Source organism: Sphaeramia orbicularis, chromosome 17 (genome assembly GCF_902148855.1).
Source record: "Sphaeramia orbicularis chromosome 17, fSphaOr1.1, whole genome shotgun sequence".
Taxonomy (NCBI): Eukaryota; Metazoa; Chordata; class Actinopteri; order Kurtiformes; family Apogonidae; genus Sphaeramia; species Sphaeramia orbicularis.
The window spans coordinates 56,866,260-56,938,348 of record NC_043973.1 but is presented as its reverse complement, the minus strand read 5'-3'; the positions used below and the strand labels follow the sequence as shown (position 1 = coordinate 56,938,348).

The 72,089-nt window shown below is 37.5% G+C and overlaps 5 protein-coding genes across 5 annotated transcripts in view; 2 read left to right on the top strand and 3 right to left on the bottom strand.

Moving 5' to 3' along the window:
* LOC115437511 (gastrula zinc finger protein XlCGF48.2-like) overlaps window positions 1-7,904 on the top strand; it is an 8,678-nt gene extending 774 nt beyond the window's left edge. The window contains exons 2-3 of the mRNA XM_030160737.1: window positions 6,449-6,509; window positions 6,598-7,904. Coding sequence (XP_030016597.1) covers window positions 6,449-6,509; window positions 6,598-7,502 — 966 coding nt within the window. The 3' untranslated portion in view covers window positions 7,503-7,904. The remainder of the gene's footprint in view (window positions 1-6,448; window positions 6,510-6,597) is intronic.
* Window positions 7,905-12,011: 4,107 nt separating this feature from the next.
* Window positions 12,012-16,715, top strand: LOC115437513 (zinc finger and SCAN domain-containing protein 2-like). The gene is made up of 5 exons (XM_030160739.1): window positions 12,012-12,483; window positions 13,345-13,424; window positions 13,703-13,790; window positions 14,159-14,561; window positions 16,190-16,715. Exons 1-5 carry the CDS (start codon window positions 12,162-12,164, stop codon window positions 16,587-16,589), a joined length of 1,293 nt encoding a protein of 430 aa, XP_030016599.1. The 5' UTR covers window positions 12,012-12,161; the 3' UTR covers window positions 16,590-16,715.
* An 11,571-nt stretch (window positions 16,716-28,286) lies between these two features.
* On the bottom strand, window positions 28,287-43,681 carry tmem71 (transmembrane protein 71). Its single transcript, XM_030160748.1, has 10 exons — window positions 43,460-43,681; window positions 37,515-37,583; window positions 37,380-37,425; window positions 36,443-36,652; window positions 32,448-32,707; window positions 32,025-32,219; window positions 31,827-31,893; window positions 30,945-31,006; window positions 29,224-29,273; window positions 28,287-29,137 (listed from the first exon to the last, which is right to left on the bottom strand). Exons 2-10 carry the CDS (start codon window positions 37,543-37,545, stop codon window positions 29,114-29,116), a joined length of 945 nt encoding a protein of 314 aa, XP_030016608.1. The 5' UTR covers window positions 37,546-37,583; window positions 43,460-43,681; the 3' UTR covers window positions 28,287-29,113.
* A 1,918-nt stretch (window positions 43,682-45,599) lies between these two features.
* ift57 (intraflagellar transport 57 homolog (Chlamydomonas)) lies at window positions 45,600-54,300 on the bottom strand. Its single transcript, XM_030160741.1, has 11 exons — window positions 53,778-54,300; window positions 51,736-51,910; window positions 50,671-50,789; window positions 50,507-50,597; window positions 49,788-49,856; window positions 49,596-49,718; window positions 49,004-49,075; window positions 48,220-48,351; window positions 48,065-48,127; window positions 46,594-46,660; window positions 45,600-45,959 (listed from the first exon to the last, which is right to left on the bottom strand). The coding sequence occupies exons 1-11, from the start codon at window positions 53,927-53,929 to the stop codon at window positions 45,778-45,780; spliced, it is 1,245 nt and encodes a 414-aa protein (XP_030016601.1). The 5' UTR covers window positions 53,930-54,300; the 3' UTR covers window positions 45,600-45,777.
* A 14,876-nt stretch (window positions 54,301-69,176) lies between these two features.
* LOC115437520 (caveolae-associated protein 4a-like) overlaps window positions 69,177-72,089 on the bottom strand; it is a 9,620-nt gene continuing 6,707 nt past the window's right edge. Inside the window, exon 2 of the mRNA XM_030160747.1 lies at window positions 69,177-69,930. Within this exon, the coding sequence (XP_030016607.1) occupies window positions 69,367-69,930 (564 nt within the window). The 3' untranslated portion in view covers window positions 69,177-69,366. The remainder of the gene's footprint in view (window positions 69,931-72,089) is intronic.

Sequence of the window (72,089 nt, the reverse complement as noted above, 5' to 3'; positions counted from 1 at the left end):
CTTGTTTGTTTATGTGTTTGTCTGTTTATGTGTTTGTCTATGTGTCTATTTATGTGTTTGTTTATGTATTTGTTTGTGTGTTTGTGTTTTTCAATTTATACATTTGTTTATGTGTTTGTTTACATGTTGATCCAGTTTTCGGTCTCATTTTACTGGTTTGATCTTGTTCAGATCTTCGCCTTCAGAAACATGTTTATTTTCTCATAAAATCTTTTGAAAGTTAGTCAACCTTCTTTTTTATTTTTATTTTTTTTAAATGTCAGAAATATTCTAAGTTTTTCTCCTTTTAAACTTTTCAAAACCTAGTTATGTTGTTGTTTTTATTGTCTTTACCCTTAAAGACCCACAACTGTTTTTGTCACGTCTTCTAAATGGTTTTCTTTCTCTTTCCTCATGTGAGTTTTTGCCATTTATTCAAAAATTATTCAACCGCATTTTCCATTTTTTCAGTGTAAATCCTGTATTTTCTATATTTAATTCACTTATCATGTAGATGTTCATTAAAGCTCAGAGTCAGTTCAAAGGTTATTATATCAAAACTGAAGAAAAAGGGATGGTTTCAGTTAAATCTATCATTAACTGAACATAAACCCAGTGTCTCCAACCACTAACATTAACCTTTAAATTAAAAACGGAGTTCAGAGGAGAAATACTTATTTTTGGTCCTTTTTTTCCCCTTTTTTTAAGAAATTGCTCTAAATTGTACAGAAGGTCGTTATTTCGTATAACAAAGATCATTGTCTTGTGATAACGAGTTAATTCATTTGGTTGTTTGGTTCTAGAACCACGTACAGAACTCAGATGTGAGCAGGTACCACTTCCTTTACATCCTGTACATCATATCCTTCCAGAGCTGCTGCAGAACACACATTCAACAACTACTGACCGCTGACACACAGTAACTACGACAAAACCAACTTTGTTATCTCGAGATAACAAATTAATTAATTCATTATCTCGAGATAACAAGCATAAAATAATATGTAAGTCCACAGCCGTTCTCTGCTTCCATAAAATTGTCCATTTTCACACAAATAAAATGTGAATTTTAACCTTTAACAACAGTATTATTGTAGGAACTATCAAATGAGTTTGTCTCTAAATTTCATCTGTTCTTAGTGATTTAACATCATTAATTCTAATATTATCTTCTGTGTTTTACATTTTTCAGTGTAAATCCTGTATTTTCTATATTTAATTCACTGATCATGTAGATGTTCATTGAAGCTCAGAGTCAATTCAAAGGTTATTTTATCAAAAACAGACAAAACTGAAGGAAAAGTGGCTTATTCAGCAAAATATCAATAATTCAAGATGAATTCCTGTGGTTTCTTTTGGTATCCAGATGAGCTCAGCTGCAGTGGATGTTAATTATCTTCTAACTCGGATCCATCTTTTATCTCTAATTAATCTCCTTTTTGCTGCTGGTTACATCGTAATTGTCTGTTTATCTCCATGAACCAAAAGGTTGTTTTCTTTTCCATTAGTTTGGAGATAATGGGATTAAGAAAAGTCAAAGCAGGATTTTTTCTGCTAAAGCTCGTCTGTGTTCAGTTCATGTTCATGTACAGGTAGTTTGTCATTTTTCTACATTTGAGTCTGTTTTTATTCCAGAAAACTACCAAAACCTCCAGTTTTTTTGAGTCTTTCTTCATTATTTTCCTCATTTATCTTCTTGTTTTTGTCCGTTTTCACCGTTAATCCAAGTTTCTTATTTCAGTTTCCTGGTTTTTCATCAGTATTTCTGCTTCAAAGCTCATTCCCTCTCAGTATTTGGTCTGATTCTTTAAAACCATAAACTGGAACCGTTTCATGTGATGCTTTTGAAGATGCTTGTGTTAACGTCTGAGCCCATAAATTATTCATTCATCTCACATGAAACAAAAAAAGACCAAAAATGTGGTGAAAACAACTCATTCTAATATTTATAATGAAAAATGTGGTGAAATGTAATATTTTAGCTTATTATATTGAAGATAATTATGGGTAAATATATTAAACTGTTAAAAATACTCCACTAAATGTAAACATGTGAGTCGATGATGTGAAAACATTAAATAAAAACCAGATCTTTAATATTTTAGATGCAAAAGGTGACGATCTGTGAAGATGCTTATGAGGAAATGAATGCATTAAAATGGTAAAACCGACAGGAAATGCTGTTAAATGTACTTAAACCATAAAGATCTAAACATCCAACAGTAATTATAAACTCCAATATGTAGAAATAATTAAGTCACCAGTAAAACCCATGAGTTGGATCAATGACAGTGGATGGACACACTGGGTTTTGGGTTATATATGAAATAAAATGAACAAAAAATTTGCAAAAATAATAAGTAACATGAAAGAATAAGCAAAGAAATTACTGACATGAAGTAAAATAAGCAAGAAAATGAGCCAAAACAGCTAAAGTAATAAATAAAATGTACAAAATGAATAAAAAATTTACAAAAAATAATAAGCGACAAGAACAAAATAAGCCTCAAACTGAATGAAATTGAAGAAAAAATCATAAACCCATGAGTTGGATCAATGACAGTGGATGGTTTTAGGTTCAGTCTGTTAGGCTCCGTTCACACTGCAGGTAAATGTGGCCCAAATTCGATTTTTTCACCCATATGTGACCTGGATCTGATCTGTTAAAGACACTTTGAACAGCACTAATCTGACCCGGACCACTTTCATATGCGGTCCTATATTTGACCCGGACCACTTCCATATGTGGTCCTAAATCTGATACAGACCACTTCCATATGTGGTCCTAAATCTGATACAGACCATTTTCATATGTGGTCCTAAATCTGATACAGACCTGATATTTACCTCCGCCAAGGAGGTTCTGTTTTTGCCAGGGTGTGTTTGTTTGTCTGTTTGTCTGTCCGTTAGTGTGCAACATAACTCAAAAAGTTATGGACAGATTTGGATGAAATTTTCAGGTTTTGTTGGAAATGGGATAAGGAAGAAATGATTAAATTTTGGTGGTGATTGGGGGTGGGGGGGCCCACGGGGGGGCCCATTTCCAACAAACCCTGAAAATTTCATCTAAATCTGTCCATAACTTTTTGAGTTATGTTGCACACTAACGGACAGACAGACAGACAGACAAACAAACAAACCCTGGCAAAAACATAACCTCCTTGGCGTGGGGGGGCCCACGGGGGGGGCCACTGATCAGCCTTGGCGGAGGTCTGCGCTCTCCGAGTGCTTCTAGTTTCCAATGTGACTTCAGTCTGAACGTCCAGGTCGTATTTATCCGACCTTTACATCATTAAAATGCGACAAATGTCACAATTCAGGGCCTCTTTAGTGCATGTGGGTCACTTCAGGACCTCTTTAGTGCATGTGGGTCACTTCAGGACCTCTTTAGTGCATGTGGGTCACTTCAGGACCTCTTTAGTGTATGTGGGTCACTTCAGGACCTCTTTAGTGCATGTGGGTCACTTCAGGACCTCTTTAGTCCATGTGGGTCACTTCAGGGTCACATTCAGTTCAGACTCAAAACTGATAGAAGTCACATTTAATGTGGAACATGAACCAACACACAAAAAAATTGGATTTCATCCAAAAGTCCAAACCGTGCATTAACACCTGCTGTGTGAACGGAGCCTTAGTCTGATCCGTCTCTGATCTCTAATTAATCTGTTTTTTTTCCCGCTGTTATCTCAGCGTCGTTACCTCGGGCTGAAAGTCGATACTAATCTTTTTATCTCCTCCAAATAAAAGCCTGTTTACGGGTGGACTCGACTGGAATACGATGGATTGAATGAACAGATTAAATGGAGGTTCAGCGCTCACTGATCTGAATACTGGATTATTTCACTCATTCTGTTTGTTTTTATCTCTGTCGTATTTTCGGAGTTGAATAAATCCAGTGTGAATCTGAACACACACATTTCAGTCTTCACTCTTTTTTAAAATGTCACTGTTTTTTGTCAAATGTGTGTTTTTGGTTGTTTTTTTTCTGAATGTCGTGTTTCGTTAAATGTCAGTGATTTCGTTAAATGTCAGTGTCGCAGGTCGAGCAACGTCGGGTTTGTAAAGGTCGATATAATGAAATGAATCTGTTCGTCAGCTCCTCTAAATATTTGGAAGCTGACGTTTGGTTCATGTTCTGACTTTATCGGCCGAAGATAGCTGATGTGAAACACAAACTCATTCATCACTAAATGTGGAACTACAGCAGGGGTTCCCCCAGGGGGGTACCCGGACCCCCAGGGGTACACGGATAGAAGCTCAGGGGGTACTGGAAATGTTTATGGACAAATCCATTAAATAAGTCATCATGTACCGAATATGAAATAAATAAATAGAATTAATGCAGAAATATTAAACACAATAAATACATTCATATAATAGTTGTAATGTCTTTGGAAACATTTGAAGAACATTTATATTTTATATGATTCAAAATGAGTTCATTTCAGTAGATAAGGAATTATTTTATGTGGATGAAAGGTTCATTTATTCATTAACTAGAAGCACTCGGAGAGTGCAGACCTCCGCCAAGGCTGATCAGTGGCCCTCCCGTGGGCCCCCCCACCCCCAATCACCACCAAAATTTAATCATTTCTTCCTTATCCCATTTCCAACAAACCCTGAAAATTTAATCAAAATCTGTCCATAACTTTTTGAGTTATGTTGCACACTAACGGACAGACAAACAGACAGACAAACCCTGGCAAAAACATAACCTCCTTGGCGGAGGTAATTACCAGTTTATTTTTCTTATCAATGATAGAGAGCACTTTTAGTTTAGATTTTGGACAAAATGTGTGTTTTTTTAAAAATATATCACAGTTAAATATATGTTTGTTTGTTTATAAAGTTTTGTAAATATAAACAGACACATTTGGCACAGAAACACATTTGGACTCAAAAATGCTGAAGTGAGAGTTGGGGGTACTTGGATTAAAAAAAGTCTATTTCGGGGAGCACTACACTGTAAAAAGTCTATTTTGGGGGATAGCCCACTGTAAAAAGTATATTTCAGGGGGTACTCCACTGTAAAAAGTGTATTTCAGGGGGTACTCCACTATAAAAAGTCTATTTTAGGGGGTACTTCACTATAACGAGTCTATTTCGGGGGGGGGGGGGGTACTCCACTGTAAAAAGTCTATTTTGGTGCATACTCCACTGTAAAAAGGGTATTTCAGGGGTTACTCCACTATAAAAAGTCTATTTTAGGGGGTACTTCACTATAATGAGTCTATTTCGGGGGGGTGGGGGGGGTACTCCACTGTAGAAAGTCTATTTTGGGAGGTACTCCAGTGTAAAAAGTCTATTTCAGGGGGCACTCCGCTGTAAAATGTCTAAAACATACAAAATAGTAAGTAGCATTGAGAAAATAAGCAATAAAATGAACAAAGTGAATAAAAAATTAAACACTGATTCACCAGTAAAACCCATGGAGTTGGATCAATGAGTTAATCCATTTCCATGGATCGATAGGTTCAGTGGATCAATATTTCTTCAACAGTTCCATATTTGGGTCTTTAAGTTTATTTCAGAAACGTAACAAAGTATTAATTGTGTGAAATGAACTGATGAATCTGCTTTTTCCTCCTTTTATAATAACGGCCGAAGGCTGATGTAATAATAAAATAATAATAAATTGTTCTTAGATCCACCTTTAAAGTTCAACCATCAGTCGATTCCATTGAAACTAAACATAGAAATAATTAATATTTACATGAATCTGCCCTAAAATGTCACATTTTGTCATATGTTGCGCATTTTGTTTAATTACGTTGTTTTATGTTAAATGTCATGTTTCATGAAATGTTGTATTTTTAATTAAACGCCGCAGCGAGTTTTGTCAAATGTCACATACTTCAGTAAATGTCGCATTGCTGTCGTCAAACGTGGTATTTCATGTAATTGCGTGGTTTTCATGTTCGGTTGAATGTTATGTTTTAATGTTATTGTCTCATTGAATTTCATTGATCGTTTAGTTAAATGTCGTATGTTTCATGTTTAATTGTTGTTTAGTTTTTCTTAAATGTTATGCTTCGTGAAATATCGTAACTTTTGTTAAATCCCGTTGCGTGTTTCGTGACAGTTAAATAATTTTAGTTTCGTGACATTTTGTTTAAATGTTAACTTTTGTTTAGTGTCACATGTTCAGTTTGATAAAAGTTGCTCAAAAAATGCAACAACATTTAATTATTAAATATGTGACATTTAAATCAATATATTTAATTTTCTGTTAAATTACACATTTGGCTAAATGTCGCATTTCATTAAATCTCACTGAACATTTTGTTAATTGTCACAAATGTTTTTAGTTAAATTCTGTTTTTTTATTTAGTGTCACATGTTCAGTTAAATATTTTGATAAAAGTCCAGTTTCATTTATTTTCATCGTTTCATTGAATTTCGTTGTTTCATTAAGTGTCGTGGCCTTTGATCATGTGACGTTAATATCGTTTCTATTTCTTTGTCCCAGTTTCCAGACGTGGTCCTGATTAAAGACGAAGACTCGGACAGTAACGACGTCTACGAGGACGGTGAGTCCAGTATGGATCAGGACCGGGTGCGGTTTCGTTGCTTCATAACATGGACGTTTTATTCTAACCTCGTTGTGTTTGTCGTCAGATAAGAAAACGGCAGCCGACGGCAGCAGTGGCGCGTCAACGCCCATCGGCCGTCGGACCAAGAGACCATGGTCCGGACCTGAAGACGCCCCGAGTCAGTCGGTGAAGTCGTCTCCGTCGGAGCCACTCGCCATGAGGAGTCCCCCGTCAAGGCTGAGCGCCGGGACGCCCAAGAAGACACTGTCCTCGGTCTACGCCCTGGACTCGCCTCACAGCGAGCCGGTCTGCGCCGAGCTGGACAACGCCGAGTCCACCTGCTCCTACTCATCTCAGATGGACCCGGACCTCCATGTGGTCCATCAGGACTGCTCGCTGCTGTCCAACAGGCCGCCGCCCTACTTCAGCGGTGCCCTGATGGAGTCCCAGTCCCCGTCCGGCAGGGCGGAGCTGGACCTGAGCCTGACCTGGACCAAACAGGCCAAAACCCAGACCCCGTTCACTCACTTCCACCAGAGCGAGAACATGGACTCCGACGCCTTCGGCCTGAAGCTGGTCAGCGTGTCGGGCTCCACATCGGCCGACTGCCAACTCTCCGAAAGCAGCAACTCGGCGTTCGATTACGACGAGGCCGACGTGGTGAACTTCGGCCTCTACCGGGACCAGACAGGTCAGCTGTGCAACGGTCGGCCCGGATCCGGGTCCAAGTCCAGGCGCTTCATGTGCTCCATTTGTAAAAAGACGTACGCCACGTCTCAGAACCTGGAAGTCCACATGCGGATCCACACGGGCGAGCGGCCGTTTAGCTGCGACCAGTGCGGGAAGAAGTTCACCCAGTCGGCGCACCTCAAGTCGCACCTGAGCGTCCACACCGGCGAGCGGCCGTACGCCTGCAGCATCTGCTCCCGCAGCTTCATCGTCCAGTACAGCCTCAAACTCCACATGAAGAAATGTCACCCCAACGTCTGAGCCCGGACGGCACCAAGGACGGAGGTGTGGAACCAAACACTGACCTGAGAACCACAGTCTGTGGGTTTATCAGCAGGAGGCAGCCCTATGTTCCCCACACCCTACACAGGCACCAGAGAACACGGATACTGGGAATATAGGCACCGGGGAACATGGGTACTGGGGAATATAGGCACCGGGGAACATGGGTACTGGGGAACACGGGCACCAGGGAACATGGGTACTGGGGAATATAGGCACCGGGGAACATGGGTACTGGGGAACACGGGCACCAGGGAACATGGGCACCAGGGAACATGGGCACCATGGGTACTGTGGAACATAGGGATGCTTCTTATAAACTTCACTCACTGTCATTAAAACTTTCTGAGATGTTTAACCCATAAAGACCCAGTCCTACTTTTCTGTCAGTTCCCACATGATTTTTTTCTCTAAATTTAACTTTTCTTATGTGATTTATCACCGTTTATTGTGATATTGTCTTCTTTATTTATTTATTTTTTCCCGTGTAAATCCTGTATTTTTCTATATTTAATTCTCTGATCACGTAGACGTTCATTAAAGCTCGGAGTCAATTCAAAGGTTATTAAATCAGAACAGAGAAAACTAAATAAAGTGACATTTTCCGCAAAGATTCCAATAACATCTGATATTTTTGTTCGGTTTTTTTATTTCATTTTTATTTTTGTTAATTTTGTTGCCTATTTTATGACTTTCTTCAACATTTGTTCAGTTTATGGTTTATTTTGTCCATGTTACTGGTTATTATTTTTATTTTTGCTCCTTTTATCGATTACTTTGGCTATTTTTGTTCATTTTTTTGCTTATTTTATTCGTTTTTTGTTTTTTTACTTCATTTTAGTACATTTTTTGCTTTTTTTCGCATTATTATTCTGTAGATTTTTTTTTTGTAATTTTTGTTGATTTTATTTACTATTTAATAAACTAGCGTCTACAGTCAAACTCCATGGGTTTGACTGGTGAATCAATGTTGTAGAAGATGAGTGTTTCCATGGTAACTACGGAGCCTCTGAATGTCCAAATATAGTCATATCTGATGACCATGAAAAGATGAAGATCTGTATTTGTCACCAATTATTGACATGGATTGAAAGGATTAATGGATCAAAAGGAATTAAACACTTTAGATCAGTAGATGGTTTAGGTTAAGGTGGACGTTTGGGTCTTTAAGGGTTAAAGGTGGACGTTTGGGTCTGTAAGGGTTAAAGGTGGACGTTTGGGTCTTTAAGGGTTAAAGGTGGACGTTTGGGTCTGTAAGGGTTAAAGGTGGACGTTTGGGTCTTTAAGGGTTAAAGGTGGACGTTTGGGTCTGTAAGGGTTAAAGGTGGACGTTTGGGTCTTTAAGGGTTAACGTCATGCATCAGGTCCACATCAGTGATGCAGTTGGTGGATGTTCAGGGGTTTTCCTGATCCGAGTCCTGTGCCTTTAGATGATTATCACAGTACAAGCAATACTTGAAGGAAATAAAGTGACAGATATCGTTAGCCTCACAGCAGAACTGCCTCTGTCATATTTTTGGCCAAATTGTAAAATCTACATAAAATGAATCAGCAGCGTTGGAGTAAAGTTACATAAACATCACAATTTGGCAAAAAATATGACTTAGGCAATCGTGCTATGAGGCTAACGAAGACACTGAGTCCATTTATGTGACCATAAAAATCCAATAACTGTAATCCGATAATTGCAATAATCTGATCGGATGTGTTTACGTGCACTTCAGAAATAATCTGTAAACCCTGGTTCAGACTTTTCAGTATATTATTCGATTTATTTCAGAGTTCGTGCGCACGTAGAGATGTAGAACCAAACTTCCTGTTATCAAGCCTGTTTCCATCCACACTAATACTCTGATCATTATCTGGTTTGTGGAGTTATCGGATTGTTATTGATCATCGGTCTGTGTTTCATTAAATGGAGAATGGGATCCCTCAGGGCACCGTCTGAGACCCCATCATTTGTTGACGTTCATGTAGGTCTGCAGATGGACACCGATGACACTGAGCCCGTTTACATCCACACTAATACTCTGATCATGTAAACAGAATAATCTGATCTGTTTAATCAGATAACAGCAGTAATCTGATTACAATCAATCAGATTAACATACTTGGATTTGTCCCTAACACTCTGATGTTTTCATGCATGTATTCAGGTTAATCTGATTTATTTCATTCTGTTACATCTGAACATGTGGGAAAAACTATTAAATTGCAGAAAACAGAAGTGACGTTGAAGACGATAACAGACTCAGACAAACTCTGAAATAAATCCAAACATAGACTCAAACGTCTAAACCAGGGTTTATTGATTACTGGATTTCTGAAGTGCTTGTAAAGGCATCAAATCTGATTATTACAATTGTCTGATTAATAACATTTATTGGATTTTTACGGTCGTGTAAACAGACTCATTTGTTTCTACTCACATTTGACCATGTCACTTATGTTTTCTGTAATTTAATTGTTTTTCTTTATGTGCAGCTGTAAAAGAGCTAAATATAAGACCTATATCTGAAAATTCATAATATAAACATGTAAATGATGGGGCCTGAGACAGTGTCCTAAGGGATCCCGTTCCCCATTTAATGAAACACAGACTGATGATCAGTAATAATCCGATTACTCTACAAATCAGATACTGATCAGAGTATTAGTGTGGATGGAAACGGACTCAGCGTAACAGCTGAAAATTCAGGCCAAACTTCTAAATCTCATGTTATCTATCAATGCTACAGAGGAGTTTACACACTGGCTAACACACAACGGGATATTAAAGCTGGAAATACATATTTTTTTGTGAGTAAATGTTCTTTTTTCCTGCCACTGTTTGATGAATCCAGAGGTTAATGTCCAGCGGTAACAGATCTCATCTGTAAATATGTTCAAGCCTGACATTAAGATGCTGATCAGGAAAAACCCTGGACATTTGGTGTTTTGTATCGACCTGTGGACCTGGTTCTACTGCACAAATGGGTTTTATTTAACATACCTTGTGTTCCCATCCTGCTGTTTTCAGTTTGCACCTTAAAAACCTGAGCAAAAATGCTGGAATTTAAGAAAACTATAAAAGAAAATCTTAAATATCTGTAGCAAAAGGTCACATTTCCATGGATTTCACTGTTTTGTCACCGTATGGATATTTTTTGAGGTCATCAAAGAGTCTTAAATCCAAAAATAAACAGGATTTTGACTATTTATTGGATTGTAACATTAACTTTTATCTTTAACATCTCCAACAGTTGTTGCTGCTGCTTGTTAAAACTAATCCATCCTGTCTGTTGTTCATTCAACTACACTGTTCTGGATGCAGATTAAAACATGTATCAGTAAAATACGACTTGCTTCATATTTTGTATCACACTGAAGTGTTTGATTATGGTTTTTATCTTATTTGTGTTTATCATTTTATGAAATCATTTGTTAAAAATGACTGAAAAGAGCAAAGACGATGTTTTTCACTCCATGTTTAAGAATTTGCTTTTTTTAAATTTACGTTTGAATGGTTTTATGGAAACATGAGCCTGTTGTAGAAAAATGTTCTATCACTTTATATTTGTGTCATTTTGTAAATAAACTGATTCTGTGGAAAAACTGATCAGTGTTCAATGAAGAAAATGTTCAAATGTTCAATCTTGGTTCCATTTTACTTGTTTTTTTCCCCTTTTACTTACTTTTATTTATGTCAAAGGAAAATCATTTTTCTCTCCAGTGACTTTAGATTCAGGGTCAGATATGACGTAGAAAATACATTTACACAAATGTTGAAACATCTGAAATATGAAGGAAAAAGTTTTCTACCAAAACAGTCTTATATGCGTTGTATGGTAGCATAAAAATGTGAAATATTTAGAGGGAAAAAAATCATATTTTTGTCAGACAAGAAACATTTTAAAATGACTAAGATTTCAATCTCAAATCTCATGAAAAACGTTTGAAAAAATGTTACAATTTAGGAAAAGAAATATAGTATTGTTTGGTCCATCCATGTTTTTAAGTTACTTTATTGTACAAATGTCATAAATAAATTGCCCTGATGAGTCTAATTATCATCAGCTTTTCAATAAATATTTTATAATTACTAACGCAAGAGTTGAAGCCACACCCCTTCTGCTGTGCATCATGGGACCAAACTTACAATATAAATAATTGTCAATGGAGATAAATTATTAACGTTTTAATTCTGTCCTCATTTATATGTTTGTCACTTTAAAAGATAACCTTTAAAAGTTCAGAAACTCAGTTTGTTGTAAAAATGCTACACAAACATCTGGACCAGTGTTCAACAGTTCCAAAATGGCTGCTGTCGCAACACAGTTCAAGTGTTTGGTCTAAAATTATTCAAGAGGTTTAGGTTGTATGGTTCCATGTTCAGATCATAAACAGTTACTATATTTATATATTTATTGATTTTCAATCTAATACTTCCATGGCTCCTAACCGGAAGAGGCGGGGCTTCGGCGCTACGATTGGAAAATCCTGATTGCACATGCGCAGTGCCGTCCGCCCTCATCACTTCCGGTAGATCCGGTGTGTTTACATCAGGTGGTTCTGTTCCACATCTGGACCATCCGCTGAAACCCGCCACGCGCCGCAGACCCACATCGGTCCACTCCACGCACACCGGAGACCGGAAGCATGCCCCCGGCCGCCGCCTTCCACGCGCAGCTCGCCTCCATCATGGAGGTGCTCGCGAACACGGCCGTGGCGGAGATCTGCGACCTCGTGGACAGCGGCTACTCGGTGCTGCAGCTGGAGATCTCACGGAGCCGCAAAGAAAACGAGCTGCTGCGGCGAAAACTGCGCCTTATGGAGCTGAGGGCCACGCGCGCATCCGCCCTGCGCGCCGCCGTCACGGCCAGCGGCGGCGGGGGGCTCCTTCACGCGCACGGGCGCGCGCGAGCTCAGCTGAGCGGTCACCCTCCCGGTAGAGGGCCGCGGAGGACCGGGGCCCCCGGAGGTGAGTCACCGACGGACCCTGAACGCTACAGCGATGGTGTGTTTAAGGACCGTCAGAGACCCGGAAACTGGGTCCAGAGTTCAAAGCAGTTCAGACTTAAGAACAGATTTGAGTTTGAGGTGGAGCAGTGGTGGTGATGAAACCTTACAACACTGATTTTCTAATGTCCTGCATCACACTGTTTCTGGTCAGACATTAAAAAATGGATTTCTCAAGAAATGAGTGATATTCCATGTTTGGAATTATATATTATTTTTTATATGGATAATTTGGCCTCATCTGTTTCAGATATCATTAATATAATTTTATCATTGGGTAAAGATCATATCCACGGTGCAAAATGGAGAACTAAAAAGCCCTCCTTTTCTGGATTTACAAACGAATTTAAAATGTTTGTCCTGTCCCTAAGATAATTAGAAAAAAAAAAAAAACAAAACTGCAATGAAAATAAGCCAGAACATTACTCGTTACTTACTATTTTAATTTCAAAAGTCTTCTCTGTTGCATCTCTGCTCCTTTACGTTAATTTAAATTGCCTAATGATTTGCACTGTATTAGATTTGAATGTATTTGTGCTCTTGCCCTATATATATATCCCCATGATTTTTGTACTTTATTTTATGTTCATTTGTATTTACTGTACTATTATCCTCATTGAGAGTTTGTATTTTTTCACAAGTTCAATAAAATTAAAAAAAAAAAAAAAAACCCAGTTCAGACTCTGATACCGATACTGATCTGTGAAAACTAGGTCTAGTCACATGTTGGTGAGACGTTTGTTGAAATGTTTTCATCAGTTAAACAGTTGAAGGTGAGCTTTCAAACCCTGGGTCATGTTACCTGTCCCTGTCCGTCCTCCAGGTGAGACAGTGGTGTTCAGTGTGTCCACCCCAGACCCAGACCCGGTCCCAGGTCCTGGACCAGAAACCACTCAGCAGACGGTGAGTAGACAAAGAGGAGGAGAAAGAGTTTACGGTCAACCTCCATGTCTGTGTCTTTGTCCTGGTTTTCTTAAAAATAAATAAATAAATAAATCACTAAAAAGCAACGGTATTAGAACAGTTTAACGAGACAGAAAAATGGAACAAGACAGAAAAATGGACCGCAAATACGATGAAAACAATAAAAATAAAGGAATGAGACAAAAACGACAGACAGTATGAAAACAGAAGACGGACATGATGTCAGGATGCTTTTGTCTCTTGTGTTTGGTGGACAGGCGTCTTCAGCTGACCCGGTCCAGTTGAGCCCCGCTGTCTTCAAGGTGGAGGACAATGACCAGTCCTGGACCAGACCTGAACCCAACAGTAAGTTTCACCCACTGGCCACGCCCACCTCTTTCTTTTTGCGGTTCTGCCATGGTAAATGCCTGTGAAATGAAGGCGTGGCTTGTGTTTATATCTAGGGGGCGGGGCCTGACGTCTGTTGTAGAGACGTAAACAGTGACGTTTTGGTACCAGGACAGTGTCAGATTTGAACAGTAGTGAATTGGACCCTAAAGACGCTAGTGGGAAACTGAAACTGAACTGAAACTGAATTTTTAATTCAGGTCAAACTCTTCCATAGTTTTAAAATGAATCAAATCTGAAGCTCCGCCTTTAAATTTGTTACTGGACTCTCACCGACACTTCAGCCCCCGTCGTTTTCCAAACAAATGTTTCTTTTCTTGCTCCAGGTGATTTCTCTCGACTCGTTGATGGACAGAACACAGAAACTGAAGCTCCGCCCCCAGTGACCAAACAGGAAGTAACAGATGACGCCATCTCGTCCTGCTCCTGGGCAAACAGTGACATCGCTCCGAGACCGGAAACCAGCGACGCGGTCGGATTCGACCGTCTGATGTTCGACCCTCAGCTCTCACACGGGCCCTGCTCTACCCAGAATGCTTTGGGTGAGGACCTTGGTCATCCGTTCGTGATGAACACCGGCGTGAGCGCGCCCGGTGACATGACAGCAGCCGAGGGCCCCCAGAGGGCGGGGTTAGCGCCCGCTGAGCAGCATCGCCCCGACAACATGGAGCTGAATGTTTCGATGAGGCCGGACGAGTGGAGACGCCAGGACGACGGACTCAGAGCGAGGTGAGACGGAAACGGACAAATCAGGAACCAGAGAATGTGTTCAGTACTGTTGGAAAAAAACCCGTAAATATGTACTTTATAAAATTTACAAAACAGAATAAGATGAAAACAACTGAATAAGGTTTAAAAACAGAAACAACAAAAAACAAGACAAACATCGTACGAAGAAAATGTAGCGTTAAAATCATTGTAACAAGATGAAAGCAATGCAACAAGACATGAAAGACAAACAAAACAAAAATGTAACGATGTAAAAAAACAAAAACAAAAACAAAGGCATCATAATAAGAAAAAATGTAACAAAATGAAATTATTGCAACAAGATGGAAAAGAGACGAGACAAAAACAACGTAACAAGACACCCGATGAAAACATCAAACAAGAAAAACATCAGGTCAAAAATATAAGGTCACATGTAACAATGAAAATAATTTTAAAAATGCAACAAAATGTTTAAAAAAAAACAAAAAACCACATAACAAGACCCAAAAGTGTAAGAAGATGTAAACACTGTAACAAAACATCGAAAGAAGACTAACAAAATTAAATTGTAACAAGATGGAAAAGACAATGGAACAATTTGAAAATATCGAAATGAGATGAAAGTCATGTAGCAAAACATAAGATAGAACAAAAAATATAAGAAAACAATATAAGACCAAATCAGAATGAAATGGTGAAAACATCAGAAAAGTGATGGGACCAGATGAAAACACAAAAACGTCCTAAGAAAAAACAACATAACAAAACTAAATTAATATAGCAAGATGGAAAAGACATAAGACAAAAACAGCGAAAGAAAAAAACAAATATAACAAGACACAAAAAACACCTGAAGAAAACATCGGAGATTTAAAAAAACATAAAAGGACAAAAATGTAAAATGCAACAAAAAAAATAATGTAACAATTCAAAAATGCAACAAGATGTTAAAATTGTAACAAGACGTGAGACGAAAACAGCGTAACAACATAAAAGAAAAAGTAACATATGAAGATGAAAACAAAAATGAGATAAAAGCATCAGAAGAAGAAAAGAATGTAACGGAAAAGACACAACATGAAAAGAACAAGACAAAAACGATGTAACATGTTACGAAAAATAAATAATAGAACGGTCAAATGCAACGAAATGTAAACATCGTAACAAGATCAAAAATAATGTAAGAAACAAAAAATAGAAAAAATAGTAAAATAGAAAAGATTGAGATGAAAAAACAAAACAAGATGTAACAAGAAATGGATCAAAAGGATGTAAAATGTAACGATAATTTTAAAGAATGTAACAATTCAAAATGCAGCAAGATGTAAAACTTGTAACAAGATGTGAGACGAAAACAACGTAACAACATAAAAGACAAAGTAACATGAAGATGAAAACAAAAACAAGATAAAAGCATCAGAAGATGAAAAGATCAAAATAATGTAAAATGTAATGAAAATAAAAATAATGTAACAATTCAAAAATGTAAACAGTAACAGTAAAAGATAAAAAACAAAGGAACAAAATAAAAAACTATAAAAGACTCAACATCAGATGTAAAAGATGGGACCATGTTTTCATTAAATGTCAGATTTACTGATGAAACTCTGAATGTGTCAGATTAAAGTGTGGGTTTGTGTCCACAGAGGCTCCGCCCACAGGGAGGACGGCAGCAGCGGTAGCGAGCGGTCGTTCGTCTGTAACTTCTGCGGGAAAACGCTGGCGTGTCTGAAGAACCTGAAGACCCACCTGAGGGTCCACACCGGAGAGAAGCCCTTCATGTGCGCGCTGTGCGGGAAGCGTTTCTCTGACTCGTCCAACCTCAAACGCCACCAGAGCGTCCACACCGGCGAGAAGCGCTACGGCTGCGTGCACTGCGGGAAACGCTTCGCCCAGTCCGGCTCGCTGAAGGTGCACATGACCGTCCACACCGACTGCAAACAGTTCAAGTGTTCCGTCTGCGGGAAGACCTTCATCTCCATCGGACACCTGCGGCGCCACATCAGCGTCCACACCGGGGACAAATGCCATGACGCCACGGCGTAACAGCGTCGGTGGGCGGAGTCAGAGGATTCCTGCGAAAACAATATACGAGACGAAACACAGCAGCGGATATAATAAAGAGTGGACTACAAATGGAATGCGTGTGAGGGGCGGGGTTTACTTATAATGGATGGAATATGTGCAAGGGGCGGGGTTTACTTATAATAATGGATGGATACGTGCGAGGGGCGGGGTTTACTTATAATGGATGGATACGTGCGAGGGGCGGGGTTTACTTATAATAATGGATGGAATACGTGTGAGGGGCGGGGTTTACTTATAATGGATGGAATATGTGCGAGGGGCGGGGTTTACTTATAATAATGGATGGATACGTGCGAGGGGCGGGGTTTACTTATAATAATGGATGGATACGTGCGAGGGGTGGGGTTTACTTATAATAATGGATGGAATACGTGCGAGGGGCGGGGTTTACTTATAATGGATGGAATACATGCGAGGGGCGGGGTTTACTTATAATAATGGATGGATACGTGCGAGGGGCGGGGTTTACTTATAATAATGATTGGATACGTGCGAGGGGCGGGGTTTACTTATAATAATGGATGGAATACGTGCGAGGGGCGGGGTTTACTTATAATAATGGATGGAATACGTGCGAGGGGCGGGGTTAGTTGTGCCTGGGGCGGGGTTTGTTTTACAAGGGGCGGGGTTTGTTGTGCCTGCACTTGTTCAACCATGTGATGACTTTGTCTAATATCGTATCTGTGGGATTGAAACAGACTTAAATGATGTTTTTTCTTTATTTCTTTGTGTTTTTTAAATCTGCTGCTTTGTTATATTTTGTCTTTTTTGGTCTTTTTTTTTTTCAGTCTCTGAAATGGGAACTGTTTTTTTTTCACCGTTTCCCTTTTTTTGTTTTTTTATTTTATTAAAGAAGTCCTTCGTTGGTGTTCTGAGGTTCCAGTCTTTAAATGATCCAGATAAATGCAGGTTGTAAATGTTTTTTTTTATGTGTTTACACATAAACGTCCTGTTTACAGCTGATGGAAGGAGGACCTGGGGTCAAAGGTCACTGAATATTTGACATGTACACTACAAACAAAAAGTTAAGGATATTTTTTAATTTTTGGGCTTTTTTTTCAGTTGGGATTCTTGCGCAGCGCTGTTTACTTTTTTTTTGTGCGTGAATTGAGTTGAAACATATTTTTTTGAATGACCAGACAGTTTTATTTACAAATGGCAAAAATGACCAAAAAAAACCCCGAAGAATCCTTAACTTTTTGTTTGTCGTGTATGTTGACCTTTCTGTCTCTGGTTTTGTGTCGTTTCTCAGTTGAATGTGTGAAAATATTCAACCTTTCGCTGACGTTTGTTTACAGTTTCTGCATTTTCTTTAATTTCAGGACAGATTTGAGTTTCTCCTCCTGTTTCACCTCATCTCACCTGTAAATATCGGACTTTTTACTCATTGTGTTTTTTTTTTTTTTTTTTTTTTTTTACGTAACATGAAGAGTTAATAAAATGTTTCATTATAAAGTAAGAATTTAATTTTATTGTTATTCTGAAAGTGTTTTGTTCATTTTAGTTTCAGTTTCTACAATATTTCCCATGTTTGTTATTTTACTCATTTTAACATTTTTAATAATTTTAAGGTTGAAACAGTGAAGGCGTCACATCATCTTTGAATTAATGACGTTATTTTTTACTGCTTTCAAACCGTTTAATAGAGAAACTCATCAGCAGTGGAGTTTCACCTGGTTTTTAAACATCAGTCTAAGGCTGATACTGGATGTTGTTGTTTTTACTGAAGCTTTTCTGTGTTTCACTGCATATTTGACCCCATTTTTCCGCCTCCTTCCTGTGTTTTGTTCCATTTCTGTCAGTAAAACAAAAAAGGAATGGTACATTTTTAATGACGCTCCCATTCACGGCTTCAGTTTCTTCTTTTATCGTCAGACGTTTGGTTCAAAGACGTGACTTTTTCAGCATAATTTGGACTTTTGATCCCAGTTGTCGTCGTCATCTCTTGTTGGTATTGAGTCAGTATTTCATTATTTTTTATTTACAGAAGCAGGATTTGACACATGGAGACGTGGACGTGTTCCAGTCGTCTGGCGTTTTCCTTCATTTCACTGGGATTTTAATCAGATGTGTTTTAATATTGAGCCTCAGTTCAACAGTGGTTCTTTTATTTACTGAATATATTGAGGTGAAAAACCTTCATTTACAATAAAACAAGTTCAAAAAACATCAGACCTCACTTTAACAGGATTTTCCTTATTTTAACAGCGAAACCACTTCAGTTTTATTCTATTTTTCTATTGTATTTCTGTTTCGTAGAAAAACTTGCATTCATTTCCTTTTATCCTTTTAGACTAGTTTTAATAAATCATTGACAGATTGTCTTAATTCATAACATTTAATTACTTTAAGGGTGTTTTTCGGTGTCTGACGTGGTAACATGCTTTTTTTTTTTTTTTTTTTCAAACTTTCAATGAGCTTTGCATAAAAGTTGTATTTTTAGTTTTTTTTTTTTTTTTTATAAAAGTCCTGAAAGAAAATTTACCAAATAATATATATCATGTTTAAAATATCCAACTAAAGGAACAAAAATGAAGGAAAACTAATTAAACCGGGAACAAAATGAACAAAAACAAATAAATGAAATGAATTAAAATGACCACAAAAATTGACAAAGTAATAATGTGGAAAAAGAAAATTGGCAAAAAAAAAAAATCACTAAAATGTACATAAACAACAAATGGAAAAAAAAAACGCCAAAGTAATTAATAAAATGAACAAAAATGAATAAAGAAACACATGCTATGAAAAAAAAAAAAGGTTGGAGATGTTTGTTAAAGTCACTTTCTCTTGAGTTTTTCTCTGTTTTTGATAAAATAACCTTTGAATTAATCAGAGTTTTACATAAACAGTGAATTAAATAAGAAAATACAGGATTTACACTGAAGAAATGTAAAATACAAAGGATAATATAATAAATGGAGATAAATGACTTAGGAAAGGTAAATATAGAAATAAAATATTTAGTATATATAGTATTTTACATAAATTATTATAAAATATTTAATAGGCTCTCTTTCAGTATTAAAATACCTTTATTCTCATGGTTATTTTAATGCTTAAAGACAGTGCTTTGGAGTTTTCTTCCTGTTTATCGGCTTTATGAATCCGTTTTTCAAAAAGCGCCTCAAACTTTTTTTTTTTTTTGAGGTCTACAAACTTTCCTTTACGTGATTTATAGATTTATCCGTCACTAAAATAACAGTTTTAGGCCGTTAAAAGGTTAAAACTGGATTTGTTTTTTCTCTATTTTATAATATTTTCTGCATCGGATCAATGATCAACATAACTGATGAAGAAGTTTAGTCTGATTATAAACCACAGTGAGTTCAGTTTGATTAAACTACGTGTGTTTCATATTTTTACCTGATTTTACTCAGATTCTTCGTCAGATTCACGGTCACGTCTCTGCATCTGGACCCGAAAACCTGAAATTCAACTGACAAATGCTCAGATTACAGCTGACCTTTGACCTCTACAGCTCAGGTTACATCTGACCTTTGACCTCTACAGCTCAGGTTACATCTGACCTTTGACCTCTACAGCACACCTGAGTTTGACATACACACTTCCCTTCAGGTCGGACTAAAACAGGAGACATTTACACAATAATATGAACATTAAATCTGAAAAAACAAAACAGTACCAAGGCTCCTGGTGTTCAACAGCATATTTAAAGACATTAATTGACTTTTATTTGACCTTTCAAGGTCACTCAAGGTCAAAGGTCATAGCACCGAATTAAAACCCATATGTGACTTCCTTTTTTTTTTTTTAATGGATTTATTTCAAATATAGAAATGATGTAAGCTTCCTGTTTGCTAATAATTGACTTCTTTGCACAACATAATATAGAAATGAAAATTCAAGGAAGCAAAAAAATAACACAAACAAAAAAAGACAAATCTTCCTATCTATTACCAATAGTAAATATATCAATATCTTCAACTGTTTTCAAGTTATAACACTTTGAAATGTGTCCCATTATGAACCAACGGGGATTCGGAAAATAAAAAAAAAAAAGCATAAAAAATTCAAACATCAATATTTCCCAGTTCTTTGACCAGGCTTGGTAGATCTTACCCAAAGATGTTCCACAACAAAGATCAAGTCATTGTGACTGACGGGTTCAGAGAAGAAGAGTCTGGAAAAACTGTTTACGGACGGATGACACTTGTCTCTTTTCCATCGGACATCTGCGCAAAACTTTACCCATATTTACTAAACGTCGAAAAAAACAGAAGTGTGTAATGTGGGTGTTTCTATTAAACTACAGCTGTTTTATGTTTTTAATCTATTCTTGTATTTTTCTTTCATTTTTTGGTTTTTCCCTTGTAAGTCACTTTGGAAAAAAGTGTCTGCCAAATGCATAAATGTAAATGTAAAATCACAAATGCGATGATTTGTCTATTATCGTGAGATGACACAAGAAGTCATTCCATAAACATGTCGACGAATGTAAATATTATATTTATTTACAGATATATTCATTATTATATATTTCTTCTCTATCTTCTACTAAATTAAAAATGATGTGGTTTCCTGGTGTGTCCACATATACACATGTTTGGTTTAAAAGTCTTCTTCTCGTTTTAACATCCGTCAACGTTTTTTTTTTTTTCATTTACGTGATTCTAGTTGTGGAAAAAGGTCTTTCCATTACAGTTTTGCACTATGCTCGAAAACCCCCCTCTTGCTAGCGCAAAAACTTTTCTATTTTTATTTATTTATTCATTCCAATCTAAATGATTGGAAAGGAGGGGATGAAGAAAACTTCTACCTGTCCCTTTCTTCAAACATCTGCTTCCATCAGATAGGTTGCCGTTACAGTTATGACAGTAAACAGTTTACATGACAGTCAATGTAAATAAAACAAATCCAACATCCATAAGTTCAATTATTTCATTTCATGCTTTTACAAAGCTTCTCTATTCTTTCCTTATTCAACCTCTTAAACTGAAAAATATTCGTACAGCTCTTCTCTTCCATTGCCAAAGAATTCCACATTCTGACACCCACAGCAGAAAAACACATTTACTTCACATTAGTCCGAACCCTTTGCTGTTTAAAATTAAACCTCCTATGTTCTTCATCCTGTCATACTAAAACAAATAATCTCTGCAAATTCACCGCAAAAGTCTGTTTCTTGTTCTAAACACAATCAACCATGTCCTTAATTCAGCTAACTCTGTAAACTGGAACAGTCCTGATTTAATAAACACCTTATTTGTATGTTCCCTGAAATTAACATTAGACATGATTCTTTTTGCTCTTTTCTGTCATAAAAACAATGGCTTTGTGTTCCTCATATCTGTGTGGGCCCAAACTTCAATACAAGAACGCAAATATGACAGAATAAGTCGACAATATCAAATTCTCATTGCTTTATAATCCAACACATATTTTGCTTTACCCAAAACAGAAACATTTTTACCTCCGCCAAGGAGGTTATGTTTTTGCCAGGGTTTGTTTGTTTGTTTGTTTGTTTGTTTGTCTGTTTGTTTGTCTGTTTGTCTGTCCGTTAGTGTGCAACATAACTTAAAAAGTTATGGACAGATTTGGATGAAATTTTCAGGGTTTGTTGGAAATGGGATAAGGAAGAAATGATTAAATTTTGGTGGTGATCGGGAGTGGGGGGGCCCACGGGGGGGGGCACTGATCAGCCTTGGCGGAGGTCTGCGCTCTCCGAGTGCTTCTAGTTAGACACTGTTTTTTTTACATAAGCAATATGTGACTTCCATGTTAATTGAAAAATGAGACGAAATTGTCATTTTTCCATTCGGTACATTTTTATGCTTAAGTTATATTGGTGCTATTTGAGGGTGCACGGAAAAGCGACTACTGAACCCAATAGTCCATGAAACCCTTTGGGCCGTTGGACTAAAAACAGGCGTAACATGTCCAAAGTGAGCATGTGAGCGGTTAAAGTCAGCTTTAATGTGACATTTACAGTAACATGAACATGTGCAGGTACAGGAATGAAACGTCTATAAGTGCAGTCACAAGCAGAGCATCAACAAGTGCCAGAAAGTCAATAAAAATGAACAAATACCAAGGTTCAAACACAGTAGCTGATTCACAAACACCATACGAGTTTATGGGAACGTTACATACATGAACACAAACGGAACATTTCACATCATTAAAGGAGTTTTTCCACATTTAAAGCCGCTTTTGTTCATTTTTCACGTTGTCGGAGCCGGTGTTCGTATCCCATGTAGCTTCTGCTTTTAGCTCCATTTTTGGTCTCCACCGACTCCCAAGGGAAAAAAAAAACACTCGTGTTTTTGGCCACAAAACCGAAAACACGACTGAGACAAGGCTAAAAAAGTGAATTAACTGGACCTAGTTTTTGTTAGTTTTCATACAAATGAGTCATTTTAAGCATTAATTAGTGCAGCTTTAAATGTAAAAGTACAAAGTCATGCATATTAAAAATAGAACATACGCTGATATTCTGTTGTCGGTTAAATATTGCGTTTCCTGAATCGTCTGGTTTCGATACATTTGGCACTTTGAGTGAATAAAAAAAAACCAGACGATTTGGCCGCTCCTGATTTTCACAGAGACGAGACAAATCTGACCTTTGACCCTTTACCTTTTAGGCACTTGTGGAATATCCAGCGCCAAGTCATAAAAAAAAGAGCTGAAGTTAGCTTCGATTAGCGTCGCGACTCACTGATCCGATTCAGACGAGAAGCAAATAATTGGCTTTGGCATCAAAACTACAACTCCCATGAGGCTTTGCCACATGATTTCAGGGTCAGAGCTCACAGTGATCTCATCTCATTTAATTAAAAAGTGGAAATTAAAGCCAGATTGGGAATAAATGAACAAATGCAGAACTGCAACAATCAAATTCCCAATTTATCTATAAATAATTCATTATTATTTCACATTATATTATTATTTCTGACATAAACTGGCCTTTGTGCTTAGAAAAAAAAGAAAAAAAAAACAAAACAGCCTAAGTAATTAAAAAATGAAGAAAAAAAAGAATAATAAATCTCAACAAAATGAGTAACATCATTAAAATAAGCCACAAACCAAACTAAATTGAAGAAAAAACAGTAAAACAGGCAACAAAGTAAACAAAAACAAATAAAACAATGAATAAAATGAACAAAAATGAATAAAAAAATTTACTAAATAGTATAAAACATGAAAAAAACACAAAGTGACCAAAAACACACAAAGTGATCAATAACATGAACAAAATGAATAAAAAAAGAAAAAATAATACATTCCACGAACAAAATATGGTTGTAGACGATTATTTATGTTTGGTTAACGATATATTTGACTTTTTCTTCAGTTTTCTCTGTTTTTAATATAATAATATTTGTATCGACTCTGAGCTTTAATGAACATCTACACGATCAGTGAATTAAATATAGAAAATACAGGATTTACACTGAAAACTGTCCAACACAGGATAATATTAGAATAAAAGATGATAAATCATTTAGTAAAAGTTAAATGTTAAACAGAAAAAGGACACAATATAAAACCAGTTTCCAGACTCTATTATTAAACTGTGTCTGAAATGCACCATGGGAGTTGTAGTTTTTTTTTTTTTGGAGTTCGTTTGGTCAGATTTCTCTCCTCCGGTCGATAAAGTTTATTTCACAAAACACCAGAAAACACTAAAGGTTCGGGAAAAGTTCAACACCACATCTCAACTCTCCTTGTTTTTTGTTTTTTTTTTTTTGTTTTTTGCAAAAGTCTTGGCGTATTCGAGGCCCAAACGTGATTCATTTTGAGATCTTTCTCCAGTTGTACAGTACTTGGTTTTAGAGTCAGAATTCCACACTTCACAAATTTACACAGAAAACTGTTGGAATAAGGTGAAGGTTTGGATCCGCATACATCCCAGCCATTTGATTTACAATTTATTATTAATAAATGAAAAACGGAAAACAACTGGTTTTCATTTTAAAAATCATTAAATAAAAAAGGACTTGTATCCTGTTTGTCATGAAATCCAAAAGTCAGGTAGTAACTTTATTGTTTGTTACTAGAAAGAGAAAACAAAAATCAATCTATTTTTTTTTTTTTATTTGGTTTATCTGTTTTGACACTGAAAAAGAAAAACACCTTGAAATTCCATTTTAATTCTTCTATTTTACAACAAAAATTATTTAACCACTCGTTTTTCGGTCCATGTATCTGTTGGTAATTGGATTTTCTTTTCAGAAACAAAAGAAAAACTAGTGGTTCACTGATTTTTGTTTTAAAATAGATGAATTAAAATGGAATTTCAAGCTTTTCAAATGTGCAAATGAAATCATGTATATGTTTAACTTTCCATGACTTCTTACGACCTGTTTTATTTCTAAAGAACTAAGTAAGATTACTTTGTCTGGTTGCATATTTGAAAGAAAACTAAACTTGAAAAAAAGAGAAAAAAGGCATTTTTCTTTTTCAGTGTCAAAACAGATAAACCAAATTTTAAAAATGGATATGATTTTCGTTTTCTCTAATAACAAAAAATAAAGTTACTACCTGACAGAAATGGAAAAATGGACCAAAAAAACCTGTTCTTTTCATTTTCTGAGACCAGATGTTGTCATTTTCTGGAGTTTGTAGACATTCGTGCAGGGAGCATGTCTACGATGTCCACATTTAGTACAAACCCATCATTCGTAAGAATCTTTTGAGACCTTGATTGCATTAGCGCTCTTTTTTTGAAAATGACAACATCCGGTCTGAGAAAATGAAAAAAAAAAAAAATAAATAGTGTTTTTGGTCCGTTTTTTCCATTTCTGTCAGGTAGTAACTTGAATTTTTGTGATTAGAGAAAATAAAAATCAATCCATTTTTTAAATTTGGTTTATCTGTTTTGACACTGAAAAAGAAAAACGCCTTGAAATTCAATTTTAATTCTTCTATTTTAAAATGAAAATCAATGTTTCTGAAAATAAAATCCAATTATCAACAGATACACAGACCCTGAAGTCAAACAACACCATTTCCTGTTTTTTGTTTTTTTATTATGAACAACAGGATACAAGTCCTTTTCCGATGTTCGTTTACTGATTTTAAAACAAAAAAAGGAAAGACGAGTTGTTCTGTTTTTAATTTATTAATATTAAAATAGAAATCGGATGCCTGTGACGTACACGGACCAGTTTGGACATCGTTCCTTCAGTTTGTTCCATTTCCTGAATTTATCGGTTCCTAAAAAAATACATGCGACTAAAATCAGAAATATGTGAAGACGGATTCCGAACTCTAACGTTTCCCTGTTTTACCAGCGAGGCACTTTAACACAAGAGTTTAAACACAAAACCACTTCATTGGACCATTTCAGGTGGAGGAGGAGGAGGGGGCGTGGCTTCACTTTTCTTTAATCTTCCCTTTCATCATTTCTTCAGATAAATCTCCCTTCGATAATTGAAGTTTGACATTTATTTGATTCTTTCGGTTTATTTCATTCAACTTCATCTGCGTCAGATTCTGAACCAATCAGCTGCTGTTACCGGGTGACAGCAGCCAATCAGAGCTCAGAGCTTCCTCAAACGTATCATAGTTAACCCGCTCGGTCCTGAGCTCTGTGATTGGACAGCTGCTGGTGAAATGCACCCTGGGAGTCAGAGTCAACATTTCTCCTTTAGTGTTTATGTTGACTCTCATTTAGAGTTTTTTTTTTTTTTTTTAAATCTTAGACGCTGGTATTTTGGATCGCAGTGGGTAAAACTACACCGGTTCAGCTCCTCCAACGTCACAACTGGATGTAAAAACACTGAATACTCACAGGTTTTTACTGACGCTGAAGCTGCACCAGGAACAGTAATATAATTACATTTAATATTTTACTACAAAGTCATTTTGTAAAAATGTTTTAATCCTGATGATAAACATAGAAAACTAGATTCAACTAGATTAGCAACAACTGGCAGCTCCACCTGAGTTCTATTAACCCTCCGTTATCTGGATGAGCATATTATGCACACGGAAAAATCAGGCTGAAAAGAAAAGTCTGCACAGAAACGATCTGAAATCTGTGACGGAGAAATGTGCAGATTTTCAGGAAACAAAACCACAGATAAATTAATTTTTAAGTTAAATTTCCTGTGTCTGGGTGAAGATATTATACACACTTTGTACTTAATTATGGCTGTGTATCGGCAAGAATCTGGTGATACGATACAAATCACAATACTAGGATCACGATACGATATATCATGATACTGTTAAAAAGACAATTTTTTGTTTGTTTCTTTTTTTAATGATTATTTCCTGGAAGAACTGAAGTACAGCAGAAATCTGCACAAATACTAAACACATTTTTTATTTGATCCAAACAGGATCTAATGTTAAATCACAAAATGTTCCAACTGTGTTCAAACTGAAATTCTGTTTTACAGACATTCCAGTTTCAGATCCTGTTCAAATGTTCAGATTCTATTAGTTAACAACTAACATCAGAACAGGATTTTAGTTCAATCCCAACAAAGGAACGAATATTGACTAAAAGAGTGTGAAATAATAATAAATAAAATATAAACAAAAAAACCTAAAATGAACCTCCACAATATCTGCATTTGAATAAATACCTAAAAATATTGATACAGTACTTTTTAATCTCGATACAGTATTGTGAAATGAAGTATCGCATTATATTGCAGATCCAATATTTTCTTACACCCCTACACTTAATGTTATAAAAAGTCGTATTTATATTATAAAAGGGAAGTGGACTCTGTGTGTGTGTGTCCGTACACAGCTGACTGCTTCAGTTTGTCATACGTCTGTATTTTTACTCAGTGAACAAACTAGTGAAAACAGGAAGTTGATTGGACCAATATTTTAGCAGATATTAGTCATTTTGAATCCAATATCCTTATAATCACGTTGCTATGGCCAGAACTGTTGACAGGATGTGCAGTACCATGCTGCATGAATTGAATGAATTTGAATCTTTGACGAATTTAACATTTGACCTTGAACCAAAAAATAATAAAGGATATGAACCAATGTTGGTGTTAATCACCGACATATGACAGGAAGAGCAAAAAAAAAAAAACCAAAATTCTACGAGGTTTATGTAGAATATTGGAAAAAAAAGTTTTTTGTGTTTTTCTGCATCAAAAAATCTGTTTTATTTCCATTACAAATACAGCATTTAAAGGGTTAAAAAGATGACAGTTATTGAGTATTTGGTATTTTGTTTATGGCTCATGTTGATGAAACACACACAAAAGAAGTTATAAACCACCTGTATTAAATCCTTCTGGCATTATTCCCGTCCAGTGCAGATTATGCTTCTGGTGGTTAGAGGATAACGAAGGGTTAATTCACCTAAAACCACAAAACACGTGTATTTAAAACATGACACATGAAACTACACACGCATCACAAAGTTTACCTGAAACCTATTTGATTTGAGCTGCTTTCATTTGTAGGTTTTATACGATGCACAGACTGGATGGCGCTTTCATTTCATTGTATTTGTTACCATGACAACCATGTTCTATTTAAAGTCAAAAATGCAAATTAACGCATTGTCTTAATCTCCAACAACCACGAAATTAGATTTCAGTGCCGACATTAAATGGATCTAATATTGAAGTTTAAACCTGAAAACATTCACAGGAATTCACTGATCATGTTAAATATTAAAAAATACATTTAGATGTTTGTTTTTTTTAAATGCAGCAGGTTAGAGGAATCCTACTACGATTTACATCATTATTTATCTGAGAATGACTGAAATACTCCAGAAAAAGGGAGTAGTTTAAAATATCCATACGGGATCAATGATCAGAAGTCCGGTTGTTGTGCTTAAACCCAGCGCAGCTTTAAAAACGTCCACTTTTTGTGCGTTATTGTTGCTTGTTTTGGACTCAAACTCGTCATTCACTTAAATCTGACACTTCCACTTTTTGTGCATTTGGTCAAAGCTCTCATTTTGAAACAGATGAGCTTTTATTTTGAAATGGCAACGCTCGCTGCTGGATTTATTGACTTATCTCTCTCTCTAGATATATATATTTTGGTTCTCCATATATATAAGTATGTTGTTGTTGTTTTTTTTAATATCTGGTGTTTGGTCACTTTGGACAAACCCAAAAAAGCCAAGTTTGACTGCCAACGATAAAGAACACACACACATTCAAATCCATGAGGTTTGATCTGAAGGTTATTCCTGTTTTCGTAGCTGCATAAACTCCTGTCTGTGAGCTCCGCTCAGCATTTGACCTCATTAAACCCGGTAAACCCACGTGTTGCCGGTAAAACCCCGTTTGTCAGTGGTTCCACACAGATCCTGCTGCGTTGGTCTGGATCGGACTTTCCTGTTCCCGTTTAAACTTGGACATCACGGTTTATTTTCCTTTTTTTGGAACGAACTGTGTTGATGTTTGCAGTGAAAATGCATCCGGAGCTCAGACTACCTGCTCCTCCAAAATGCACGCAGCATCCACTCAATTCCCAGCATGCCATTTGTTTTCGTCTTTGCCCCACGTCCTCCTCCTCGTCTACTCGTTCCTGGATGTGATGTCCTGGAGAACGCAGTCATCAAACACAGTGTGAGCGTCGTGTTACGGGTTGAAGACGTGACATGTGACTGGTTTGTTTTCAGACTCACCTCGGTCTTCGCCCGCCGCCATTCGCCCATCGGCCCTGACTTGGACATTACTGAAAACGACACAAGACACGTTTGATTCACTTTATGTTGATAACAACGACGGTAAAGATGAAAGTGTCGTGAATGTTTTTCACACTGGAAAAAATCTAAAGTGTGTTTTTGTCATTTCTAGTCCAAATATCTGATCACACTTAAAATAAGACAATCACCTGCAGAGGAACTGTACAGTCAGATAGAAGAACTGATTTATAGACAAGAGATCTGAACAATCTGAGTTACACTAATCTGAACAAGATCATTTTCACTTGTTCCATTGGCAGATTTTTTTTTGCTGAATTCAAGATTTTTTTTTTTTTTTGCGCTTAATTCCAGATTTTTTTTTGCTTAGTTCTTTTTTTTTTTTTGGCTTAATTCAAGATTTTTTTTTTGTTTAATTCAAGATTATTTTTGCTTAATTCAAGATTTTTTTTTGCTTAATTCAAGATATTCAAGATTGGTTTTTTTTTGCTTAATTCAAGATTTTTTTCCTTAATTCAAGATTTTTTTTTTCTAAATTCAAGATTTTTTTGCTTAAGTGAAGATATTTTTTTGCTTAATTCAAGATTTATTTTTTTTTGCTTAATTCAGGCAAAAAAAAAAAAATCTGCCAATTATATAAAGTTCAGTTTGCAGCCTCAGCATTTATCTTCCATCATTTAAAAGACAAAAAAATGCATTTTAACTTCAGCCTAATTTAAAGTAATAAAAATCAATCTAAAAAAAAATGTAGATACTTTTTTTTGCATAATTCATGCATGAAAGGGTTAATGTCAATGTTTAACCATTTAATGTCTGCATTAAATCTAATTTGATGGTTCTTAGAGATGAAAGAAAATGGATTAATTTACATTTTTAAACATCTACATTTTCATTATCTGCAATCTGTGCATCGTATAAACCTACGATATAGTTTTAACCCTTTAAATGCCATGCTTGTAATGTAAACAAACCAGGTTTTTTGATGGAAAATCACTTATTTTTTTCAATATTTTACATATAAACTGTATTAGGGTTTTTTTTTCCTCCTGTCATCTGTCAGTGATTAACACCAACACTGGTTCATATTATTATTATTTTTGGTTCTAGGTCAAATGTTAAATGTGTCATTGTGTTTTTTGTAACCACTTGGTAGAAGGGTGTTGGAGTAGGAATTTAACACTGTTTATTATGGGATGGTTTTAGTGGATGGATCAGAATTTTAGAAAATCAGAAAAAAATGAACGACTTTGAATTCAGACCAAAAACAAACTGTGAAAAATAATCTGACCTTTAATAACATGAAGAGTAAAGTGTGTTTAATATGCTCAGCCTGATACCAGAGGGTTAAAGATATAAGAAAAATAAATGTTTAAGGACAAAAGTAGAACATTTAATCTGCAGATTCATGATGTCGACTTAAATCGTATTAAAAGCTTCAATCCTCGTTCAATAATCCAACTATAACAAACTAATGTTTAGGTTTCGAACATAGGTGTGTATATGTTTGTTCCCCTGATGATTACTGAATGTCTGCAGATGAAATGCACAACCATGAACGAAATAAATGAAATGGATAAAAAAAAGAAAATTCTTCAGTTCTTCTGTGTTTTCTGTTCACATGTGTAAAATTATTAGGTTTGGGGTCAGTGGAATGAACGAATCTGGACTCGGACTGACCCGGTTCCAGACTCAACAATACTCACACATGAAGGTTGAGATGATAACGAAAACTGTGGTCGCCACAGCAACGCCCCGCCACAAACATCTGCACAGGAAGAAACAACCAAACACCAATGAGCACACTGTCATGTTCCTGCCAAAGGGTCCGGTCTGGTCCGGTCCGGCCATTTTTAAGAATCTTATAAATCTAGGTTCCACATTCAGACCAATACGATCTAAAGTAAAATACTATCAGAACAACCTGTAAATAATGACAAAATACACATTTACACCATGAAAATGTTTACACCTACAAACTATCCTTTAAAATAATGTGAATAACATGAACAACCTGAAACTTATGAAGAAAAATAAGAGTAATTTTAACAACATCCTGTCCGAGTTTTTCATTTAAACATGTATATTCTAACTCACAGATCACAGTGGATCTATAAATACACAAAACATTTAATAAGACGCAGAATATTGGTACAATTACACTGAATTTTCTGGTTTTAGTGCAAAAAAAAAACAAACAAGCAAATGACATGAAAGTGTTTATATTTTCAAATTATTCTTTACCGATAAAGAGGAAAAACTTGAACAACCTGGAATACTTAAGAAAAGTAAGTGCAACAATCACAGTGGATTTTATATGAATTAGTTTTTACTTGTATTTGAGTAAATTTCATAAAAGTAATGAACTGTTAGAAACTAGTGTCATGTTTTCAGCTGCAGTTCCTGCTTTGGCCACTAGAGGCTCCTCCACTATAACTAATGGACTGAATGAGAAACACTGAACAAAACCTGTGAACACACAAATCTGAAAAATACAGCTGAAGATTTAATAAATAAAATAAAATAAAATAAATAAAAAGGACTGTGTTGCTTGAAGAAGGTCTGAAAATAAAAGGACGTTGTTTTACCCTGAGTACAGAGCTGTAAAGATGAAGACGGAGAAGATGAAGAGGAGGAGCGTCTTCATCGTGAACCCTGAAACATGAAAACAAACATATGCATCAGAGAGATAAAGAAAACCAACACTGTTCTGTTCCAGCGGCCAGAGAACCTCTGCGTCCTATTGGCTGGTGCTGGTCACCTGACTATGGTGCGCCTGAACTCACCTGTGGGCTCAGGTGAGGCCTGACAGCAGCAGCTATTGGTGTAGAAGACGGAGGGGGGCGGGACTTCGGACAGGCCGGGCAGTGATTGGGTGAAGCGCTCCTGTGATTGACAGATCTCAGAGCAGATCTCCTCTTGGATCAGCATCTTAGGGGGCGGAGCCTCTTTGTTGGGAGGGGGCGGGACTTCGGTGGGGTCTGGAGGAAGACGCGGAAATGAAATCAGTGTTTTCAAATGTACCTGGAACCTGACGTCCACATGTCTATCAACCCATCAGCCTGGTCCTGGTCCCACTGACGCCTGGTCCTGGTCCCACTAACGCCTGGTCCTGGTCCCACTAATGCCTGGTCCTGGTCCCACTAATACCTGGTCCTGGTCCCACTAACACCTGGTCCTGGTCTCAGTCCTGGTCCACCTCTGGTTACCGTAGGTGAAGCTGCGGCCGTCGTCCACCTCGGTGCTGCTGATCCCAGACCAGAAGGATTCGTCCAGACTGGTCCTGGTCCAGTCAGGGCGGTGGTCCTGGTCTCTGTCCTGGCTCTCGTCCACCTCCTGGTCCTGGTTCTGAGCGGCTCTGAAGACTCCTCTAAAGACGTTCTCATCGAGCCACGACTGGCAGGTTTCCGTCACACCGCTCAGAAGACGAACCAGCGAACTGCGAGGACGCCGCCGCCGCCGAAAAACCCTGAAGAAAAAGGAGGAGGAGGAGGAGGAGGAGGAGACGAGAACAGCGTTACCTACAAGTCCTCAGAGTCACAAGGTTTTAACCCTGGACCTCAGAACCTCCATGAGTCCAAGTACCTTAGAGTGTAATACCACTGGAGGCCACTAGAGGCTGCTCCGTAGATTTAGGCTCATTTATTGTCTCCGTATGAACAAAAACAGGTGCATGTGTTTGAATCAGGGGAACTGTCCTGTATTTATGTTTCTATGTGTCCACTGGGTTGGAATAAGCCTTTAGCACTAGCCCACCAGGGGGCACCGCTCTGAGTTAACATACTGGACAAATACCAAGAAGAAGTATTAAGTCAATAATAACAAACATGGTGATGTCAGCGGAGGTTTTACTACTGTGGATATTAAAGGGTTAGCTGTCGTAAACTTGTCGCTAGTTTCTCCTCATAAAGTTCTGTCATTTGAGGAAGCATTTGCTTCAGATCTCAAAACTGCCCCCAAAGGCCACCGTTGGAACTGCACCATATTCTCTTTGGTCAGTATTTATGAACAGAACACAAATACAGATGAACCGAACCCAGAAAATAAACTCAGTATGTGTGTTTAACAGACGATCAACCAACCTTTAACCTGAAAGTTTAACCAGGACTCGTTCTGCTCTGCTTTTATGTGGACTGTCCAATAATGGATCTCGTCTATTTGACATTTTTCATCTGTTAATTAAAATGTTTGGAGAAATAGATGGTTTTATGTTTGTTTGTTGTTAATTTATTTTTTTATTTCTTATTATTGTTACTTACATACTTATGGTACTTATCACTTACACAATTATTAGTATTGTCACTTAATTATAATTATTACTCAACTAATAAAAAAATATATATATATATACACACACACACACACACGTATAAATACACACAGTGCAGATTATAATATATTTATAAAACTTACTATTCTTACTGCTTTATTTCTACTAGTTTTTCTAAAGTGCATTTGCCTGTTTTTTCTCTACTGATAGTTATTATTACTATTTTCTTGTAATATTTCTCATGTGTACATTCACTGTTGTGCTGACACTGGAACTTTAATGTCCTGAGGGATCAATAAAGTTCTATCTAGTCTAATCTAATCTAGTCTAGTCTAGTCTAATCTGTGACAGGTTGAATCTTCAGGGTTTTGTCCATTTACTAAAAGTCTTTTCACCACCTAAAACAGCTCTACTGTAGTCGTGGTTAATGCTACAAACAGGAGGTAAAGGGAAGTGCCTGTTAAAGGGAAGTTTTTCCTTCCACTGTCACCAGTCACAAGTGTTTGCTCCTGGAGGATTCTGTTGGGTTTCTGTAAATTGACTTAGAGTCTGGTTTTGACCAACTCTATATATAAAATGTCAAGAGATAACTTTTTTGTGATCTGGCGCTATATAAATAAAATTTGATTGATTGAGTGATTTAATTGGTTTTCCCCTGTGAGTCGCTTTGGAAAAAAGCATCTGCCAAATGCGTAAACATAAACATAAAATTAAACAACACTTGATAAAAATTACAGTTTTACACGCTCAGTAAGTTAGCAATTAGCATTAGCTATCCCCAGCTCCACCCCTTTTGTCCAAATATGGTCACTTCGGTCTCCAAAAAGTCAACATGGCAACAACCAAACACAAACTCCATCCAATAATTATCCACATCTGTGATTATATCCATAGATGACAGTCGTCGCCCCCTGGTGGCCAGCTGCAGTTCAGGTCATAACCCCCTATCCAGTAAATGTTTCATGAAGAGGATTTCAGTTCATTCATTTATTTATTCACGCTGTTGCTCAGTCACGTGACATGGTCTGATTGACAGCTGTAACATTGAGGAACATGAGCTGATTCACAACCTCGGGATTTTGTCAAAAGTGTCACAGAAACAAAAAAAAAACAACAAAAACTCAGACTTCTTCAAAACAAGAGGAAGTAATGTCACGTCTTCATGTTTGGACCAAATATTGACTATTATGACTGAACTTCTGTTTTAAATCAGGTTAAAACAAGATTCAACATCATTATTCATCTTATTTAATCATTTTACTGCATTTGTGCTTCTTTTAACTGTCTGATCTGATGAGTTTATTATTCTTTTAATTCTTACTGATTCTAAAGCATTGGTTTCAGCCTGTTTTTTAATGTTTCTTATTGTTTAACCTTTGTGCTCATTAATCCTCTGGGAAACACTTAATAAATGTCACATATGAAAGTTGATGATGTGTTTTCTGAGGCACATGTCCACTCAGTTTTTCATCAGCTCATTCCTACTGAAACTTTACCCGAGTGTCACCAGGTGTGTTTGACATCCAAACACACCTGGAGACCACATCCACATCCAGACGGACCAGGTTTTAAAGGCCTGCAGCTTCAGCGGTTACACAACACAACACGCAGAGTGTTGAACAACATATAACAGTTTCCATAGTAACGCCGACAGCTGACATCAGGCTCTGGCTCCTGAACGACACTAACGTCAGATACCAGGAATTTATGGGTTGAGCGGCGTGCTGTGATTGGCCGCAGAGGATGAAGTCACATCTTTGAGCAGGAGGGTGTGTTTGACATGAGGACGTGAAGTTCTACTGGTTCTGTAACGCTCCTGTCCTGGAACACTGGGTTAAACCTACAGTATATGGACTCCCATTAGAACAGACCTGGATACTTTTATCTTGTTTTTGCAATAAAAGCATCAGAAAGTTGTTTTTTTTTTTTTTTGCAAATTCTTTTGCACCTTTTATCAGGAAGAACTAAACTTTCAATATCTGTCCATTAATTGTCATTATTATTGTAATAAATGCTTAAAAGTATGTTATTAGAAAAAAAAAAGATTCAAACTTTTATCATATTTATGATGAAAACCAACAGTAAATGTTCATAACTAAACTTTCTGAGTTTCTATAAATATCCTTTCCTGTCTTTTCCATGTGTTGATCCATTGTAATTGTTCTAGATCATTGTGTCCGTGTTCTTCTTGTTCTTTTTGGTTCTTTGGTGTCATTTGGATCCTGTTGATAGTCTGTGGTCACTTTTTGTCTAGTTGTACACAGAGCCCCTCATTTCACTGACAAAAACATCCATCAGCTGATTCAAACACACACACTGGATCTGTGTATGAACTGGAGAGATCTGACTATAGATTTACACATATATACAAATATACACACATTTAGAGAAGATTTACAGATACAAGAACAGTAAAAAAAGAGGCAAAAAAAAAAAAAAATCTGCAAAACTTGACAGTCCAGAAAAGATGGACATTAGCTTCTGCTAAATCTGGTGCATGCATCTTGTGCTTTGCAATTAATGCCAATACACACTGTCCTGTAACTAAATAAATAAATACAAAAACACATCAAAACACACTAGTAGAACACTCCCAAACAGCTCTATCACTATTATATACAGTTATTTACAGAATTCACCATTAAAATGCTGCTAAAACTAATATAAATCTTCCATGTCTCTCACCAGCTGCACTCTGCTGCCCTAAGCCCCGCCCACTCCCCGACCTCAACCTCAGATCAAAGGATGACGTTTGCATTCTGTGAATAGGAGTTTAGGTCATCTGAATGATGACGAATGCAGGAATGTGGCACTGGTGACACACTCGTCTTCAAAGGGTTAAACATCGTGTTTCAGCTTCGGTCACACATTCAAATGTCGGTTCGGTTTTGTTCTATTCCGTACAGTTCTACGCTCGGTTCCCATTGGACTCACCGAACCAGGTTCTCCTTGTAGGACACGCTGGTCTTACAGGGCGTCAGTGACACGTTCCCGTCGTCATCCCAGGCGAAGCTGTCGTCGGTGACGTCATAGTAACCGTTGGTGAGGAGACGAGGTGAGCGGCGGCAGCTGCACGGATCGGTGCCGTCCAGAGACGAGTAACAGACGTAGGACGAGTCCGGAGACAGGAGAGACACGTCCAGACTGGAGGACGGACAGAGGGCGGACACGGGTCACAACCAGAACTCCTACACTACAGTGCACTAAAATATGAAAAAAAAAAAACTACTAAAATACACAAAATGCACTAAAATATGACCCCCCCACTAAAATACACTATAATGCACTAAAATAAGAAAAAAATACACTAAAATGTACTAAAATATTTTTAAAAATCCACTCAAATACACAAAATGCACTAAAATAAGAAAAAAAATACACTAAAATGCACTAAAATATGAAAAAAAAATACACTACGATGCACTAAAATATTTTAAAAAATACATTAAAATACACTACAAGGCACTAAAATATGAAAAAATACATTAAAATACAGTACAGTGCACTAAAATATGAAAAAAAAATACGCTGAAATACACAAAAAATACACTACAGTGCAATAAAATATGAAAAAAAGTGCAAAAGATAGACACAAAAAAAAACATTAAAATATACTAAAATATAAAAAAAAATACACTAAAATACACTACAAGGCATTAAAATATGAAAAAATATATTAAAATACACAAAAAATACACTAAAATGCAATAAAGTGTGGAAAAAAGTACGCTAAAATATGATACAACACACAAAAAATACACTAAAATATGAAACGGACATGAGTGGACCCGGGTCAGACCCAGACTCAGGCCCAGAACCAGAACCAGAACCAGACACAGACCCATTCCGAGGTTTCAACATGGCGCCCTACCTCTGACAGCCCAGACTGCTCCTCAGACGGCGTTTTATCGGAGAACCTGAAACAGACGCACAGTTCTCCGTTCATTTCCACATCGTTTGAATTTTTATTTATCGTGGAACTGAAAGGTCAAAGGTCACGACTCACTGGTAACAGCGCCCGAGAAAAACAGAGACATGTTTGTCTTCGTCGTCTCAAACGTCTCCAGAGGAAAATCTGTGGAGGACATTAGAACCCCCCCCCCCCCGAGGTCAGAGTCAGTGAGGGTTTCACACAGAAGACGAGGAAAAGAGAGAAATGAGACAAACTGAAAGAAAGAAAGAAAGGAAAGAAAGAAAAAGAAAGAAGAAGCAAGAAAAAGGGACAGGAATGGGAAAACAGGAAATAAAGTGTAGAAGTCAGACTGAGGAAGATACTAGGAAGGAAAGAAGGAAACATCAGACGGAAAGGATGATTTAGATGGTTTGGAAAAGAAAAGAAAGAAGAAGGAATGAAGAGACCAAAGAAAAAGGAAAGAAGGTATGAAAGAAAAAAGGATGGACCAGATGAAAAAAGTAAAAAGTAAAGAAACAAAGAAAGGATGGAAAGAAAAAAGAAAAGAGGAAAAGGCCAGAAGGAAAGGAGAAGGGAGTTAAGAAGGAATGAAGGAAGGATAAACAGCACAGAGAAGAAAAGAGCAAGGCAGGAAAGAAGGAAGGAAACTATGGAAAGTATGGTGTTTATTTACAGATATATTCATTATTATTTTATATTACCCCTCTATCTTGTACTAAACTCTAAACTGATTCAGTTTCCTGGTGTGTCCACATATACCCACACGTTTCTTTTAAAATTCTTCTTCTCCTCTTGTTGTAACGTCTGTCAACATCCCTTTTTTTTTTGTTTTTCACGTGACTCTAGTTGTGGAAAAAGAACGTTCAACTGGTTCTGATCCCCAGAGAACACACGCTGACGTACAGGGACACTGGGACTGTTGGATTTCTGTGTTTTTGTCCTGGTTTTCTTCTGTTGAACGGTCGACACCAGATGAAGTGGGTTAGAGACAAACAGAGGCTCAGTGTTCGGGGGCGGGGGGTTGAGGAGGGGGGGTGAGGGGGCGGGGTCACGTCTCATCTTCTGTTCAAACTGAAAAATGCTCATCACTGACGTTTAACGAACAAAAACATACTGAGGTGTTTGTCGCGATTGGACAAAAATAGATGTTTACACAAATGACAAAAGAATGAATAACAAACTGAGTAAAAAAAAAAAAAAAAAAAAAAAAAAAACCACAAGAAAAGACGAGAAAACAATAACAAACAGAACTGACCCGAACAGAGATGACAAAGTTCATCTGATTAATACTTTAGCCAAAGGAATTTAACCACAAAGCAGAAAAAAAAAGTTTCTCACATGTGCAAAAATCTGATGCTTTTCTTAGTGGTTTAACATTTTGGACTAAATATAATCAATGTTTTCCATAAATAAAAGGATGATCCAAACAGGAACATCTGATAAACCTGCAAAATATAAATAAATCTGGAGTTTCTTTTCAACATTATGACTTTAATCTTTCATTTATGGCCACATGAACCAAAGTTAATGCCCTACCTCGACTAAAACTGGACAAACACAATCACAGTTAATATAGTAAAATCAAAAAAAAGAAATAACCTGGATTCTGCGGTTGAGGAATTTGGAGAGTTTCAGGAAACAAAACCTACATATATTGAATTTTTAAGGTAAGGTTTAAAAAGAGCTTAAACCATAAAACAGCAAAATGATTAAAAAAAAAAAAAAAAAAGTAATTAGGTGAGAGAAAAAGATGCATCAAGTTATGACAAAAAGGAATAAAATCATGTATAAAACACAGAAAATGAGTTAATTCAGACGTTAGAACAAGAAAAGAGAAAAGGTCAACATATGGAGTAAGGAAGGTGTCCAAATATTTATGTGCATTAGACAGATCTGTGTGAAAATTAATCTATGATTGCACAAAAAATCAATATTTGTAAACTCTTGAATCAGTTCAATAGTACATAAATTAAATAAACGTTAACTCGTTAGAAAATGCCCCATTTACGTGAAGATTTGGAACCTTTTCGTACATTTATTATGCGATAATCACGTGGGAACCAGTTATTATACATTAAATCTCTTTTAAATTAACTACTTTATGGGGTTAGGTTGGTGCACAAAGTCAAACAAAGGTTCACATTCGGCCCAAAAAAATTTAATTCCAATTATCTTGAAACCAAACTTATATTTTTGGGTCGGTAATTATTTATATTTTCAGGAAAGTGTATTTTGAAAAGAGAAAAAAAAACATGCAAGTATTTTAGTGAGTGTGAATGTTTGTCCAGTGACCCAGTTTAGTGCCGTCATTCTGGGTTCATTTTATAAACTCTATAAATAAACTACATTTAATCAAATACACTGATATTTGACTATTATATTATGCATGTCATATTCTAAACACAGTGTTTAAATTAATAAATGCATATATCTGTGTAAAATACATGTGAATATAATGTTAATATTATTTGTATGTTGTAAATATTGTAAAGAAATGTTAATGATAATGACAAGTAAAATAAAAACTGTTTAATTTGATATTTCCTTTTGTTGTCCATCTGTGACGCTGACACTTGTCTAAACTCTTTCTATTTAGGTTTCATCCCATATTTTTTTCCTATTTAACCAATTATTAGTTTGTAAAATAGAGGGTTTAAGGTTTACACTGAATACATTTAAAGATGAAAATGTCAGAGGAACTTCACTGTGGAGAACTGTGGAATTCTGGGAAAAAACAGACTTTCATATTGTGTCCATCTGTGACGCAGTAGTTTTAGATATTTTTCATTTAAAATATTTGAACTAAATGTTGTCCTTTGAGTCTGTTTCGGATGGTTTTAGACCTTTACAGTTCTGTGGAATATTTGTGTTCAACTGGTCTGGTTCAACAGTTATGGCTCCAACAGGAGTGGGCGGTCCATCTGGGACCACGCCCTTGACCCCGCCCAATCGTAAAGTTACATTTCCTGTTTGTAATTCTTGATGTTAAAACTTATTCATTCACTCAAGGCTCGACTACTGTAATGCCCTTCTTCATGGGATCCCCAAGAAACAGCTGCAAAAACTCCAGTCCATTCAAAACAACTGTTAAAATCCAAAAATATTAGAATGACGTATTATCTGAAATACTAAAAGTTCTCCAAATGAAGCCTGAACTCGACCCGGTTTCTCTGTTTCTGGGCCTTCCTAGTGTCCATGTACCTGATGTATATCACAAAAAACGGTACAGTGTTATGGCTTTTTGTGCTAGGAAAAATATTCTGCAGCACTGGATTTGGGATCAAACCCCCTCAGTTGCGGGGGGGGCATAGGGTACTAATGGAATTCATACCCTTGGACTTTCTGACCGGTCTCATGCACCACAAGACCAATGCCTTTGGACAAATATGGAAACCATTCCTTGACTATATTAATGTGAATATATCTGATGTAATGACAAGAGCATTTGTGTAAAAATTATTTTTTATTTTTTCTACCCAGCTTCCACTGTATTGAATACTGTACTCTGCCTTTCATTTGTACTGCCCAGAAAGTTTGTGTATGTGCATATGTATATGTGTGTGTGCTTTTATATGCATGTATATACATATATTTAATTTCATTTATTTATTTTCTGACCACTCCCAGTCTGTGTTTTGAGTTTTGTTTTCTTATTTTGTTTTATGTGTGTATTTAAAAAAGAAAAAACCCAATAAACACATTTATTTAAAAAAAAACAACTGCGCTACCAGAATCCTCAAACGGACCCATAAACTAGAACACATCACTCCCATTCTCCGTAACCTCCACTGGCTACCAACCCCCTTCAGAATTAATTATAAGACCACCCTCATCACCTTCAACCGTCTCCATAGAAACGGCCCTGACTACCTCCAGGACCTCCTCACCCCTCACACTTCCACCCGTAGTCCCCGGCCCCACAGAGCTCCTCAGTCACTGAACTCCTTCAAACAGGGGCTAAAAACATTCCTGTTTAGACTGGCTTGTTACGGGCCACCATGATACTCTGTTTTAGTCACTTAAGTCTTTTATTCCTGATACAGTATTTTATTTTCTATTGGACTGTCTTCTGTCTGTAACACTTTGAGATTCTGCTGAATGAAAAGTGCTTTATTAATGCAATTTATTATTATTATTATTATTATTATTATTATTATTATTATTATTATTATCATTCGTATTCTGATAAAATACACACAATACATTTTATGTACGACTGAACCCATTCAAGAGTTTATACATATTTATTTTTTCCACAACTACAGACTAACATGCACGAATATTATACATGAATATTTTGACACCAACCTAACCCCATATACACGTCTAAAGTAATTAATTTAAAAGAGATTTAATGAATAATAACTGGTTCCCAGGTGCTTATCACAAAATAAATGTATGCAAAGTTTCCAAACCTTTATATGAACGGTGCATTTTCTGAACAGTGAACGTTCATTTCACACCAGGGGTGTCAAACACGTGTACCAGGGCCCAAATGCGTCCCGCCAAAGGTTTCAATCCAACCCCTGGGATGAATTTGAGTTCCACAGTCAAGGCTGTGGAACTAATTTTAGTTCAGGTTCCACATACAGACCAATATGATCTACAGTCAAATAATAACAGCAGAAGAACCGACAAAAAAGAATGACTGCAGATTTTTTTCTTCTGGGTTTGATGTGAAAGAAATATTACACTATGCCAATAATCTTCAAATGTTTGTCTTTGTTTTAGTGCAAAAAAATAACACTAAATTATGAAAATATGTACATTTACAAACTATCCTATAACAATAAAATGTGAATAACCTGAACAAATATGAACAACCTGAAATGTCTAAAGAAAATTCAGCCCAATTTGAACTGTTTTCTTCCTGTTCCTCAGTGTTTAGTGTCTGTAGATCTGATCCATAACGCACATGGAGAAACGATGAGTTGAGGCAGAATATTGCTAAAATTGCACTGATTTTTCTAAAGAAATTTCATTTTTTCAGGTTATTTACATCTTTTTTGTTTGGATAGTTTATAAAAATGAATATTTTCATAATCTAATGGGGGGGGGGGTTTGCACTAAAACACAGTCGTCATTATTTATTGGTTATTCTGTTATTATGTTCCTGGTCCGACCCACTGCAGATCAAATCAGGCTGAATGTGGAACCTGAAAGAACACGAGTTTGAGAGCCCTGGTTTAAAGGTTTGTGGAAACTTTGACCCATATTTGCTCCTTTCACTCCATGTTTTTTCTCTTTCTTTTGTGGTTCATTTCTTCCCCTTCTCTGGGGGACAGTGGACCCTTCCCATCCTCAGCTGAGCTCCCAGCATGCCTTGCTGCAGCCTCCTGTCTGTGCAGGAGCTGCTGATGTTGGAGGAAAACGCGTCAAACATGGACTAAACCATTTCAACACGAGTCTGGATCCGAGTTTCACAAACTAACAAACCGGATTCACTGAGTTTATTCATATATTAGTAGAATTGTAGACTCATTTTACACAAATACCACTGTTTTTGTCCGTTTTAATCCTGTTAAATGAAGGTTTTCGTGGCTTATATTGCAGGAAAGTACTCCTGTGCAGTTTTTTTGTGGTTTGCTGGTGTGAACTGGTATTTGTTCCTGTTTATCTTTATCTTTTCCTTCCACATGTGCTCTGTCCAGGCTGATAAAAGCTCAGACTCAGGTTAAATATAACTGCATTCCTGTCATATTTCCATCATAAAGTCCGTCTTATTTATCTGCATCTTCATGTAAATACTGTGTTCTTGTTGAAGAAGTGAAAATAAAACACGTTTAGAATATTTTTTTTAAATATAAATAAATAAAATAAAATTAATGTGTTTAATGAAGTAGATGAAGAAAGGAAGTGACTTGTTTTACTGTTTATGCCCAAAATTCACTGTTTAAATGCAGAAAACCCGACTTATTTCACTAACTAAAACCTAAACCTGCTCAGATATGTGTTTAATGCGTTTAATTTGACTTTTGTTCGTGTTTTAAATGTAGAAAAACTGAAAATGAGACAAAGACGTAACGGACTGAACTCACCGGTTGGTTTTGTCTCCGTTAAAAGTGGAAAAATAAACACCTGCCCTCGGTTCCGGTTCAACTTTATCCTTTTCTTCTTTTTTTCTGGACTTTTAGCTTCTGTTTTTTTCTGCTCCTGTTTGATAAAAGTCGAGTTGTGTTGAGTCCGAAGCTCCGCAGGAACTGCGAACCCGCAACAAACAGCGGAAACAGCGCAGACACCTGTCAATTCAACACAGCGAAGAAGAACCACATCCGGTCAATGCTGTCAAAATAAAAGAACCCATATCCGGTTAAAATAATGAGAATTTAAAAATATACCGTTAAAAAAAAGAAGAAAACATGCGGGGGAAAAGTGAAGATTACAGGCTTCCGGTAAAAAAAAAAAAATAGAAATAACAAAAAACAAACAAACAAACAAACAAACAAAAAGCATCTGATCAAAACTGTGAAAATAAAATAAAAATAGCAAAATCCAGTTAAAACCGTCACAATAAAAGAACCCATATCCGGTTAAAATAATGACAATTAAAAAAAAAAAAAAAAAAAAAAAAAAAAAAAAAACCCAAAAACATATACCATTAAAAAGAAGAAAACATGTGGGGGAAAAAGTGAAGATTGCAGGCTTCCGGTAAAAATCATAGAAATAACAAAAAAAAAAAAAAAAAAAAAAAAAAAAAAAAAAAAAACCACTACGCATCTGCTAAAAACTGTAAAAATAAAAAAAAAAAGCAAAAATCCAGTTAAAACCGTCACAATAAAATAATCAATATTCGGTTAAAATAATAAAATTTAAAAAAATATATGGTCAAATGAAAGTACAAAATATGTGGTAAAAAAGACTAAAGATTATAGACTTCCGGTGAAAGCAATAGGAAAAACAAAAACAAAGAAACAAACATATGATCAAAACTGTCTCAATAAAGGAAGAAAGAAAACCAACACAAAAATCAAAATTGTCACAATAAAAGAACCAATATTTGGTTTGAACAATAAAAAAAAAAAAAAAAAAAAAAAAAAAAAATATATATATATATATATATATATATATATATATATATATATATATATATATATAAGGTCAAATAAAAGTAGAAAAATACGGTAAAAAATAACTAAAGAACAAAGGCGTCTGGTATAAATGATTGAAAAAGCAAACAAAAACCATTTGATTAAAACTGTCACAACAAAAGAACCAATAGCCCGTTAAAACAATAACATAAAAATATATGGTCAAATCAATAAAGGAAGAAAACATGTGGTCAAAACAATTAAATATTAAGAATATTTGGTATAAACTGTGAAAACAAACAAACAAACAAAAAACCATCTGGTCACAACTGTCACAATAAAAGAACCAATATCCAGTTAAAACAAATAATATATATGGTCAAATATAGTCAAATCAATAAAAGAAAACGTGATCAAAACAAAGGTTACAGGCATCCCAGTAAAAACGATCCGATCAACAGTCAAAATAAAGGACAAAAAAAAACAACATTCAATTGAAACAGTCACGATTAAAGTAAACAAACTATATCTAGATAGATATTACACATTTATAATCTCATAATTTTTCCATATTTTCTCAGTGATTCACTTCGTTATTTTAAACTAATTTACATCTCTTTTTTTTCTAATATATTGTTTTGCTTTGTTCACTTATTTCTTTTAAAAACTCAGTGGTTTTCAAACCTTTTCGTGCAGTTTTCTGTTAACTGACCTCAAAGCAGCGAAAACTCATATTAGAAGAAGCGGAAGTGGAAAACAAGGACGATGTGATTAAACCACAGGAAAAACATCCAATTCATCTTTTCACTGGTGTTTTAACCTCTTACCTCATTCTGTCTGGCTTTTATTCTGAAAGGGTTTTACAGTGACTTCCTGTGTGGATCTCTGGAAACATTCAACTGGTTTGATGTTTTCAACTGTTCACATTATTTTACTTAGGAAAAAAAAAAAAAAAAAAAAAAAATTATATATATATATATATATATATATATAACTAAACTGATTGATTATTATCTGATGACTGGTTTTATTTCTATAGTAATAAGTTCTACATTCCCATAATAGCTTCAAGTACTTTCATGTATTCAATAACATTCAAGTTATTTACACATTAACTAAACATCATAAATCCTCCTCAGTTTAAATAAAATTCACTTTAAATTCTCTTTAATTATTAACAATAAAACATTTATTGTATTTTCAAAAACACAGAACTTGTAGAAAACACAGATGAGGATAAATAAACATATGCGTTTGTACAGAGGACGAGTGTCCGTCATAAACTCTGGGGTCATGTGACCTTCCTTCCTGTCACCGTGGTGACGGTGCTAGGCGAACGGCCCGGCGGCAGGTTCAGGGATGTTGGTGGCATGCATGTCCCGTGTCATGTTGGACTTTTCCTTGAGTTTGGCCTGAAGCAGCGTGTGCTCGACGACGCCGATCCTCACGTCCATCTGCAGCGTCTCCTGCTTCAGCTTCGTCAGACTCTGTTTGATCTTCACCACGGGAGCTGAAACGGGACAACAACAACACACGTTAACGCCGAAAAAACGATAAAACATTAACACTGAAACGGGACAAAACATTAACATTGAAACATGACAACACTCATTAACGTGGAAACAGGATGACAACAACAAACGTTAATGTGGAAACACAACAAAACATTAACGCTGAAATATGATAACACACGTTAACACTGAAACAGGACAACGACAACACACGTTAACAGGGAAACGCAAAAAAAAACCCATTAACACTGAAACATGATAACATGCTAATGCAGAAACACGACAACACACATTAACACGGAAACAGGACAACATGTTAACGTGGAAACACGACAATATGTTACCACTGAAACAGGACAATGACAACACACGTTAACAGGGAAACGCGACAAAACATTAACGCTGAAACGGGACAAAACATTAACACTGAAACATGATAACACATGTTAACGCAGAAACACGACAACATGTTAACACTGAAACACAGCAATGACACGTTAACAGGGAAACGCAACAAGGCATTACCACTGAAACATGACAACATACGTTAACACTGAAATGTGATAACAAACCACATTAACACTGAAACACAACGACATGCTGACAACTGCACATGGCGGCGTGACCTCTGACCTCCGTCGGACATGCTGCTGCCTTTGTCCTCCATCTCCTGCTTCACCTTCTCCAGGTCGTCACTGATCTGAAACAGGGAGGACGACAAAAGTCCTTTTATGTATGAATAAGTACCACCCCCATGATTGTTTGTTTAAACACTGAATGCAGTTTTGTGTTTATAGATCAGTTTCATGATGACGTAGGACGTATGCTGCTCGCGCACCTTGGAGGCAGAAAGCACACCAAGTTTGCAGCAAAGCACTGACTGCCGGTGTGAATAATGCCGTCGTCTTGCTGTGCCGTGGGTTGTCAGAACAGAAAGAACACAGAAGGATTTAAACTTCTACAGAATTCCTGGTGGCAAACATCCCTTCCAGAAAAATCAGCAAACGTTATGGTTGCAGGCATTAAGACGCGAGAACTGGTCTGAGGAGGAAATGAAGAATGCTGGTCTGTGCAGTGCACACTTCAGATCTGTACATACTGGAGATCTACCACACAGAGGTCGCGTTAACCAGAAATATTCCGCCATTGACAGATTTTTTTTTTTTTAAATGACAGAAAATTCTGAAGGCCGTCCGTCATTTTGACAGATTAAAATACTGAGGGTAATCGTTGTTTAGCTAACTTTAGCCAAAATTAGATGCTACTTTGCTAGTGCAAACTGTGAAGACATCCGAGTCTCCTTAGTTCTTTTAAAGCCCAGTAAACTGGATGGAACTGATAAACACGGTGAAAAAAAAGGGACTGATGCAGTGAAAGATGACAGACAAGCAAATTATACACCAGTTCTGATGGCATTTGGCGTGTTATATGTACGCATTTTCTACCTTTCATGTGTTATTAGATGGCATGTCAATTTGTGCCCAGATCTGTGCTTCACAGAACCTGAACCCTAACCCTCAGTGCATGGGATTTGACACTGCGTGAACAAACACAAGGAAAGCTTAGAATGTCTACAGATAACATACCAATTAAAAGTGGCGTAAATAATTATGCGAGCAGTTGGTTTATCAGCTAGCAGCAACTACAGCTGCTGCATCATTGAGATGTTTTTGAACATTAAATTCTACTAAACATATCTCATTATCATTAAAAAATATGTTATGATGGAATTTTTACGACTGTCAAAATGACGGTCAATAAAAATGTCTAGCACAACCTCTGGTCCCCACCCGTCTGCGACAGTCTGCTTTTCTACTATGGGACAGCCTATCCCGATGCGGTAAAGTCAAATTATGCGGCCGTGAAAGAGAAGATGGGATCGGCTTTTGGACAGAAACAGTTCATGGACAGTTAGAGCTAACGTATTCGCTCGTTCACGAGTTCCGGGGGAGAGCCTGGAGGTGTATGTGAGCCGGCTGGAGCTGGTACTGGTGTTTTTGCCTCCGAGTTGCGCGCGCATCACTGTTGTTAGTAAATATTGAAACTCATCTATTCACTGTGTGTGGGTCTTCCATACGTTTGTGTGGATGGGGCGTTCACTGACCTCTGCCAGGACTCTGGTTCTTTCAGTGACTCCTCCACTGGCCTGATGGTAGCGCTCCTTCGCCTGAACCAGAACAGAGACAGAGTCTGACCAACGTCTGTGGAAATGGGGCCTGTCCGTGGACGTGTGTGTGTGTGTGTGTGTGTGTGTCCCACCTCGCTGAGCTTGGCCTGTGCGCTGCGGTACTCCTGGATCAGGTTTTCCAGTTGGTTGTTGATGTACTTCTCTCGGCTGCTCACTTTCTCCAGAGTCTTCCCGATGTCCTCCTGCAGTTTGTCCAGGTAACTCTGCACAGATGGACACACAGACGGACACAGACAGAGAGGACAGATGGACACAGAGACAGTTTAATGAAAACCTGAACGTCTGAACCAGGTCCAGGTTTATGTCTCTGTCTGCATCTGCTCTGGTTTAGTCTGTCCTTCTGGATCACAAAAACAAAAACAACCACGAAAAAGGGCAACAGTAAAAGAGTCAGAGAAGTGAACAAAAACAAAAACCAATCCAGTTCAGATCCATTAAATATTGTCCACAAAGAAGAAACACTGACTTTAACAAACACACAAACCGGGTTGGATTTTCACAATAAAATGACGTTTTAATAGAGACAAAATAAAATGACAGCACTAAAAAAACAAAACAAATCAATAAATAAAAACTAGGAACTTCAGATTAATCATCTGGGCTTTTCAATGCTTTTGTAAATCATTTGTCTTTCATTTTATCAGAAAAACACAAAGAAAAACTACAGAATAAAACCAGTCAGATCTTCTACAGAAAACAGGTTTCAGTCTGGTCAGAAACTACAGAGTTACAGATGTTCGGCTGACTCCTACAGTCTGAATGGGTCAGTGAATGCACCACACACAGATGCAGTGATGTCCTGAGTCCAGCAGGCGGAGCCAGACTCCCATAGTCTGAACAGGTCAGTGAACGCACCTTGGCCTCTTTGAGCGACGACTTGATCCCGTCTCTGTGCTGATGCATCTGGTCCACGTGGATCCTCCAGTCCTGCATAGATCAGAAGGACGCTGAGAGGGAGCAAAGCATGCTGGGAAACGGCTGCAAACGCCACCCTTTTAATCATTCAGTAAAACCGTCACAAAACTGTTTATATGACGCTTTTCCTGAACAGAAAATCACAATGTTCTCTAAAAACACAGGATGAAGACTGGATTCAAAAGCAACACAAGAAATAAACCTTTAAAACACACGATCAAAACTGGAATCACTGAGTCCAACAGCAGCAGCTCATGTTTTACAGATTCATCAAGACTTTATGAATGGGTGTGGCCTTCAGGGACCGCTGGGACAAAACAGAGTCACGTCTGCAGAGACGCAGCTTGTGGACATCCTGATGTTCATTGTGTGTGCGTACCTTGTTGTGTGTGTGTTGTGTGTTTGTACCTTGTGCGTCTGTTGTGTGTTTGTACCTTGTTGTGTGTCTATTGTGCATATGTTGTGTGTTTGTACCTTGTTGTGTGTCTGTTGTGCGTGCGTACCTTGTTGTGTGTGTGTTCTGTGTGCGTACCTTGTTGTCGGTCCGGACTGTCACCTTCAGCTGGGGCAGGACTCTCTCCACCTCCAGGTTCCACTCGTTGGCGTCCACCGTCGCCTCCAGGATGTCGTCCAGTTTGGATGCGGGTTGTGCGTCCTGTCGGACAGGTGTATTCAGGTGATTGTGGTACTGGGGGGGGGGGCGGGTCTGTGTGTGTGTTCTTACAGTGTGTGTGGTCCGTAACTTCAGAGCCTCCAGGTCCATCACGTTCTCTTCCTCGTCATCGGGTTCCTCCTGAGTTCAAACGCAGACACCAGGTGAGTTTAACAACGAAGGAACACAATAGGATGAATGAAGATGAAGCACGTGTTCAAAAACTCCAAAATTAACTAAATAATCAATAAATGGACCAAAATGAACAAAATAATCATAAAAATAATAATCAATAAATGGACCAAAATTAACAAAAAAATACAAAAATAATAATCAATAACAAATCCAGAAATTTACAAAATAGTCTGAAGGACAAATGAAAAAAATAATCTAGAAAATGAATCATAAAAAATAAGAAAATGAATTAAATAGTCCAAGAAAAGGACAACAATGAAGAATTGAGAAAATTGAAAAAAAATGTCCAAGGAAAGCAAGAAAATGGATAAACAAGAACAAAATAATAAAACAAAACAATTATAAAAATTAACAAGAAAACTGACAAAAATAAACTAAACGGTCAAGAAAAGTGAAACAAAAATAAAAAGGTAAACTGTACAATAGAACCTATAAAATAAAGTTGTGTGTTTTTATTTTTTTTTTATAAATCTTTTTAATAAGTAAAAATGTGACCCGTCGGTTCAACTGAATCTAAACCCAAAGCATCAACCGTTAAATCTGAAATATTCCATTTCTAATCGGAGACACTTTAAGAACACATGAGGGCGCCGTACGATCATGTCCTCCTCCACTTTACTCAGCGTCAGCTCGGCGTCGTCCTCCATCACAGACTCTTCTTCTGTGGTTTCTGTTGGGTAGCTGGGCCTGAAGGGAAGGAAACAACAACGCCGTCACAAACCAACCCATCTGGAAGCCGACGTGGTGACAGTGAACGCACCGCTTAAAGGAGAAGCCCCGCCTCCTCAGAGCCTCCTCGGCCAATCGGTCCAACACGAAGCACACGTACTCTCCTGAACCGGACTTGAGTTTGGACGGAGGGAAGTCCACTTTGACGCCCTGAGGGACGCCAGTAGACACAAAGTAGAAATGTCAGACCTTTGACCTGAGAAAGTCTGTGTTCAGTTATTACATGAAAAAAATAAATACAAACCAAGCAGAACTCAGCTCAGAGTCTACTACAGTAAAAAACTGATTATAGAGGAATACGTGTTTGGAATAAATACTCAAATGTACAGGTGTTTCCAGTTTGGACTGATGTGAGATTACCAGAGACTTTCCACTGTTTTTTAGTTTTTGTACAGAAGGTAATCTTCTGGATTAAATAAAAAGGATACAAATAATGACCAATGTAATCACAAAAATGAAGAAAACAGTCAAGAAAAATAACAAAAATGAGCAAAAATAATCAAGAAAAAGGATAAAAATTGGCCAAAATAATCTAGAAAATGGGTTAAAATGAACAGAATAATCAAGAAAATACAGAAAATTATCAAGATAAGAGACAAAAATGAGCAAAAATAATCTAGAAAAAGGATAAAAATTAACCCCAAAAAATTCAAGAAAATGAATAAAAATGGCAAAAAAATAATCAAGAAAATTGGTTAAAATAAACAGGATAATCCAGGAAATATAGAAAATAATCAAGATGGGAGACAAAGATGAACAAAATAATCCAGAAATGAATAAGAAAAAAAGAGAAAAATAATCTAATAAAAACAGCAAAAATGGGCAAAATAATCTAGAAAAATGACAAAAATGAACAAAATAATTCAAAAATGGGTAAAAATGACCCAAATAATCTAATAAAAAAGACAAAAATGGGCAAAATAATCTATGAAAATGATAAAAATGAACAAAATAATCTAGAACATGAATAAAAATGAGCAAAATAATCATGAAAATGAAGAAAATAATGAAGATAAAAGACAAACATGAGCAGATAAATGTGTTGTTGACTGAAGTCCGTCTGGTGTGTGTGTGTGTGTGTGTGTGTGTGTCGTACAAACGCTCTGAGTTCTGCCAAGATGTTGGACACGGTGGCGTTGGGTTCGTCATACTCCTGTGGTTCACTGAAGGTTCTGCCCGCCGTGTTGATGAGCCAGGCAGCGAGGACAGTGAACATGTAGAACTGCTCACCTGGGTTGGACGCCAGGTACGGACTGGAGACGAAATAATGTCTGGACACGACACACGGAGACAGAGACAGACAAGTCCAAGAAAGAGAGGAATAAAAAAGACATAATTGTAAATAATGACGATCAAAGATCAAAACGAATACAAACTGCACTAAAACAAACACACACCACTGTGGATTAAAGACAGGAAAAGACAGGAGTTAATGACAAACACAAGAAAATGAATAGAATAGAATAGAATAGAATAAAAAAAAGCACAGAATAGAACTGAACGGAATAGAATAGATGTTTATTGTCACTGATACACGAATAATGAAAATCCATTTAGCAGCAAATACTTAAAATCCAACAAGACCGTAAAAAAAAAAAAAATCACACAAAATTACATTGAAAAATACTGACAATATACAAAACTACAAACACACACTGGAATATACAGAAGGTCAACTATATCCTCCTGAGACCCAGGAAAGTTTTAGCTTTTTTTTTTTAAATATTAAATAATTGTCCTGATTAGAGACTGGATAATACAACAGCTTTTTCACATAAATTTTTAAATTTATTTTTATTTATCTATTTATTTTTTTAATGGAATGTCCAATGCAATATACATCATTTTTTAAGTAAAACTGTCAAACTTTTGTCACCTACAGAGGACAAAAAATGCATTTCTGGGTCTCGGGATGAAACTAGAGACAGAGGAAATATATGACATATATAGGTTATACACAGATAATACAGGATATATGTAAAGACCAATGAAAAACAAGGAGCATGAGGTATGAGTGTTGGTCTGGTGTTCTGGAGGACCGTATTCAAGTCCAGCTGAAACTGTTTTAAGAAGTGATTCAACCTTTTCTAGACATGAGGATAAGGAATGAGATGCCCTAGTTTTACATTTGACCAAACAGACAGAGGGGTGACCGGTTGACCAAACAGACAGAGGGGTGACCGGTTGACCAAACAGAGGGGTGACCGGTTGACCAAACAGAGGGGTGACCGCTCGGCCTCTGGGTTCAACAGCTTTTGTTTCTGTAGAATCATACAGAACACATGTATGTTGATTATGTTGGTATGTAATTATTATAATGCAAGTTGACGGTAAACTGTTACCATGGTAACACCACCAGGAATGTACTTTGTTTCTATTTTTCACACACATTTTGGTTCTATAATATAAATACTGTTGAATGAGTTCATTCTAATTTGGTTTAGGTTTGTTTTGTTCATTGTTCTAGCTTGAAGTCAAAGGACAGGAGTGAGTATTTAAAATGCTATGTTATTTGATGATGAGAATGGGGTGGGATTAAATATATTTTTCTCCTTCCCACTCCTTTTCAGGTGTAAATAAATGATTTTGGAATTTTGAATTTGCATGTATTCTGTAAATGAATAATCGAAACAAACAAATAACATGAAAAAATGAAAAATGAAAGGACACTTCTAGACCTGGATTTGGTCTGATGTGTCGCAGCTGTTAAATCTTTTTTTTTTTTTTTTTAAAGCACTTTCACTGGTAGGAGGTGGTTTTATGACCCAGAATCATCTGTGGGATAATCTAGTCCAGATCTGATGAGCCTAACTGTAGAGGTTTTAGATTTGGACCTGGTGTCATATGATCTAGATGTGAAAAAAGGCAGTTCAATGGCTCTTCTCTGTTTTTTTGCATTCTCACATATACATGTCTGACAGTGTGACGGTGCAGTTCAGACTGTCTTTAGGGAATATTTTAAATGTTTTGCAGTATAAAGAAGTGGATTATGAGGAGAATCTGTCACTTGGGTTCAGTTTCATTAACTTTCAGAGGTTAACGTGGGTTTTATTTGTACTTTAAAGTTTAAGTACCTAAAATTAACCTTACACATCTGTGGGTTAAACTGTGTTCATTTCCGTGTGCACATGTTCTCACCTGCTCAGGTTCTTCATGTTGTGTTTGGCTAAAACCTCCTCATAGTTCAGCACCTTCAGCTTCTCCAGTAGACACTCCATCACCACAAACACCTGATGAGCAGCTCCGGGGCCGCGGTCCTCCTCATCCCCGCGTCGACCGTCATCCGCCATCCCGCTGTGTGCGCGACACCAACCTCTCCTCAACAAAACCCGTACAACCCAACAAAGCCCCTAAAAGAACCGAACAGGCTCCGACGCCCTTAGCCTGTTAGCTAACTGTTAGCTAACTTTGTTTGGCTTCTTCTCCGTTGTCAGGCAACCGGGAGCTAATGCTAATCCTAACAGGCTACAAAGATAACGTCCGCCGCCAGAGACACACGCCCTAAGTTCGGATTCGGACTGGTCTTTTGTCCCCTGGTACAAACAGAGGACCGTACGAAAGCCAAATGACTACATTTAAAGTGTTCATGTTGTTAATTATCATCAGCAGTACTGGCAGCAAATTTGTTGTTTCTTCTTCTTCGTCTCTTTTATTGCACCTTCTTCTTCTTCGTCTCCTTAGTGGTGGTTGTAAACTGTTTTTTTATAGCCACCTATTGGCCAAAGTCGCATCCTCCCAATATAAATTTATTTACATATATTCAATTGAAATATGACTCAGTAAACTCCATTTATTTGTTTCGTGAAACAAGTCACAAATAAAAGTTAAGAGTTAAATTTATATTATGTATTTTTGAGGTTTTTAATGAGGCGACATCTTTCTTTGTCATGTTTCTGTGGCATGACTGTGTGTCTTTATAAAGTGTGGGTAGTTTACTCTGTACCAATACATCGTATTCTATTAAATGGTCATTTAATTGTTTGTGGAGTTACTGATCTGTGAGAACCATGTAATGCTTCATGATCTAAACCATGTCTGTCAAACTCATTTGAGTTCAGGTTCCACATTCAGCACAATGGGCTCTAAAATGGGCCGGACCAGTAAATAATAACATAAGAACTTTTACATACCTAATAATCCAAATATTTCACTTAGTTTTAGTGTGAAAAAAGTCAAATTGCATTATGAAAATATGAATAACCTAAACAACCATTGTAAACCTGACATGTGTTAAGAACAATAAGTGCAATTTTAAGAATATTATGTCTCAGCTTATTATTAACACAACTTACAGATCATAATAAATCTATTATTTTGTTAAAATTGACCTTTATTTTTCTTAAAACATTTCAAGTTATTCACATTTTATTGTGAGAATAGTCTGTACTTGTAAATATTTTCATAAATGTGACACCCTTGACTGTTAATATTTTCAGTGTAATTTTTCCATTTTGCAAATTAATGCTGTGGACCAGATTGGAACCTTTGGTGAGCCGGTGTTGGCCTTGGGGCCGTATGTTTGACATCCCTGATCTAAGGGTTCGATAAACACAGTCAAACAGAGAAACAACAGATAAATAAGCTTTTAACGTACATTCTAAAACAGAACCTGTACTTCAGCTCAAACATGGAGGAAACACCTGTCAGTCCCATTAGAGTCTCCACAAACCCCCGAAATCACCACAGACCTTTTAAATCCTGGTAAATACATGTGTTGAAGATCTGAAGTGTCTGAGGTTTTAGTTCCTTTTGTTCACAAACCTTCACCTGCTCCATACACTGGATTTTAACGTCTTAACATCTCAGTTTATCACAAACATCCAACATTAACATGTGGAAGTTTTTCACTGGATGTGAAGACGATGAAAAACTGTAAAAGGAACAAATGTAATGTAGTAAAAAAAGAATGATACTAGCCTGGTGTAGAAGAATAAAGCTGCAGAAAATACAGGAAATACTGGAGTAAAGTCCTTCAGATGAACGGTCCTGTAGAAGTCCAGTAGAAGTGTTCAGTTACATCGCATCAGAGGAAATCTGCCAAAACAGGAGACTCACATGGACCTCTGAGCTTCATGAAAGGTCATTTAACTGGATAAGGGGTCTCCAACCCACGGCCCCAGGGCCAAAGGAAGAAAACAGTCAAGAAAAATGAACAAAACAATCTAGAAAAGGGATAAAAATAAACAAAATAATCAAGAAAATGAAGAAAATAATAATGAAAAAAAGGACAAACCTGAACAAAATATTCAAGAAAATGAATAAAAATGAACAAAACAATCAAGAAAAGGGAGAAAATAATCAAAATAGACAAAAATGAACAAAATAATCAAGAACATTTATAAAAATGCACCAAATCAAGAAAATAAATAGTCAAGAAAAGGGATTTAAAAAATCACCAAAATAATTGTGAAAAAGAAGGAAAATGTCTAGAAAAAGGATAAAAATGAACAAAATAATCAAGAAAATAGATGACAAAATAATTTTTGTCATATCAACTAACGTTTTTGTCATGTTATATTCCTTTTCTCTCTCTCTCTCTTTTTTTTTTGCCAAATTCAACAAGACAAACTTATTTTTCATTTGTTGACAGTTTTGTCTGTTTCAAAACAAGCCTATAAAACATGAAATCCAATCCATTATTATTATTATTATTATTATTATTATTATTATTATTGTCATAAATATTATTATCCTCCTCCTCCTCCTCATTATTATTATTATTATTATTATTATTATTATTATTATTATTATGTACTAATGCTGCAGTAAAGTGATGAAATTGGACGTCCTTTCTTGTATTTCTGTGGAACATGAGAACATGTCTGTAGTGTCTGCTCTTTGATTAGACATGTTTAGTCCTAATAAACTGAACACATCCTCCTCATATTCCTTCATATCTTATACATTCAACCTCGACTCAACCTTGGGCTTTTATCCGCTGAAGCGTGGTGTGTAGTTTCAGCTGCAAACACAGCGTGGGGGGGTGAATTATTCATGTGTCCGACCCCCCGCTGAGCGCCAGGCCGTGCAGGGAGGGGGGCGTTTGTTTTAGGTTTCTGCTGCTCCCTGCAGTTTGTGGCTCTCAGGTGGAGCTCTGCGGTGACAGAGAGGGATTGACAGCTCCGCATCAGTCAGTCCTGATGCTGAAGACGACGTCATGTGACCAGACTGGTCACATGACATTCACAGCAGGTCTCTGTCCTGTTTCCTCCGTCCAGGTGGGACCCAGTCAGTTCAGTTCCTGTCCACAGAGTCTGTCCAGGAGGGGGCGACATTCCCAAAACTACAGAACCCTAAAAACATTTATCAGTCCCTCCAGGATTTCGCAGGATTTTTTTTTGGGATTATTGCGGCCTAAAATGCCTGGTTTTGCGGCAGCTTTTCCAAAAAATTGCGGTGACAGTTGTGATGATTTGAGGCTTCTTTTATTAAAGTCACAGGAACATGGGCATTTGCAAATTACCTAGAACAGACTTTTTTTTTAGTTTTTAGCCTTAAAAAGCACCAGGAAGGAATGATTTTAAACAAAACAGGCTTTTTTTCATTCATTCATTTATTTGTTTTGAGCAGCCAATGAGAGCGGAGCGTCACAGAACACCAGCCAATGAGAGCGCAGCATCACATAGCATCAACCAATAAGAGCGCAGCGTCACAGAATGTCAGCCAATGAAAGTGGAGCGTCACAGAACGTCAGCCAATGAGAGCGCAGTGTCACAGAACACCAGCCAATGAGAGCGCAGCATCACAGAACATCAACCAATCAGAGCGCAGCGTCACAGAACGTCAGCCAATGAGAGCGCAGCGTCACAGAACACCAGCCAATGAGAGCGCAGCGTCACAGAACGTCAGCCAATCAGAGTGGAGCGTCACAGAATGCCAGCCAATAAGAGCGCCACGTCACAGAATGTCAGCCAATGAGAGCGCAGTGTCACGGAACGTCAGCCAATGGCAGTGAAGCGTCACGGAACGTCAGCCAATGAGAGCGCAGCGTCAAGAACGTCAGCCAATCAGAGCGGAGTGTCACAGAACGCCAGCCAATGAGAGCGCAGCGTCACAGAACATCAACCAATCAGTGTGCAGCGTCACAGAACGCCATTCATTTATTTGTTTTGAGCAGCCAATGAGAGCGGAGCGTCACAGAACACCAACCAATGACAGCGCAGCGTCATAGAATATAAGCTAATGAGAAAGCACCGTCACGGAACATAAGCTAATGACAGTGCAGCGTCACAGAACGCCAGCCAATGAGAGCGCAGCGTCACAGAACATCAACCAATCAGAGTGCAGCGTCACAGAACGCCAGCCAATGAGAACCCATCCACCCACCCTGAACCCATCCAGAAGTGGGTCAGAATGAACAGAGTTTTAAGGACACTTTCATCATTTTGTCATGTTTAAAATAATCATTTGTATTATATTTTAGTTCACAAAACTTATAATCTTCATTCTCAGGATCTTTCCTTTTTGTCTGTTCCTAAAGTTAGAACTGAACGGTGGAAAAAGGCCTTCAGGTTTGTAGCCCCGTTCACCTGGAATGAACTACAAAAAGACCTGAAGCTTAAGGATCTGGTTTCGCTGGACCCTTGTAAGAGGATGTTGTATGACTTAGAGATGGAGACATCTGGCTGCAGATGTTTTGCCTGACGCACTTTGTCTTCATCTCATGGGCACTTCTTGCAAAGCTGACTTTGGAAGGTTTGACTTGAATATGTGTCTTTATGTATTGAAAAGTTGTTTTTGTTTTTATGTATGAAAGTTTGTGTCTGTAACTATTTCATGTGCTGCTGCCTGTCTGGTCCAGGACACTGTTGAAAAAGAGATTTTTAATCTCAGTGAGGTTTTCCTGGTTAAATAAAGGTAAATAAATAAATTCATGTTTGAAGTTTTTTTTTTTTTTTTTTTTTTTTTTTTAACATTTAGAACATTCATTCATTTTCTGAACCAACTTTATCCTCACTAGGGTCATGGGGGCGGAGCCTATCCCAGCTACTTCTGGGTGAAGGCGGGGTTCACCCTGGACATGTGACCAGTTCATCACAGGACTGAACATATTGAAACAAACAGTCTGTCACATTCACACCTATGGACAATTCAGATGAACCCATTAACCTATCAGAGCATGTGTTTGGATGGTGGGAGGAGCCAGAGTACCAGAGAGAACCCACGCAGACATGCAAACTCCACACATCGACTGGTGTTGGAATTGAACCCAAGACTTTCTTGTTGTGAGGTGACGTGTCACCCCATTTAGAACAATTTCCCAAAAATGTTTACAAATATTTTTAAACTTTTGAAAAGCAAAACAGTAGTACATGTATATTTATGATTTTATCTTGTAGGTTTTGTATATTGTCTGAATTTTTCAGTATTTTGTGTGATATTTTTTCAGTCTTTCTTTTTGCACTTTTAGTATTTGCTGCTAAACAAATGTTCATTGTTCTTGTAACAGTGACAATGAAGGTCTTCAAACAAAACCACCTGACCGGGTCTTTTGGACCCACTTATGCATCTAAGGGTTCACAGGTGAACATGCTCTGATATTCAAAGTGTAAATGAGTGTCCCTTAAAGGCTTCATCTCATCCTCCTCCTCACACAGACCTGATGCTTTTCTCTGTGCTCTCGGCCTTGGCGGTGGACAGGTGTCAGCCCGTGGCCTGGCCCAGTGCTTTGAGGATGGACAGGTAATTGGAGGTTTAACCGGAGCGAGGCGGTAACAGACTCCGGCTGCACCACCGCCCGCTCAGGGCTCCGCTGGGAGGCCCATCAGCCCGCCACTGTCATTCACAAATGCAACGCACACCTCTTTTACAGGCGACGCTGCGGTTTCCTGACAGCCATTATCACAGCAGGTATTTTTAACGGAGGCGACGGGTGATGGGTGAACGCTCGGCAGCGTTAAGGACCATGTGGAGGCTGGTTGTCAAGGAGATGAAGAGCTTTTACCACATGAGTGACAGGTCCAACAGTAAACTGTGGGAACCAGCTGTTTATTGTGTTTACATCTGTGTAGGTTCATAAATACTGTAAACTAGAGAAGCACTCGGAGAGCACAGACCTCCGCCAAGGCAGATCAGCCCCCCTCCCATCACCACCAAAATGTAATCATTTCTTCCTTGTGCCAGTATCAACATTTCCTGAAAATTTTCATCCAAATCTGTCCATAACTTTTTAAGTTATCTTGCACATGGACAGACAAACAAACCCCGATGAAAACATAACCTCTGCCGTTTCACTAGGCAGAGGGAATAATTGCTGCAAGAATCAGAACATGTGAAATATGAAAATAATTTATCATCCCAGACAGAACCAGAGTCCTGTAAACAGATGCAGACTCAGCGTTGGTGCTGTTGTTCTTGTTAGTCTGGTTCACATAAATCCTCTAGACTCCACGGGTTTCAGTGGGTTTGTGCTCTGGATGGCTGACCTCGGTTGTAATTAGGGCTGAAAGAAAATATCAGATCTGCAATATATCACAATATTTCATTTCACAACACTGTATCGATATTAAAAAGTACTGTATCGATATTTTTAGGTATTTATTCAAATGCAGATATTGTGGAGGTTCGTTTTTGGGGTTTTTTGGTTTTCTTTTTTGTTTCTATTTTGTTGATTATTATTTAACACTCTTATTCAATAATGTTAGTTCCTTTGTTGGGATTGAACTAAAATACTGTTCTGATGTTAGTTGTGAACTAACAGAATATGAACATCTGAACAGGATCTTAAACGGTAATGTCTGTAAAACAGAATTTCAGTTTGAACACAGGAACATTTTGTGATATAACATTAGATCCTGTTGGGATCAAATAAAAATATGTTTAGTATTTGTGCAGATTTCTGGTGGTATTCAGTTCTACAAGGAAATAATCATTAAAAAAAAAAAATTGCCTTTTTAACAGTATCATGATATATCGTATCGTGATCCTTATATTGTGATTTGTATCGTATCGCCAGATTCTTGCCGATACACAGCCCTAGTCTTAAAGGAGCGTCGTATCTGCAGATGCTGTCGTCATTGCCGAGGCCGTTTCTCTTCAACACGTTAGTTGAAGGGCTCAGTTGTGTTCAGTTGTGTTTGGCAAATGCGTATCAAACAGATGGCGCTGAACGCCCGTCGCTCCAAAGTGGCGTCTGTTTCTTTCTGGCTCTCACTCGTAAGCCCTGAAATAAATCAGAATGCTAGTTTTAGCGTCGGAGCGGCTCTGTGGGAGGACACCGTTATCACAGATCTGCAGCTGAATGAGGGGGAAATTAATTAACGTCATTGCGCCTCCGCTTCTTCGCAGCTTCTGAAAGGCTGCCGTTGCCGTGACAACCTGGTAACGGTGAAGCACAGGTGCCCACGGGCGATGACCAGTATTTATGGCAGGAGGGGCAGACGGCGGCGGTCTCATCTTTCTAAGTTTGTCGAGGTTATAAAAAGCAGAGGCTGAAATTAGAGCGAGCAGCTGACGATGTGCAGAGGAGGAGTCGTTTACAGAACGGACGGACGCCACCGGGTGACCACGGTACCGCAGAGGGAACAACAGAAAGGCATGATGGGAAGGGACGATGAAGACCTCAACCAAGGAACGCTGTCAGGCCTGACGGACATGAAATACCATGTGGCGTTCCCCCCCAAATAAAAATAGATTTAATTAAGTAAAGTTAGAAGTTCTGTGAGTCTGACTCAGCAGCAGCGACCTGTCAATCACACCTGTCAATCACAGCCCGATGTTTCAGACGTCTTCATATAAATGGAAGTGTCATCGACAGATTGACCAGTACACAGATTAACTTCTCTCCTCTCACCGTCATCTCCTCTAACATTGACTGACCAGTAAAACCCATGGATCAGTGCCAGTGGATGGACACACTGGGTTTATGTTCAGTTAATGACAGATTGGACTGACAAAGACACTGTTTATTCACTTTGATCTGTTTTTATATAACAACCTTTGAACTTACTCTGAGATTTAATGAACATCTTCATCACTGGTGTCAAACATGCAGCCCGGGGGCCAAATCCGGCCCACCAAAGGGTCCAGTCCGGCCCCTGGGATGAATTTGTAAAATGCAAAAATTACACTGAAGATATTAACAATCCTTTTAGTTCAGGTTCCACATTCAGACCAATTCAATCTCATAATAACCTATAAATACTCACAACTCCAATTTTTCTCTTTGTAAATGTAAATACAGCCTGAAATGTCTTGAGAAGTGCAATTTTAATAATATTCCACCTGTTACTAAATATTTGTGTATCTGTAAATCCACTGTGATCTGGAAGTTATAATGTACATGTGGAAATGATAAACTAAAGCAGAATAATGTTAAAAATAAAAATTTTCCCCGTTTGTTCATGTTATTCACATTGTTTGAAAGGATAGTTTATAGATGTAAACATTTTCATCCTGCAATTTTACTTTTTTCACTGTAAAACATTGAGAAAAGTTTGGAGTTTACATTATTTAAATATTATGTTGTTATTTTACTGGTTCGGCCCACTGCAGATCAAATTTAGCTGAATGTGGAACTGAACTAAAATGAGTTTGACAGCCCTGGTCTACATGATCAGTGAATTAAATATAATGAAAATACAGGATTTATGGTGAAAAATCTAACAAATGGAGGCTAATATTACAATAAATGACAAAAAGTCAACAGTTCTAAGTCTTTAACCCTCTGTTACGTTGGTTTCTGATGACAGTGGTTTACATTTGTTTAAAAATAACAAAAAAATCAACTAAATAATGAGTAACATGAACAAAATAAGACACAAACTGAACAAAACTGAAGAAAAAATAATAATAAAAAAGGCAAAAAAAAAAGTAGAAAAATAAAATAAGCAAATAATTAAATAAAAATGATGGAAGGTTAATTAAATCTCCAACAAAACAAACCAGAACAGTCAAAGTAACCAATACAATGAACAAAATGAATGAAAAAATGAAAAAACAATCAGCAGCATGAACAAAATAAGCCACAAACTGAACGAAATTGAAGAAATATCTGTAAATAATTGGTGTAAAGTACAGTTTTTCATGGTTTCACGGTCCTCAGATGTGACCCATTTGGACCCCCTCTGTCTCCTCTGGGATAACACTCATCCTTTACCGTCTGCTTTTACAGCCTCTGCTTGGTTTGATTGGACTCTTCCAGGAGATAAAAGTCCCGGGTGTTTGTTTTAGAGCCAATAAATTCAGATGTGACAAAGTGCCTCCACCGCCTCCGTCCACACTCAGATGCATCGGACTGTAAACTGTGGGGCAGGATGATTGGCGGATCATTCAGACGACGCCAGAGGGGAAGTGAATCTGCTGACTGATGGCGTTTATAGCAGCGACGTCAGGTTAGTGGTTTAATTTGAGCTGCAGAGATGAGAGCCTCCAATGGAAGATTACCTGACACTGAAATGTTTAAAACACTGACTCTGTTCTGTTTGTCATAAATACATGAACAAACCAGTGCCCATTTGATCCGGGACATTTAAAGATGTTGAAATCAGTGTCTTCACTCTTTGTTCTTAGTGAATACTCAACAGAAAAACACTGAAATGATGCAAGAAACTGGATTTTTATGCTGTTTTACAGATGGAAGAAGAGCAAAGTGAGAACTGATATAGCAGACTCTACCCTGCAGGGGGCAGTCTGGTATCAGAAAACACTTACAACTACCAAAACCACCTCACTGCAGCCAAGAAAAGGCTGGCATTCAGATGGCAGCCACCTCATGCTTTATCACGGCAACAATAGATCAATTATTTTCTAGATGTAGTTCTGATGCAGAGGTCAGTGGGCCGGATGCATGCAGCCGGTTCAAAACCCCTTAGTGTGTGGGATGGTGTTTGTATTATGGTTAAAGAAAGAGTGCAAATGAATTATCTGTGACTATCCTAATCACCTGTTTATATCTGTTAATTCTATTCTCTTTCATCTATATACGCGTATTTGTTTTTATTAATGGTTTTCGTATTTTCAGATCCAGGTTGGGTTGGTATGGGGGTCACTATTGGTTCTGGAGGGAGGGGTTATACTTTGTGTGTCACAAAATCTTATATCATAAAATGTGAATTTATTTCTTTTTTTTGTATTGTACTTTTGGAGATGCACACTGAATATCCAAAAAAAAAAAAAACCACCAATAAATAAACCCTACAGATCCACAGACTAGATCAGTCATTCAATTAAGCATGAGACTCATTTAATTTCATTTCATTTCATTTATTCATATTTATGTTAAAATATCCAAGTATAAGAACATTACATTCATCATTAATTCATACATATATCATTGGTTAAACTAGTATAAAAGATTCTAAATCCAACTATAGGACAGTTAAACTAGACTAAATAGAGTAAAACCTAACTATGAGATGGTTTAAACAGTGTAGAAGTTAGACAAACCAGTTTAAAAGATGATCAAACTGAACTAAAAGATGTTAAAACAGACTGAAATCTGGTAAACCAGGTCTAAAAGATTGTAAAACCAAACTATCTGATGGTTAAACCAGACTGAAACATGGTTAAAGTAGACAGAAGTTTAGTAAAACCAAACTAAGAACGAAGAGGGGACTTAAACAGGATACAAATGGGTCAAACTAATACAAAAGATGGTAAAACCAAACTAAAAGATGATAAATCCAACTAAAGGACGGTTAAACTAGACTAAATATAGTGAAACCAAACAGACTAAAGGTTAGAAAAAGCAGTAAGAGATGATAAAACTGAACTAACTGACATAAACATGTACAACTATCCAAACTCACCCATGGGTCTGTGGTCGTCCGTCACAGCTGACATTAACCATGTGATTGGCTCTCAGTGGGTCACGTGACCACCCGCAGGTTAGACCTTCTATTTTCATCAGTAGTGAAACGGCCAAAAGTGGAATAACTGGTCTTTATCCAAAATATCTTCAACAGCCACTGAGCTAAAGATGAAGAAACAAGTACAAAACTCCTCTGAAGTCGTCTTCAGTCTGAAGTACCTGTGGTTAAGCTAACGGTAGTAGCGCTAAGCTAATGAGTACGGTGGTCCAGGAGGTCCAAAACAGGAAAAACCAAAAAGGTACAAGGAAAAATGAAGTAAAAGGTAGTAAAGAGAAAAACAAAACCATTTTCACCTTCTGCTTCTTCTTCTATTATTATTATTATTAGTAGTAATAGTAGTAGTTATAGTAGTAGTATTAGTAGTAGTATTAGTAGTAGTAATAGTTGTAGTAGTAGTAGTAGTTGTAGTAGTAGTATTAGCTCTTCCGAGAGCACCTCCTATCCTAGCACTTTCAAACATTCCATTTTAAATATTCTAATAAGGTTTTTCCCAGGATAACCACAGATTCTTCCAGGATTATCTCTGGACCTGCTGTGGTGGTCCGGCCTCTTCCCTGCCCTCATCATCACCACTCACTTATCCTCAACCGCCTCCATGTGTCTCCCCCTACTCCCCCCTTCTCCCCCTCTCCCCCAGTCTCTATCGCTATCGCTCTCTCTTTTTCCCCTTCTCTACTCTCTCTCTTTAACCCCAACTGGTCAAGGCAGACGTCCATCCTCCTCAGTCTGGGTCTGCTCCAGGTTTCTGCTGTTAAAGGGAAGTTTTTCCTTCCACTGTCACCAGTCACAAGTGTTTGCTCCTGGAGGATTCTGTTGGGTTTCTGTAAATTGACTTAGAGTCTGGTTTTGACCAACTCTATATATAAAATGTCAAGAGATAACTTTTTTTGTGATCTGGCGCTATATAAATAAAATTTTGACTGATTGAGTGATTTAATTGGTTTTCCCCTGTAAGTCGCTTTGGAAAAAAGCGTCTGCCAAATGCATAAACATAAACACATTAGTATTAGTAGAAGTAGTTGTATTAGTAATATACTAGTAGTAGTTGTATTAGTAGTCGTAGTAGTAGTTGTATTAGTAATAGTAGTAGTTGTATTAGTATTAGCAGTAGTAGTAGTAGTCGCTGTTGTTGTTGTATGAGTAGTAGTAGTAGTTGTATTGGTAGTAGTAGTAGTTGTAGTAGTAGTAGTTGTTGTTGTAGTAGTTGTTGTATTAGTAATAGTAGTAGTAGTAATTGTATTAGTATTAGTATTAGTAGTTGTATTAGTAGTAGCAGTAGTAGTAGTAGTAGTAGTAAATGGGTTGTAAACAGCCTCAGTCTGCAGGTTCATGTGTGTGTTTTCATGTAACAGTAAAAGTACAGGACGTCACTGCCCTCAGAAGGTTTGAATGATGAGTTTATTTATACAAAAACAGGGTCATCGTGTTTACAGGCTGTTTGTAGGTTTTTACATTCAAACTGTAAAATCTGTGAATACTGATAATAAAACAGAACATCATCTGATCTGAAGCATAAATTCACCATAAAATACTGGAGCTCAACAGCAGAAAAACAGGAACAGAAATATTCACTCTGATATATAATAATAATGAGCCGCAGAAAATATTCAAAGTACAACTGCAGCGGTAGTCGTACTATCATCAAATCACTCAAATCAAGCAGCAAAATGGAAGAAATAAAATATGAAACATTCTTTTGCAAAAAAGCAGCAGTGCATCACGCGCAAACCACCTTAAAAGCTCAGACCACCTTAAACCCGTTACATTCAGCATCAAATTAAGCCACGAGGGAGTGCATTAGTCCACGGTTCTACTGGACACTAGTTCTGTCAAAGTTTGGTTAAAAAGTCCAAACTTTAGGATTAAAAGGATCCTGCAGATCTGGTCAGAAACCTATGATTGACAGCTGTAACGACCAATCAGAGTCCACATTGAACAGAAGCGACGCGGCAGCTCCTCCGACTGAGATTTCAGCTTTGATTTTCTAATTCTGGAGCAGCGGTGTCAAACTCATTCTGGTTCAGGGGCCATATTTAGCCCAATTTGATCTCAAGCAGGCCAGACCAGTAAAATAATGACTTAATAACCTACAAATCATGACAAATTCAAGTTTTTCTTTTTGTTTAGTACAAAAAAACCCCAATTAAGTTATGAAAATAATTACATTTTTACAAAAAAGATGTGAATAACCTTAAAAAAAACTGAAATTTCATTTGAAAAATTAGTGGAATTTTAACAATATTATGCCTCGGCTTATTATTTATACATATACATTTACACTCAATGTTACATAAACATTTGGAAACAGGCAGAATATTTTTCAAATTTTGGAGTTTGGAACTAAAATTTGAACAGTTTCTACAATATTCCATCTGTTATTATGAACACAACTCCAGATCACAGTGGATCCATAAATGCACCAAACATTTAGGAACAGGCAGAATATTGTTCAAATTGCACATTTCAGGTTGTTCATCTTTGTTTTTATTTATGTATTTATTTGCATTTTACTGTGAAAGAACAGTTTTGTAAATGTAAATATTTTCACAGTGTAATGCTATTTTTTCCCTTAAATTTTTCCACATAATTTTTCACAGAGAAAATTTGTCATTATTTATGGGTTACTGTGTTGTTATTTTTACTGTAGATCACGTTGGTCTGTATGTAGAACCTGAACCAAAAGAATTTGGACAACCTGGACTGTTCAGGTTAATTTTTACACTTTCATCCTGCAGGGCCGGAATGGACCAGAGGCCAGATTTGACCCCCGGACGCATGTTTTACACCTGTGTTCTAGACGGTTTCATCCTGGTGTCTGCGTCTGGAACTTTAAAGCTGCAGCAGGTAAAACATTAGTTATTCATTTCTATTGTTTTTCAGTCGGATTAAAACGGTATACAGGTCTCGATTTGATCTGCGATGGTGAAACGTAGTGTTTATCATCCCCATGAAATCAGATTTTAGCGTCTTTAGATGATCTGATATCATTTATTTTCCGGTATCTAAGCCAACAAAAACAAACAAATCACACTCTGAACAGAATTATTGCATTTGTTACTTTCCATAAAACATACATTTACCCTCCACTGACAACTAAATACTAAAGAAATCCAAAGAAAAACTATCAAATATATCATTTAAACATATATAAGCTGCAAAAGTCGAGTGTGTTTCATGGACCTTAAAGATACAAAGTGAAGAAATGTACATTTATTAACAGATAATTATGGAACCACGGGTGGATCTACTTTACCGAAGTATTTATTTATTTTTTTAATCTTTAATTCCTACATTTGTAGATTTGTTTTTAAAGCATCCAAGGGGAATTATAGACGACATATTGACAAAAACCTGATGGTGGACATTTGTCTATTTAACGTGATGAACTAATACTGACAATACTTTTAATTACAGCTACTTTTGTTTTTTTACTCAAGTGAAGACATTGAATCCGTGTAAATATAAAAGCTTTGATGATATGTCTAATATCTTTGCAACAGCAGCATCTCAATTAATTCAAGAATCTTATTCCAAATAAATGAGCATCGTTTCAGATCCGCACTGTTTTCTGCTTATGCCGTGTTTCCACTACGTGGTATCGGCTCAACTCGACTCGACTCGACTCAGCCTTTTTGCATTTCCATTACGAAAAAGGACCTGGAATCTGGTACCTGGTACTAGTTTTTTGGTATCAACTCCGCCGAGGTTCCAGGACTGGGGAACAGATACTAAAACGTGACATATAAACACTGCAGATTACTGATTGGTCAGAGAGTCGTCTCTGTGACCCGCTGTTTTACAAAAAACAGATGCGCAAGTTTACAGTAAAAATAGTGGTAGGTTAATCCACATGATACCAGCCCGAAAAACTACACCATGGTCAGTCCAGGAGATTCAGACGTAAAGATTCAGCATGAGCTTAACGAGACAATACGCAACAAACGAGTTTATCAGCAACTCTGAGCAGATGACACAGAAGTTACGCATCGCTATGACGACCAGGTACTGTAAAGTGGGTAGTATCCTGTAATGGAAACTGTGTCCAGGAATAGGACCTGGAACCCGAGTCGGGTTTAGTCGAGTCAAGCCGAGTTGAGCCAATTCCACGTAGTGGAAACATGGCATTAGAGGACTCTTCTGCTCCTCTACAGCAGTCACATTGCAACACAAGCTACTGTTAACTTAGCGATGGAGATGGAAAAAAAAGACACAAATTCCACATGAGTAGAACTTAACTAACAACAAAGCTTTTAAAGAAAACTGAAGGTTATGGAAGTTAAGTTTACCTTGTGCAGCTTTAACGATCCTCTACGATCTCCGATACTATTGTCTAGCGCCACAAACTCGTCTATCTGCTTCCTACTGGATTAGTTTTGCGTACAGAAACCGGTCTGACGTCTCTTTCTGTGTGTGTTTTCTTCTTCACTAGGCTCCTCAGAGACCAGCTGAGGCCAAAACACCTACAACAGGTCTACGTATGTACGTCCACCTTAAAGATCCAGATCCACATTCAGCAGCCTTCTCAAAGGATCCCTGTCTGTTTTTATCTCTTTAGAACCATCATCTGGACACAAACTGTAGCATTAATGAGTAAAGACTCAAATCAGCCATCACTTTTATCCCCTGAATTCTCTTTTAGTGCATCAGAAACAAAGGTTCTCACATTCACGTCAGACTTTTATCACATCAGGTGCCTTAAATCATCACAAATATCAAACATTTGACACATTTGCAGATTTATTCAGTTCATTTTCTCACATTACTGATACCCAATCCACCGCTATAACAGATATAAACATCCTCCAATTGTTGACCAATCACAGACCTTCTTTGCATCTCTCTTAAATCCCAGTCGCGGTCGTCCTTCTTCAAAGTCCGTGTGTCTCCTCGTACCAGATGATCTACTTCCTGTGGTCCTACTCCGCTCCTATCCGGGTGGCTCCGGCCTCCTCCACAGGCCCTTCCCTCTTGGTTTCCGTGACGACCTCGGTGTAGGTGACGGCCCCGGCGGCCTCGGCGGCAGCGGCCTCAGCAGCCTCGGCTCCCTCCTGGCCCTCGGCGACCGCCCTCTCCTTCTTCAGCTTGATTCGGAAGGTTTCTTTAGTGGGCGCTTTCTTGGCGATGTTCTCCTTGAGGCGTTCTCCGGACTGTTTCAGACGTTCTCCCGCCTGGTGCATCTTCTCGCGGCGCTCGGGCGGCATCACCTTCTCGCCCAGGTTGTGGAACTTGGTGCCCAGGTTGTCTTTGGTTTTGCTCATGTTCTCCTTAGAGAAGGCGGCCTTCAGGGTCTCCGTGCTCTTGGCCACCGACTTCTTGATGCGAGCGGCTCTGGACGACTCGGTCTCCTCGACGCTCAGGTATTCTTCGTCGGAGGAGAGGTCGGCAGGGACGTCATACGAGTCCGGCTCAATCTCCACCCCCGCCAGACCGGGTCCTTTGGGTCCTTTAGTGACGGCTACTGATGGGACCTCAGTGTCGCCCTGCAGAGAAACAGGTTCAACATGTGACTCCAACCAAAGTTACAATAGTTTTGGATTTTTCATTATAGTTTAGTTTTATTCAGTTTTGACTTTTTTTCCTCTAATTCAGTTCGTTTTAATTAGTTTTTAGAGCAGGTTTGCTAGTTTTTATTAGTTTTTGTTTTTTCTAAATGCTTAGTTTTAGTTTAGTTTTAGTGTTAATTTTAGTTTTTCTGTATCTTTTCTCTTCTTCTCTGTCGTCGTATTCAAATAAATCCCAGACAGGACTCTGCTGCTTTCTCCCAACTTTAGTCTCCATGTTTCCAGGTAGAGTGGGGACCAGAAGACGACTGGAAACCACAAGTGAACACAAGTGACGGACTGTGAAGTGTCGTATGGTGCCACTAGCTAAAATTGCTTGAGGGAAATAAACGATTTCATATCAATCCGACGTTGACAAAGACGAAAATGAAAGGAATTTTATCCATAATTTTTATCTGTTTTAGTTAGTTTTGTAAACACAATACAGTTTCAGTTATCGTTGTTTTCTTTTAATTATAGTTTTAGTTTTTTAGTCCAAAAAAGCGCTATATAAGTGTGATGTATGATTATTATTATTTTATTTATTTGAGTTAACGAAAATGTTTTTACAATTCTAGTTTTCGTCACTTCGTTAGTTTTTGTTAACAATAATATCCTTGACTCCAACAAACACATGGTGGTTGAAGGTGTTCGGGCTGATGTTGAACATAAAGACTCACATCGAAACAGACGCAAGAACCCAAGCACACACACGGCGTTAATGCACTGTTCTAGGTTCTATTACCTACTATAGCTGAACACTAGTATCTGTACCTTTATTTTTTTTATTTTGCATCATTGTTTGTCTTAACAACAACACAGATTTCAATTTCAATGGAAACATTAAAATCAATCAATCAATTAAATTTTACTTCTATAGCTCCACATCATAAGAAAAGTTTCCTCCTGACATATTACATTTAAACCAGACTCTGAAGAACCCAATTCACAGACACTAGACCAGGTCCAGTCCAGTCCAGTCTTGGTGCAGTCTGGTCCTGGTCCAGTCCAGTCCAGTCTTGGTGCAGTCTGGTCCTGGTCCAGTCCAGTCCAGTCATCGTGCAGTCTGGTCCAGGTCCAGTCCAGTCTAGTCCAGGTGCAGTCTGGTCCTGGTCCAGTCCAGTCCAGTCCAGTCTTGGTGCAGTCTGGTCCAGGTCCAGTCCAGTCCAGTCTTGGTTCAGTCTGGTCCAGGTCCAGTCCAGTCCAGGTCCAGTCCAGTCCAGTCCAGTCCAGTCGTGGTGCAGTCTGGTCCAGGTCCTGGTCCAGTCCAGTCCTCATCTGAAACCTGATCCTGCTGTATATAACCTCATAGTTATAATTACACACAACTATATTTTTATATTCATTATGTATATTTCTTTAATTATCATATCGATCATATATTGTCCAGTACATATTGTATAAACTGCTGTTCTTATTTTGTGTCTTAATAAAGTTTAATATGTATATTTGAGATATGATATATAGAATTTTTCTTCTTTTTTTTCTGTACTTGAATGGAGCGACTGTTAGACCCAATACTTTCCCCCTGGGATTAATGATGATTCTGATTCTGAGACCGAACCCACCAGGATCAACACGAAATCTAGTATTTTGTCTCTTTTTACAGATGTGGAAGGAGCTGCAGCACCGCCTCATCTGGAGGCCGGTCCAAGTCATGTGACCCCACCCACCACCCGCCGCGCCCTACAGGTGACATTGGAATGAAAACCCAATTAATCCTAATTAGTGGGCGACCGCTGGCGCTGATCAGCTCATTAATCAGCAGGAGTCATCAGTCCACGCTCTGAGAATGACACCATAATGAAAACAGCAGGGGGCGGGGTCAGGATTAATGATGTCAGGACGAGGGACGCACATGTCTACATCTGGACACTGACCTGGAACTGGACCTGGAACCAGACCTGGAACCGGACCTGGACCTTCTCTTCTGTATTTACATGGGTTTACATTTGGTGCATATGTACTGGATCATAATGTACAGTTATAGATGATAATTAGGTTATTGATTGATATTGACATATACATGTTGTACTAACCCTCTGGTACCCACTAACCACCTACAGTGCATAATCTGCACACAGGGGTACTAATCACAC

Bases quoted from the DNA above. Each gene is read 5' to 3' on its own strand.
- LOC115437513 (XM_030160739.1), top strand. From the start codon at position 12,162: ATGCCCCCGGCCGCCGCCTTCCACGCGCAGCTCGCCTCCATCATGGAG. The intron at 12,484-13,344 runs GTGAGTCACCGA...TCCGTCCTCCAG, and splicing joins GAGGACCGGGGCCCCCGGAG to GTGAGACAGTGGTGTTCAGT. The intron at 14,562-16,189 runs GTGAGACGGAAA...TTGTGTCCACAG, and splicing joins GACGACGGACTCAGAGCGAG to AGGCTCCGCCCACAGGGAGG.
- tmem71 (XM_030160748.1), bottom strand. From the start codon at position 37,545: ATGTCTCTGTTTTTCTCGGGCGCTGTTACCA. The intron at 32,220-32,447 runs GTAACCAGAGGT...GTCTTCCTCCAG, and splicing joins CGGCCGCAGCTTCACCTACG to ACCCCACCGAAGTCCCGCCC. The intron at 29,274-30,944 runs GTGAGTATTGTT...TGTCGTTTTCAG, and splicing joins TATCATCTCAACCTTCATGT to TAATGTCCAAGTCAGGGCCG.
- ift57 (XM_030160741.1), bottom strand. From the start codon at position 53,929: ATGGCGGATGACGGTCGACGCGGGGATGAGGAGGACCGCGGCCCCGGA. The intron at 51,911-53,777 runs GTGAGAACATGT...TGTCGTGTCCAG, and splicing joins AACATGAAGAACCTGAGCAG to ACATTATTTCGTCTCCAGTC. The intron at 48,128-48,219 runs GTGGGACACACA...GTTCTGGTTCAG, and splicing joins CACAGGCCAAGCTCAGCGAG to GCGAAGGAGCGCTACCATCA.